Source organism: Patiria miniata, unplaced genomic scaffold, assembly GCF_015706575.1.
Source record: "Patiria miniata isolate m_02_andy unplaced genomic scaffold, ASM1570657v1 HiC_scaffold_1, whole genome shotgun sequence".
Lineage (NCBI taxonomy): Eukaryota > Metazoa > Echinodermata > Asteroidea > Valvatida > Asterinidae > Patiria > Patiria miniata.
Window position 1 is genome coordinate 20,249,920 of NW_024037047.1, and position 72,089 is coordinate 20,322,008.

General features: G+C 40.1%; 3 protein-coding genes across 4 annotated transcripts in view; 2 read left to right on the forward strand and 1 right to left on the reverse strand.

Moving 5' to 3' along the window:
- The first annotated feature begins 15,916 nt into the window (after positions 1 to 15,916).
- Positions 15,917 to 45,444, forward strand: LOC119725105 (soluble guanylate cyclase 88E-like). Its single transcript, XM_038196468.1, has 10 exons — positions 15,917 to 16,009; positions 24,349 to 24,508; positions 33,573 to 33,672; positions 33,879 to 34,008; positions 35,033 to 35,179; positions 35,652 to 35,798; positions 36,725 to 36,881; positions 40,551 to 40,756; positions 41,736 to 41,875; positions 44,145 to 45,444. Exons 1-10 carry the CDS (start codon positions 15,932 to 15,934, stop codon positions 44,668 to 44,670), a joined length of 1,791 nt encoding a protein of 596 aa, XP_038052396.1. The 5' UTR covers positions 15,917 to 15,931; the 3' UTR covers positions 44,671 to 45,444.
- Positions 45,445 to 50,156: 4,712 nt separating this feature from the next.
- Positions 50,157 to 60,830, reverse strand: LOC119725114 (tetraspanin-11-like). The gene is made up of 8 exons (XM_038196478.1): positions 60,046 to 60,830; positions 58,851 to 58,936; positions 57,669 to 57,866; positions 57,141 to 57,215; positions 56,681 to 56,779; positions 55,574 to 55,747; positions 54,308 to 54,391; positions 50,157 to 51,150 (listed from the first exon to the last, which is right to left on the reverse strand). Exons 2-8 carry the CDS (start codon positions 58,926 to 58,928, stop codon positions 51,019 to 51,021), a joined length of 840 nt encoding a protein of 279 aa, XP_038052406.1. The 5' UTR covers positions 58,929 to 58,936; positions 60,046 to 60,830; the 3' UTR covers positions 50,157 to 51,018.
- LOC119725125 (CD151 antigen-like) overlaps positions 52,093 to 72,089 on the forward strand; it is a 26,605-nt gene continuing 6,608 nt past the window's right edge. Inside the window, exons 1-3 of one of the 2 annotated variants that reach the window (XM_038196496.1) lie at positions 52,093 to 52,467; positions 69,369 to 69,478; positions 71,919 to 72,089. The exon at positions 71,919 to 72,089 is cut by the window's right edge and continues 27 nt beyond it. In XM_038196496.1, coding sequence (XP_038052424.1) covers positions 69,413 to 69,478; positions 71,919 to 72,089 — 237 coding nt within the window. In that variant the 5' untranslated portion in view covers positions 52,093 to 52,467; positions 69,369 to 69,412. Of the gene's footprint in view, positions 52,468 to 67,019; positions 67,241 to 69,368; positions 69,479 to 71,918 lie in introns of those variants that run through there. The other variant, XM_038196489.1, reaches the window with a different exon arrangement.

A 72,089-nucleotide genomic window follows, 5' to 3' on the forward strand; every position in this document is an offset into this window, starting at 1 on the left:
ATTTGATCCTTTTTCTAAGTTTAGATAGCGGCCAAAAAAAAAATCAATCGATCATTGAGCGCGCGTTGAGAAAAACAAATCAATTTGTAAATGAAAACAGTTGCACAGGTCTGGCAGGAAATGGCAGAGGTGATCAGTTAGATCAGCTCGTGCTTGGAAGTAGAGAGGGATTTGTCCAACGTTCATGTGAATTAAGAAACACGTTTCAAAAGCAACTGCCAACTGAACTTCCAAAACTACTGTACCATTAAAGTTGTAACTGTTGATAAGGCCAAAAAAAAAAATCGGTCTCTGGTCAGATCAAAGTTCCGGAATTGACGCGGGGACGCGGCTTTTTTCTTTTTCTTTTTGCTTTTTTTTTTTCTTCAAGCTTGGATTGTACAGACAAGGTGGGGTACTATTTTGCTTTTTTGGTGTCCTCATGTACATTGGTGTCCTCCATAATTTGCCTTGGTGCTCTCGATCATTTGCCTTGGTGCAATTTCCCATTCCTTGGTGCTCTTTGGTAAACAAAAAATTGAGCAGGTGCGGCAATAGAGGGCGCTGTTGGAGCTACCGCGGAACATTTTGGAAAAAAAAAAGATTGACGCGCATGATTAAAATCGACGCGCGCGCTGACCAGAGACCGACTTATTTTTATTTTTTTGCCTAATATAGGTTTTCCCGGCTATTTTAAAATGTTTGATCATTCAAATTCACCATTTCTAATATTCAGATTCGTCCATCAACATCGATAAAGTGCACTTCCATTGTTTAATTTCGTCTTTTGTCGGACAATTTCAAATTCAGTTCCAGCAAATTCAAACAATGAACACACGTTTTTGTTCCGGAGTATTTTGTTTCGTCTCGTCTAGCTAGACCTTGTTATTCAGAAATCAAATTCGTCTTATTGATTTACTTAAGACGTATTTGATATCTGAATGCTGCCATTTGGCAACAGCTTAGACGAATGATGACGAATATTCTCGACCCGGTGACTAAAGAGGGTGACCAAGCTTTAAAATTGAAGGGTAATTGACTAAAGTGGTTTTGGTAAAGAATGTTAGAGTTGGTGAATTTGAATGAAAAAACTTGTAAAATACCCAGGAAAACCTACAGTTATCCGAGTATCCAAGCATTTTATCGAAAACATTGTATTATCCTTAGAGCATTATACTGCAACAGGCCAGAAATGTACTGCAGAAGCTGCTCAAACACACGACACAAATGAAATCCATATTGTGTGTGGGGAGGTAATTTTATGTAATTTATAGATATTTTATACCGTTGAAAAGTCTTACATATTTTTACAACATACTTTGTAGGACTATCCAGAGTTTAGCTTACATTTTACACTTTTTTTCTGAGAAATCCATACACCCTATTTTTGGTCAGGGGTGGCATACAAACGTATTTCTCTACTTGAGGAATTCGTAGGCTATCTTACGCAGATCAATAAATCTTAGAAGAGTGTAAAAATTGTCGACCGTCTTTCCAGAAATATATAACAGCACAGGGCACACAAAAATACACCAGCAGTCATCTGTATATTTGTCTGCACTTTATAAACTCAGTCCTTCTGTGAAAGCAGGTCTTGAAGTTTGCTCGGTCGTTTATCACTCGCGTTGTGCAAAGGCAAAGCGGTTGGCTTTTGGTCTTTTGGTTGATCCAATATGCGTAATCACCGACGTAACGAATTTGTCAGCCGCAAGCCGAGGTCGGTCCGAATTCCCGACAGATTTACTCTTTAGTTCGCACTTTTTTTAACCGATAAAGACACCCCGGGGACCGCGCGTAGGTTCCGCGGATGCGGCGTGTGATGGGCAAACCGGGTTTACGAAGACGATTCGGGCGAGCAGCGAGTTTGTTATTTACGAGATCGGGTGAAGCATGCGGCAGGCTGGAGGCAAATCAAGACGGTGTTCGCAGCTCGCCCATCCCTACTCGTAAAATCTGAGATGCGAAAATAATTTGCCATTGACAAAAAAGGGGCAGTCTCAAATAAAACAGCCTTGACGTGCTGCGTCAGTTGTTCAAAATGCGCTCATATTTAGAAAGAAATGTGCTTGTCTGATTATATTGGCGTATTGTGATTGAATGACACCCCTTGTAAGTAGTTGTGTGGCAATGTTGAGAACAGGTTCTTTTTGCCGGGAGAATGCTTTTAATAGAAATACTCTCCTGTTAACGAGAGTTAAGATTTGTAAAAAAAAAAAAAAATATTGCTGGTAAACCATGGGCTAAACGTTTTCCACATTTACTTTCACATCACAACATCCCTGTCAAAAAGGTATTGCAAAACCACAAATACTTATTGCTGCATGTATAAAATGAACGGTTTGTAATAACAGGGGCAACTGTGGTATAAAATGGTTCCTAAATGCTCTGCACTTTAAGCGAACCCTCTGCAATATGTAGGTTACCTATTACTTCTAATCTGTTCACAATTTAACCCGAATTATGTTCGTTATATTGTCTTTTGCCGTCGTGGTTCGGGTCAGATAGTCGGTCAGGTGTTGCTGAGTGTATGTGGGTCAAACCTGGCTAGGGGGTCGTAGAGAGGGGAGCAAAGGGAAAAACTGAAATATTCCGACTGTCACGTAGGCATGCGGATCCGATGAAACATGACTGAAATGTCAAACACATTGGGAGGTCAACACCACCACATCTCTATCTCCTCTGTGGTCGTGGAAGCGTTAATCATGTTTAAGCAAGACGGAGCATTGGCCGCTCGGTACATTAATGCTTAACGATGATTCATGACGTGAGTTAACCCGCGTAGAAATCGTTAGACCTAGCCTCGCAATCATACGTTTTCCTGTTTACACCACAATGGAAACAGACAGGCGCCGTGCTCGTTTCTAGCAACAAAGGGGTGTTGATGAGGCTATGCCGGGTTGGAAACACCTTAAGTAGAATTTATTTGTTTTTCATCTCGATTCAGCGGGGCTTTACGTCACTGTGGAAAATCGGAGGGACAAAATTAATTGACCTGGGCGTTAGGTAAAACAGGTCATTTTACTTCAATTGATGAATGTTTTTCAAGAGTCACAGTTTGTTTGAGGAAGTGTTCGGCGGGATAATGAAAGTTTGCTCAAGTCTATCTTCGTTAATTATTTTCACATAGCATGAGGTTTTTCTCTTCAAACAAATTGGAAAGCAGAATTATTGCTCCTGCAAACATATAGTTTATTTTATAGGTTTTGTGAGTTTCTCGAAACCTGAAATCAACTGAATATATGTGGAAAAGGTGTTTTGTTTAGTTAGTTTTTCATAAAAGATACCAAATAGTGTCACCTTAACACTGGAATGGGCGACTATCGTTTTGTCGTCATTTGATACTTGTTGACTTTTTTTCATAGACAGTTATGCGAGGCTTGACAAAAATACTCTCAAACAGATCATTTAAAAGAATATTAAACTATTCAACATGTTAATGTACCCTTAGGGAGACCCGTTATCATCCAAAATTATACCTTATAGGGAGATCTTAAGGTAGATTAGGGAGACATTTTGATGATGTCTTCGTCACACTAATTGTTATGACGAAGACATTGACGAGAACAAGGTGAACGTAAGGATGATAGTGACGTTGCATACATTTAATTTACATAGACTGATGTGTGCAACCTGTGATGAATTTACACAACAGAAATAGGATATACATGTAGAAGCATCTTCTTTTTTTCACACTATTGTCCAACACTTTGTATCTGTTTGTTCGCGACTGTTTCCTCCTGTAAAGGTTTCTGAAAATGTGGATGCACACTATAAAAACACGCAGCAAGATTTGACTAGAAGGTACTCAAACGTGCACCCACAAGGGGCCGAATCGGGGGGGGGGGACAACGGGGGCCATGCCCCTCCCCCAAACAAAAGAAAAAGAACCCATTTTTGTAAGTGACATCGCAATAAAGATAGGTACTGCGTACACCACCATCTTTTTTTAAAAATAAATTGATAAAGTGGTCAGAAATTGCCTCAGATCGCACCACAGAGCACCTAGAATCCAAAACATTTTCGGGGCCCTTCAGCGGGCCCCGAACCCCACGCCGTAATTTTTCTGACTCACTTCGTGGGAGACTAAAGTGTTTTTCGGCCACCCCCCCCCCCCCAAAAAAAAATCGTGTTTTGTATCCGCCCTTGGCACCCCACTGACTACAGCTGTATGGTCCGTTAATGCATGTATTACTGTTTTTTGGTTAATTAAACTTGACTAGAGTGCTCTCAGAAATGCACAAAAGTGACCTGTTAAGATTAATCTGGAAAGAAAAAAAAGCGATTCGGATGACATTCACAGCTGAAGATCCGGGTATGGACTGGTCAACTTTGAAGAGACATTTCGATGGGGTCTTAACTTTAAATGCCCAAGATTGGAAATGTATAATGCATTTACTCTGACAATGAAATAGGTTGGAGTGATTTGGAGGCGGGGTGGTTGCATATAGACTTTTCTAATCTTGCACAGTTTGAAGTAAGACCCAATCAAAATGACAATTCACACTCTTCTGCTGTGGACTTCGTCCAACCTGCTGTGTTAGGTCAATATGAACGAGTGGTTTGTGGAAATAAACTCAATTGGTGCATGGTGTAAAAGTAAACAGATTTTCTGATGCACCCAAACACAGTCTTGAAAGTGTAAATAATACGTCTACCACAGCGAACGTTAAACCTTCGTGACCTGTGGCGAGTTTAATGTCGAATGGTACGACCAGGGGTTTTGATCAAGATCACAAATCGAATTTGTGGGTCTGTCCCAAGGCAAAGCTACATGTTACTGCAACGAGCTGCAGAAACGTGTGCCTAATACACCGAGTGTGTGGTTTATGGCGCGTGCCCTGTGTCTACAACTTGTCATAAAGCACTTGATTGTCTGTAAAACTTGGTCATTGATTAAAGATGTTCAATCTGTCCTCGCGATAATGTCCGTCTGATCTACTTGTCTTGATAGTCTGATAATGTTGGCCTTATGGCTGACTTTATTTCTCCGGATATATGGTTCATGGTAGATCTAGGTCGTGCGTGTTTTATCAACGGCAAAAGATATCAGTCAAACCAAGACAGAAGCGGGGAAGTTTAATGGACAAATGTTCAACTTTATCACATCTACACACACAGCATATCCTCAACATATGAACAATTTTGAAAGCCTTCAATTTATTACATTGGCCATGTTTTTGTGCAACATTTGGTATTCTAGACGTATGCGTAAATATTCTGCTGAAGGGAAATCACGTACGACGGATATCGGATACGATACGATAGTAATTCATTTATCTAATCTTTGAAGTCGCATAAACTGATTTCAAATTGGCGTTAGAGCATGGCACATTGTTCAATGTTTACATGGGTGGTTATTGAAAATCCATTTCAACAGAAACGAGCTATTAAATTCCATTAGTTTGTCATCGCAATGAAGTAGTTTGTAAGCTTTTGGGGCTGTCCGCGAAATGTGGTTTGATATGTCTTGTTGGTTTGTTGACATTGATTTTTGCCCAGTTTCCTGGCGTTTTCATTTGCTTACCTTACAGCACGGAATTTAAAAGAAGCGTCCTCAGTCAATTGTGTTTAGACTTGTGTAATCATGAGAATCACAGAGTTGTTTCAGGAGAATGCCCCTTTAAGGATTTCCAGAGACTTCCCCTTTGACAGTTCTTTCGAGTGACTGCTCCTTTAAGTGTTATATTACAAGACTTTCATTAATACATGTATTAGAGTTGCAGTTATATTAGAGGGATGATCCTTCGAACACAATGAGAAGATTTCTCCTTTGAGACTTATTTTCTTTAAGCGTTTTTCGAAAGACTGCTCCTTGAAGAGTATAACTCGAAAATTTGCTCCTTTTGTGGGTTATTTTTAGAGACTGACCGTAGTTTGCTCTTTGATTCGATCGGCCAACCTCCTGGGCAGAGCAAGGATTCCTCAGCCCAGGTATCTCCCACTTGATATCGCAAGGTAGGCTACTCCACGGAAGCTTCTGTTGACGTGCCTCGCGGCTGACGTTCAAATTTCACAGCCGTTTCCAGCTCATCCGTCAGAACTGAAGCACGTTCCTTCAGAAATTCTTTTTATAGAGGGAAATCTCACTGTCTGGCCGCCGCGTTGGAGCCTAAACTTCCCGCGGGCTACGCGGCTGAAGCAACCTCAGGCAACGGCGGATCGGTGCATGTACAGTGGGTAGTCGAGTGGCTGTGGCAATTCGCCCGGGAGCTCCAAATAACACAAGGACATTCTGCTGAACTGTGCACTTTTTTAAACTTGTCGAACAAAATGTAAACATCGATGAAAATGTTCGCCTGTAGAAATATTTGCACAAGCAGTGACAGCCTTGTGTAATGACTGTCTTTTAAAACAAATAGAGTGTTTTTCCGACAGTGCTATTAACAGTGCCGCAAGCATGACATGTGTACAGCCCGCGCTGCACTTTTTTATGAGTGCATCTCAAATCAGTATGTCACCTCGATTCGATATTTTCTGCTGAAGTAAATATCTCAACTGTTATGGGGACTATGTTGGTAAAGCATTAGAGTGTGCTGTAGACAATGACGTCACTTACATCCTTAAATATTCGACAATAATATAAGATTTTAAAGAACGTCATTCTGAGGCCTGCGAGGCTCGGCCGAAATTTAGCCGAATGGACATGGCACTGTCTATTTGCTTTCACTTATCTTCTCTCAGAAAAGGGTTTAGAATCACTTTGAAACTGTTTTCTTTTGCTAAATTGTTGTATGGAAGATATTTTCCAGAGTTAAATGATCAGAGGAAATATTCCACAACTTCCATTGCCAAAACAATTCAGAAAAACCTCAGATACTTTTGCGAAATATTCGCATTCCTACATCAGGGCAAAGAGTTACGTCTCTTAAGAAAAGGTCTCGAACAGAAGCCCGCCGTACACAAAGGTATTAACCATTCCATAAACCAGCCAAACAAAGACAATGAATGACCTTGCCCTCCATACCTTACCCTCTGTGACTTTTCCTTTCGTTTATATTTCCATCAGTTGGAAAATTGGTAATGGGGTCTTAATGCTATTAAGCCTTTGGGGATAAATCGTAAGACCCAGGTGAAGGACTCAAAGTGTGGCCATAAGAAAGTGTCCTTTATCCATGCCGTGATATGTAGGGCGCTCAAGCTACTATTATGTCCGACTTGCATTGTGAAATCTGACATTTTCAGCCGGCCTTGAAGGTGCGTAAACATTGTCCTCCTGTGTCTCGAGTGTCATAATGAAAACACGATCTAAAAAAGGCCGGGTTACCTCTTGGTTTGTTTTTAAAATCGAAATCTGAGGTTGTGTGCGTCAAGCACACGATGCTCCCTCGACACTTTATCCAATTAAAGGGAATATACAACATTTGCAAACATCAAAAAAAGATAACTACCAAATTATTATGAAATACCTTACTGGACTGTTAGTGAATGACAGTCTAAAGCATCCTGTAAAATCATCGCACCCGGTGTGCTGTCATTTTCAAGAAAAGTGGTATTTTTGTATCAATTTCCAACAAACTGGCTATTTTTTTTCTCAAATACTGCCCCCAATTTACCATATTTACTTAGTCTACATTTTGTTTGCAATCGATTACACACCTATGACAGGGTACAAACCAGCAAGACTGGTTCCCTGAACTTACAATTCCCCGACGTCTATAAATTGCTCCGTTTCATCTTAAGCAGGATCAGGGAACCAGACTTTTTTCTTGGTTTTTCCAGCATCTACGAACACAACACCTACAAAAAAATTAAAAAAATTAAAAAAGTCACGGTGTAACAATGTTTGCTATAAAATACTAACTCCCCAAATCCATCCATTTATGAAAATTATCTAAAGCAAATGTTGTATATTGCCCTAAGTTAAAGCATTGCCTATCCACAAAGCATGAATGTTTCTATCCGCCTATCAAATTAAATTAATATCGGTCAATGGGATTCCGAAATTAGATGGGGCTGAATTTGCCCCCAGCAGTTAAGCGCGAACCTGGCCTATTAGGGGTAAGTGGGTAGTGATCGCCTCATAAACGTCAAATTAAAGCGCGTAACAAGTTCACAGACAGGTCACTCGAAATTGAGAATTTTACACCGTACTTGACCGTGGGCAGAGGGGGGACGACGCAGTGCTAACGGCGCCCTGATTTGCCCCTGGGGTGGAGAAACAACGATGCTACAGCACGTGTAGGAATAGGGTACTTGACCTTATGTTAATCCAGAATTTTAACATGCAGTGTTTTTAATACAGGGTGAGTCAAAAAAAGCGGAACCCAAACCCCAAAAAATGTATTTCATATTTAAAAAAATATGTAGCACCAAAAATAATAATGACTGGAAAGCCAATTTCAAAAGCTACTTTTAGATGAAAAAAATACTGAAATTGCTCAATCCGTTCAAAGAATACCTCCATTTAAACGCAATGACCCTAAAACCTGTCTGTCTGTCCAATAAAATCAATTTATTGTGTGTTTTGACTGTTTGGAACAACAAAGAAAATGACACAGAAAACTTGTTTCAACAACTGTCACCAACTGTAGCACACAATATTTTGATTAACAACCCTGTTTAGGCAAACAATATGATTTATAAAATCTACTTTTTTGTTTAAATACGGGCCTTCAAAAGGACTTTGTTGCATATAGTTAACGTTTAAACTAAGATTTCATCGCTGGTGATGTTTGAAGACAATTGTGACTACGATTGTTGAAATCGCATTTTTTGGACGAGACAGGTCCTAGGGTCATTGTGTTTAAATTGTGATATATTTTGAACGGATTGACCAATTTCAGTATTTGTTTCATCCAAAAGTAGCTTATGAAATTGGCTTTCCAGTCATTATTATTTTGGTGCTACATATTTGTTTAAATATGAAATACATTTTTGGGGGTTTGGGTTCCGCTTTTTTGATTCACCCTGTAGTAAGGGTCTTCTGATCTGAATACGCCTTCCGCTTGAGACTTGCAGTGTAATTTGGCGGCCACGTTTGGGTTATGTTTGATTCGTGTTCTTCAAAACGATTTTTCTGTTCACAGTGAACGTATCTCTCTTTTTAAATAGAGAGGGAAACAGTTTGAAGTAGTTATGGGAGTACGGACTGGAATATTTAGAGAAATAATGTATTTGGGGGACGGAAATGAGTGTTGAGCTTGACGGTGCAAGAAACGTGCGTATAGGGCCCTGCTTCACTTTCTTCTTTTTTTATCCCGGGGATAACATTTTATTGCTCTTCAATCAGCTCTCATCCTTTGACTTATAGATACCATATTGACTAAGAATAAAGCTCTTGTAGTGATATATCAATTGCAAATTAAACGCGATTACGAATGGGATTACTCTTACAAAGTACAACATAATTTTCCCATGATGAACAGAATTTCTGGAAAACTCCATTTACAACAGACACATATTTTTCACAGATATAATACCTCTTGAGATCCTTTTTAAAAGCTACAATTGATGGACGTTTTTCGCTAATTTTCATGTTATAAATGTGAAATCGAGAAATTAAAAGAATAAGATTGAGCATCTAGCATCGGTAACATCAAAGTAGCTCATTGCCTACTGCGACACCAATACTAGTCTTGTCCTTGATCCAATCTATAGAATTCCAGAAGAAAGTTACATGACGGCAGTTACAAAAAAAATGGTGCTTCATTTCCTAGGAAAACAAAATTTACATTCCTTGGCAGAATAGAAATCAGAATTTTTATCTGAAGGGAAGTCCTCTTAAGCTTGCTAGTTACGGTAAATCAGACTGATAATAGCAACACATTACTTCAACGTTCTCCTTCTGTTATTGACAATGATTGTTTTAAAGACCACAGACAAATCTTTGTCAGGATGCATTCTTTATGTGGTGGTTCGTCCTGCGAAACTATACGAACAGAATACACTTTATGTTCCAGGGTTGTTCTTTTTCATTTCCGCTCCGTTTCCGAAATGCGATCGCAAATTAAAGTATCATCTTCTATACGGATGGCTATTGCATCCTACGTCGTGTGTGTCTGGTGGATATTTGTCAAGTGGTAATGTAGGAAGGAGGCACTGTATACCCGAGTGTTGTTTTGCATGTCGATGTGAAATAGTCCTCCTGAGATTTTGAGTTGCCAAAGGGTCGAAGACTTCATTTAAAAGTTGAACACATTGGTTTGTCCTTTGCTACTCCGGTGATATGGGACTTGGAACAAAAGTTTGCTGGAAAAAGAGGGAACATGACACCCGTGATTTTGGGGGGAAACAGCGAGGTTCCTTTCAGTGCAGAATCTCTGTTTACATGAGTATGGTTTATAGAGTGAATCCGATACATTTTAAGATATTCTAAGTGGCAAACTCGACGACGGTGACCTCATCCTTAACTCAATTTCAATGCAGAGTAACATCAAAACCTTGCCAAATCACCAAGGAATTGATGACTCCGAGCACTATGTTAAGACTAGTCGGAAGAGGCTGCGATAACTCTGATTATAACTTAGTTGCAATGTCTTAATCAGCAGCAGATCTCATTTTGATATTAAAGATAGTATACAAACGATGTTTCCATGTAACGTTATGACGTTGACAATCGAAGACGTCTTTCACGCAAACGTTTAAGATAATTGGCTTGCCATATTATCTTGAAACTACAATCGTTTCTGGAAGCGCTGATGTTTATGACAACTTGATGTTAGCAGTAAAAGCTGCTATAAACTAAACTAAACCTAGTCGAGTATAAACGACACTCTTTGGATGTGTACGTGCATGTTTAGAATGGGAAGTGACAAGATAAACGAGGCACTTGCATGCTCCAAAAATCACTTCTGAAGCCCGAAACAACGATTGAATGAGACTTCACTTACTGGCAATATTAGACCGCATATTTATTATTTTTGAGATGAGTGCAAGCTAGTCTGGATACGCACATAGTACGAGAAAATGCCAGTGTTACCACCAGTGTTGTAGGACTCGAGTCCTGGACTCGGACTCGAGTCACAATTTTCGTGTCTCGGACTCGACTCGAGTCACATTGGAAAATTCGGACTCGAGGCTTGCGACTCTGGACTCGGACTCGAGGCTTGTGACTCGGGACTCGGACTCGAGGCTTGTCACTCGAGACTCGGACTCGAGGCTTGTGACTCGGGACTCGGACTCGGACTCGGACTTGAGGCTTGTGACTCGGGACTCGGACTCGGACTCGACTACAACACTGGTTACCACTGCATCAAGAATCCAATCATTAGTCCACACATGAAGAAAATAGACCGGCTGAGCCAATTCGTGTGATACAACTATATGAATGTGGACCCACGTACTGAGTATTAGAAATTGGTGATCGCGTGTTTATAGTAAAAACATTTTTAAAACAATCATGTTACCACTGCATCAAGACACCAATTATAATTTCAGAAAATTTAGGGAAAACCTAATGATCCAGGTCTATGTATGAGACATTTTAGCCAGTGCAGAGTTTCTTCTTCGCTCTGAATTTCCTTGAACTTGCCACGTCACCTTCGGATTCCGATCCCGCCGTTTGAAGGGGTAATCTTAAATAAATAAATGGTAAATATGTCACTGTCGGTTGGCCGGGTCGTGACATACCTTCGCATCAGGGTGGATGAACTGTTGTGGCTTCATGCCTACGAAGTCATGATAGCTGTCTTCTGTGAATTTTGCATTCATGACATCTTGCATAATATGTAGCACTAGCTCAAATTAAAGGGGTTGGCGCAGCAGCGCTTTCCTTGCCTTCCACCTCTGTGACCCGGGTTCGATCCCACCCAGATCAACATGTGGATGAGGTTTTTAATCCCTGCCTGATTCCGTGGGTTCTCCCTTGAATATTCTTTCGGGGTTTCCCTCACATCTCTTAAACAACATTTCTTCATGACTGTCTTCAGTGTCTTCTCACTCTATTTTCCTCAGGCTTCGAGCTACATTCTTTGTGCACTTTGAAGAACATTGGCATCATTTCCAGAAAGAGTGAAAATACATATTTCGTAGAATTGGAGAAACTGGATGGAAATGTACCAATTTTTAAATCATGCTTCTGCCTAGATGCTACATTCCTACTGCACATTCGAATAATCCTCGGTTTCCTTACTAAGAAGGATTTAATATTTGCCTCTGAGGAAGTCCTTGCTAAAGATGAAATATCAGGCCACTCTAATTCTTTTTAATTTAAATAAATATTTCGTAGAAGTGGAGATATCTGAACGGAAAGTATGACTCTGAAATAATACTTCAGGCCAGATTTATGAGTTGAATGTTTTTCTAAGTGATTAGGAATTCCTCATGCTGGTTGACAAGTGACGGTGCAATATGAGAACACGCAGTGTGGTCTGGTATGGTTGAACTTTTCAGATGTTGTAAATATTTGGATCCTCGCCTAAAAAAAACACATATTGGTGTCCCAAGTATAAATCTAAGTTAAATGGAGGGTTTTTTTTCAGAATTTGTCCTTGCTATTTAGGGTTTTCCAGGAAAGAATTGTATACCTTTCAAGTCTGAGGATGTGTTATTGGGTTCTGAGTGAGCTGCTAGTCACCGTTAAAAATGAACTAAGCCTCGGGGCTATATGGAAGCAATTGCTGAATATAGTGTTGAAATTATTATCAACAAAGATGTGTGCGATTCGAGCGCCGGACACACGGGACCTGTGCGATGAAATCGCATCGATATCAAAAATCGCAAGAATACCGTGTCGTGTGAAGGGCATGATGATGATGATCCGGCGAGACAGATTCAAGCAGTATCTTTTTCTAATCCTTTAAAGCAACACATCGTCACATTTACAAGTATGATTATTAAATGATGCAAGGCTTTGCTGAGAACGTTGGCTTGAATTCTAATGAAATGAAGGGAACTATTGTGCAATCAGATATGAAACATACAGACAGGTCTGTTGAGGAACACTCATTCTCTCTGGCGTCACTTGATACTTGTTATTGGCGGTGTGTTATTCAATGTCATGAATATTTCTGGCGACATAGGTATTAGCGATATTTCATTCGTTATCATGACATGCATCATCCGCATATTCAATCTATAGGTGAGTGGCAATAAAAACAAAATTAAAGATTAATATGATAATCTTGTTGTGAAGAAGCGCAATTAAGGCTCCAGTAAGCAGCTGCCCAGCACCTGTGCCGTCCCGTAGATAACCGTTATACGGTGAGGAGGCTAATATCAATCGTTAGCTGAGGAGATTGGGCCTTCCGTTCCCGAAAGACTGTCTAATGCGCTCATATATACAGCGGTGGCCATTAAAAGTTGGGGCCATTTTCAGTTCGTCGTGAGTAGCAGCAACGTCATGTTTGACTTTTAAACAAATATGACTTGAATGGGTTTATCATACTTATAGTCTTTTTGTTTTACAGTAATCAGCTCTCATTTTTTTGATGGACGTATTCGAATTATGGTTGATTTTTGCAATCACTTTGTTTGTTTTGCAGTAATGATGTCCGGAAATGTATAGGTACATTTGGATTGTCTTTCGGTGCAAAACAAAGCTCCTGGCACACACTTTGTGAGAAGTTGGTTTCCATCAATATACATCAAAGTCTATAAAACGATTAAGCATGTTGAACTACAGCCAACACGTGAAATACCTTGGGCTTTTAAATGTGAATCTTATATTTTTAACAAGCGGTAAAGACAGTATAATTCGAAGATATTTTGAAATATTTTTGAAATCTGGAAATATTTTGAAATCTGTTTGGAAAGACACGCAGCAGCGATGCAATGTACTTCAACTTCGAGTTCTGGTGTGAACTTTGGCTTTATATCGCCGCTCCCCCACAAATACCCCGTGATCTTCATCAGCACTTCGGCCACCATCGATCGTCCCAGTTAATTGCCATCCTCAAGTGCTCCCCGGTCAACTTGATCAATACCGGGGCGATGGGCGAGCGGAGCGCGCACGGTCCCCCGCGTGGGGCTCGACCTCGCCCGAGCCTCCCGCTATCGCTTGACCTGTTAACGCGTCGCGAGCAAACACGCGTGCATACCACAAAAAAAGCAACGGTGCTCGGTCAAGCACATTGGAAAGTGATTATTTTCACTGAAAACACTTCATTGGATGGGACAGTTTGGGTACTCGTCTGTCTGAAGTGGTCAAAAGGAAAATAAACGAACACGTGTCTCACACCGTAGCCTACAACTGGAGTGGTTTGACAGTTAAGTTTTCGGGAAGTTTACATGTTTTGTTCGAGCATGAAATGAAATCACTTCAAATGTTTATTCAGGGAAATTTATTTATAATTGGCCTAGTTCTGTTGCGTCTACATCCTAAAAGGCCATCGCGATACTGTTCGTTTTGCGTGGAATAATATGTTATGTGACACCGACCCAGTTTTGAAGCCTTTATAGCTTCAATAAGCTTCAAATGGGTTGCCGTAACCCGTAAGTGCAGAGAGTATAGGCTATGATTTTATTTCGAGTTACTTAGTCAAAACTACCGCATAGTGAATTAAATATAAGTACTCTCTAAATGTAAAAGAGTGGAAAGAAATACTCCTTTAAAGAGCCATACAACTCTTGTCGAATGGATTTCCACTATTTTAGAGTGAAGTTTGCTTTTTCTTTTATTTTTTGAGTGGTTCTTTTTTCACTAAACCACTATAAAAGGGTTAATTCACTTCCACTCCTTTAACAGAGCCATATGCGGGACAAATTCGAGTGATTTTATCTCTTTTACATTTTGAGATTAAAAAGATGTAAATCAAAACTTCACTCAGGCTAAATACATTTAGGTATAAATTTCACAGACATGTAATTTTTTTAATACTTACGGATTTATTGAATGTAATATGTAGTTGTCAAAATGGTTTCCCCATAAATGAGGTACCACATTATTGTACAAGGAGCAAGTGCTTGGATTAACATATACCGCTCTACTGTGTACAGTGGTTGTCTGGTATGCGCCCTCTACCGGGCCGTATGTGTCATTAGTTGCGGCTGCACCAACCGTTGAAACGATGAAAACAAATATTCACTGATATATTTCTAATAAAACTATCGCACAGTGCACGCATCACTAACTGCGATTTGACAACTTCTGAAATATATTTCTTAATTCTATTCCTAATCTGAATGATTGCGTTTTGAACAAAACAATCTATTGGCGTTTTACTACAGGTGGTTTAACAATAGATACATGTATAGTTCTTTTTCGGAAGAGACGGCTCAAATGTTTGTACATGGGCATTTTACAACACCAGAGCTCCAACAGATTGGCTTCATGTTCATCATCCGTTTAAGAACAAGATCCACCTGAGAACAATTATAGATTGTGGCCTTCGCTTGTAATTTGCCAAACACTTCAGTTAATCCTCGCGCGTACGGACCGCCTATTCATTAATTTTCGACACGGGACCTTGGTTTGTAATTAAACGGACTTGAGTCTTTAAAGACGGGCATTTGTCTCTGATCTTCTCATTGAGACGCTTTCGCTTGACATAAATTGACCATGCAAAAATAACAACTTGATCCACAGACTAACCCGCCCCCCCCCCTTTTTTTTAAATTTCCAACACGCGTATTCTGCTGAAAAACAGTGGTAATGTATTTCATGCATTATGTACGATGGGGGCTTTTATTAAATACCGCAGTTTTCGAGGTGCACCCTATTTTGTTCATCCTAAAACTGTATTGTTTTTTTCTGAATGCAATGATACCTGTAATAATCCTTTTTGGGGGTTTATCCTTTGACAAGTACATGTATCTACGACCTACTGCAAGACTTTGTAATGTATCCATTGAATTGCTTTTGCCAGGGCTTCAATGTGTTTAGTGTAGTGTCTTTTTAAACCCCAAGTGGAAAGCACATGCATGTTAAAATAGCTCTTTTAACGACCAAATGTTTTCAAAAGGGCGAGGCCCTGATGTCTCTTCATAAGATAGGGGGTACCACTTCAACTTTCCTATATTTTTTAACAAGATTCTTGATTCTGTTTCGTCAACAGGCAAGAGTCTGCATGCAGTAATGCCCAATCTGGTTGACAAAACTCTCACGGACGTCTTCGAACTCAAGCGGCCGTTGCTGACCTTCACGTGGGACAATGTAAGTATAGAAAATAATACTGCTCCGCTAAAGGGTAAATGAGTATTTCAACTGCGCGAGCGCACATTCAACTCAGGACATGTTCTTTTTGACCCCAAAAAAACAACCAAGAAACTATAAAATAGACAAAAGGAATCTCTTCTTTGAAGAAGTGTGGTTCTGAAAAGAACCGGTTGGTTGAGTGTAGAACTCGACGTTTCGAACAGTGTGCTCTGTCCGTCTTCAGGAGGATGGCAGAGCACACACTGTCCGAAACGTCGAGTTCTACACTCAACCAACCGGTTCTTTTCAGACCACACTTCTTCCAAGAAGAGATTTCTTTCCACATGGTGTTACCCGTAATTTTGTCTATTTTATGTCATCCGCCATGCAAAGCTTCAGGTCATATATACCAGAGACTATACCTCGTGCTCAGTAGGCCTTTTCGGCGAGTGTGGGAGCCGTATAATGACGCTATTATTAATTTTTTTTGGGGGGGGGTATATACAAACGGACGTGCGCACAAAATCCTTGGTATTATTTTCACTTTGTTTTAATTCAATGTTAATTGTGTACAATCTTTATCTTTTAGATTGGTATAAGCTCATTTAACAAATGGTGAAAATTGCGTCGTTAACGGCACCTGCATCCAGTCAAAAGCATACAATGTTTGGACTGTACAATTGTTTTACATAACTTTTGAATGTGATGCTCCAAAGTATGTGCGAACTATATATAAATCTTCCTTGTGGTCGTATATATGAATTTGCAGATTTTAGATTTCGCCAACCGATGCCCATAAACTTGTGTACATACCGGAGAACATTTCTCAAATCGAATCACAACTCTTTCAGTTTGTGCGAGTTATATTATTTGCATCGATTTTGAACTGTGCCAGACTCACAATAGACATTTATTTCTTCAATCAAAGGCTTTTTGGGCGTCTGAACTTCAATGCCCGAGCACTTTTAAGGAACTCTTTTGACCCACCAAAAACAAATGAAATACATTTCGTTGCACAAGAATCAGAGTGCTATCTTTGACTCGTAAGTATCTCCACCTTGCTATGCAAGGTGGAGATACTAATGAATGAAAGGTTTGCGGAAACACCATGTGGGAATAATTTCTCAAACTAAGAGAAAGTTGAAAAGGTATAAACTCAACTCTTTTTACATTTTCACACCATTGTATTTTTTATCTGGCCCTATCGTGTCCATAAGAATATTTGACCCGGGGTCTCCAGTCATGTCCTGGGGCTATAAGTGGGGCAGATAGGGGAAATATTAAGGAGAATTGTGCCTTTAATGATACAAGCACGGCATTTGGCACACAGTCAGAGTATGCCATGAGAAAGATATTTGGTTATAGGGCCGTCGCAGATTTGTCCTTTGAAAAAGTATAGGTAGAATTACAAGCAATTTTCTAAATTTTCAAAATGGCTGCCATTGCTTGTTATTCTACCTAATTGTCTACCAAGGACAAATCTGCGATGGCCCTATAGCCAAATATCTTTCTCATGGCACACTCTGACTGTGTGCCAAATTCCATGCTTGTATCATCAAGGGCACAATCCCATCACCTATCTGCCGTACTATATGCCATGAATCTCAACAAACAAACAAAAACCACAAATAATTAATCAGATAAAAACAGCTCTGTAACAAAATCTGAGTTTCGACTTTGAAGCAATGCATTTATTTTTCATTACAATTTCTTTTTTGACCGAAGCTGTCAAGTCAGGTCAAGTCTCGAGGCTATGCCGTGAAATCACCCCTTTGCCCCCACTCCCGTGTGTCCGGTACTCCGGTACTAGCATCTTGACCAGACAGCAGGGAGGCACCACCGTGTTTGCCCTCCTATCTATCACCATCCCAGTAACCCGTCCCCGGCGGTGTTTTACCGGGGGACAAACAACGACAGAAAAGTGCTTCCCATCATGAATACGCCTCGCTAAATTGCAAGCACCGGAGGCTGAGAGATGATTAGAGTGGAATGGTTTCCCGGTCGTTCTGATATTCTTAGATATAAAAAAAATCAGAAAAGGAACAATGTTTTATCGTTGAAGAGCAGTGGTCAGAAGGGTCATTGACCAGCCATGTACTGAACCTGAGACAGATCTTCAGAAGTCTTCATCTTCACCCAATTGATACTGTCACTGAGCTTTAGTCGGCATTTTATTGACTTCCTGCGCGAACTGACATGGGCGTTTTATATAGACTAAACACGAGAGCGAATGTACATTGAAAGTAAGGTTTCGAGGACGAGGCTAAAATGGAAAGTTCCCGCCTTTCTGGTTCGCTTGTGCTTTTATTGTACGTTTTGGACATTGCATACCAAGAAAGTAACAACTGAAAGATATATCGAACGTGCCAGATTTTCTTCTGCATATTCAGCGTTGGTTTTATGCAAACTATGCGAATGTAACATCGATGGATCCCTTAATGGCTGTCAATAAAGAATACAACCATTCTGGAACTTCCAACTTTCCTAAAAAAAGAAAGACAATCTGTCTTCTTTTTTTAACCAAATGGGTCTTCAGCTAACCCGCGACAGCGCCTTTGGTGGCCTGACCCATGCATCTTCCCGTTTTCACTACTTGCTTTGGGTAGAAACAAAACACAATGCAACTTTCTAATCTTTGCATTTGATACGGGGCCTCGGGAGATCTGTTCACGTGTATGATTGTACATGTGTCGCTATCTCCCATCTACGTTTTCGCCTATATCCATTTCCAGGTCAACTTTGAATCTTGTTTTGCTACTTATCTGTTGTTGTGTTTTGTTTTTTTCTCTTGTTTCTTCGCTTGGCGTGCGTTATTGAATCCTTTGGCTGAGATTTTGTGTCGCCCGAACGAAGTTCAGGAAAGAGACTATGCAATCACTATGTCTGTACGTATGTACATGTATGTATACATGTATGTATAATAATAATAAAGATAATAATAATAATTTGGGAGGCTAATCATCCTTACTCGCAGCTGGTATGCTGAATTGCGAAGGACGTGTATGTATACATGTATGTATGTATGATCTGATACACCGTACCCTCTGGAGACGTGTGTACAATAGGAAACAAAAGATTATATCCGTCTTCACAGGGACATTTCTATAGATGAATACGTCTCCACAAGGTTATCACGAAATAAATATATGGATTTTACTCATAAACTAGGAATTTCCAAGCTATGTTGATCGGTTGCAAATGGAAGAGTTTTAGAAAAGGGATATTAAGTCCAAATTTCAGACAAGGATATTAATTCTGGTTAAAGTAAGAGCATTTTTAAACTGCACTGCAACAAAGGAATGTCTCCACAAGAATACAAATTCCAGTATTATTGTGGTATTTTGGTTAACGTTTCGTGTAGTGATCTCTTTTCAAAAGTTAAAGTCCAATTGGATCCAAACTTGAATCATAGATGCAACATGGGAATCATTATATGATAATGATGTCAAAGGTCACATACCAGGTTCATTTGATGTCAAGTTGTAAAAGAGGCTGAACATGTACAATTGCTCTCATTTCAAAAGTTAAAGTCCAAGTGTACCAAACTGGTGTCACAGATGCAACATGCCAACCTTCATATGATAATGATGTCAGAAGTCACATACCGAGGTCAAAGGTCATCTGAGGTCAATTTGTGAAATTGGCTGAAAATGTAAAATTGGTCTCATTTGAAAAGTTGAAGTCCAATTGGAACCAAACTTGGGTCGTACATGCAACATGGCAACCTTCACATTGATAAGTCACTCTTTAAAGATAATCACGAAAGCAGGCGAGACGCATGGTTCGAGAACCATCTTGTTTAATCACCCGGTCATCAATTACAACCTGTGAAGAGCCACTCTGGAAAAAAAGCAATTTTGAGGCGCTCCAAGGAAGAGGTCGTTGATACTAATTACAAACCTAGTGTGATTCGATCTTCCTTGTTGAATGTTATTGCTATAGGAGCATCTTCAGACCCCGGTAAAGGGTCGAAAAATGTTAATTTTAGTGTTAAATCAACCGCGGTCCGAGCTCGGCCAGTGACTGTTGTATACTCTCAATGCATTTCCCATTTACGTATTAAATTAAGGGAATAAATATGTGCTTGGCAAACCAGATAGGGGCATGGACGAGGATAATGGCCCGAGGCGAAGGCGAGGGACATTTTCCGTCTAGACGGTTTTAAACGTACTACCGGCCAAGCACATTATTTGTTCCCATTCATGAACATATTTCGGTCAACTTCTTTCAAGTCAAAACATCTTTCAAGTCAAAACAAGCCAGAAATTCACAATTACAGAAAATTTTGTTTAACAGTTTTACTTCATGTTTTCTGAAACACCCCTCTGGCCATGTTTATGGTATGTGCCTCGCACGCGTAGTGCTAAAACAATTTCCTTATATGGAAAATAGCGCGCTTGGTGCGTACATGACGCTGTGGCGCAGAACGCAGCGTTGTTTTACCGGCGGTTTAAAATCACCCATTTGACGGGCTGTCGACCAATAGGATTGAGTATACTGTCTCAGGTATTTGTGAATTCTGATTTACTTGGGTTCAAAATATCATTTTCTTCAATTGGAAGGTGTGACATTTGTTCGTATGAATACCAATCAACAGACCTAAAGCCCCTGTCACACCTTTGCGTATCCTAATTCCTTATGAGTTCCTTATCAAAAATTTTCAATACGCAGCCGTACGCTCAATTAACGTCGAAATGTTTTGATCACTTTGACTTATGTGCGACGCACATCTAGCGTACAAGTAACGAATTCAGCGCATGCATTGCGTATGAGATGCGTATGAGTTGCGTATGCAGTACACAACATTATTTTTCGGGCTGCGAATAGGTCAGTATGCAGTGCGCAAGCCGAGCTTATTCCGGACGCACCCGACTTATGCCGACCGCATGCTTGACGCACTTCTGAGCGTATTCCCGCCGCATTTCCGCCGCTCGCCGTTGCATCTGCGCTGCAAGTACGCTATGTATACGTCCAATACAGGCGGCTCATTATGCTGACGGGGTGCGTCACGAACACATAGCATACTCGTAACGCACTCGACCGATGCGGGACCGATGCGCTGCGTATTTATAACTTATGACCTGCGTAACAGCGTACGCAGCGTAGTTTTGTGCATGCCCAAAACTATCCTGCGTACTGGGCCGTACCATGCGTATATCTGCGTACATAAAACCTACACAAAACGATAGAGATGCATATGAGGTGCGTATTGTGCGTACGACTGCGTATGAAAAAATTTGTCAATGCGCAACTCATAAGGAATTAGGATACGCAGAAGTGTGACAGGGCCCTTAGACGTAATGACTTCACGTTTTGTTTACATGTGCGCTTTCCTATGGCAGCCAGTACACCTGTTTCCCCATAGGAAATCGCACATGTAAACAAAGCGTGACGTCATTATGTCTGGGGTCTGGTCATCCTACATGTATGACTGCAGTGTTCAACTGTGATTGCGAATTTGCGTCTTGTCGACCTCGTGTTGGCGGCAGACTTACCTGTCATGAAAACAGTGGTGCGCATGCTTACATTTGCGTACAGCTGATAAGATGTGGGTATGCATGAATTGTCAAGTCCAGTTCAAAAAAAGCGAATTAACTTCATTAGTGGCTGGATATACTGTGGTGGCGATGACAACGATTCGATTTACAGTAATCATTATACTTTAAAGTAAATGATCGCAACAAAACATTGCATTTTAAAATTCTTGGAAAACAAATTGATGGGTACGCAAATAGGCGGATATTGTGCAAAGAGATTAAAACTTAACTTTGTGTACGGATGTCGTTACATTGTGTAGCACTAACTAAAGTTAATAAAGTAAAGTTGCCAAGCTTTTTTCCAGTTTCCTGAATGAAACGATCGGAAATGTTCTCATCCCTGGAATGCAAATCTGTTGCAGGTTACTCCCCAGCTAATACCGGTACCCATTTGCACAATCCCGTGTGGAGAGAATCAAGTGGGGGAAAGGTGGCTTGCCCAAGGACACAGCATATGCTCAGCGGATGTATTCGAACCCCATCAATCTGATTCTGGGTCACTTACCCTGATCAACTACGCCACAAAAGGGAGGGAATATTTATTTTTATGAAAATGACACGCGAGGTAGAAATTTAATATTCCACTTATTCCAGCTTAAAACTCAGTTAAAGCACTTAGAAATGTAATATTCCCCGGTTAATTGCATCCTAATGTAACAACGAGGGAATTCACCGGGAAATTCAGTCGAGTCAATCACCTCATCATACGCACGAAACCGAAAGGTTGAAGTAATGAAAAAGTTAATTACACAAACGCCCTTAAATAAATAGAACTTCTCAGAACAGTGAGCTTGAAGTTGTAGTGCTTTCATGTTTGACCGGTCAACATGCCTCTCTCGGTGGTGAAAGAAGCTATCTCCCAAAAGCTTGGAACCGGATTTTAATCTCCGGGAATCACTCTGGTTGTTCACCAAGGCCCACTCCAGTCGAGTGGTACTCTTCACCTTCATCAGTCACAAAGTCCTCTTTACTTCATCAGTCACAAAGATGAGTCCCTTCCCGTTTCTGGTAAAATCCAGACGCGCCGTTTATTAATAATCCGTCTTGCGCCATGAGAGAGAAGCCTCACGCGATCATGTCTCTATGACATTAGATTAGTTGTCCTTAAGGGGATTCGGTCGCACTTCCTGTCTCATTCAAGGACCCTCTTATAGCCGCTATCCGGTAAGGAAACGCAGGGCGTTGTGGGTAGTTTCAATACTGCCATGACCAATGCACGTGCATTCCTAGTCTTGGCCAGGGAGGCCCGTCCAAGCAAGTTTAGCCAAGCCGCCTGCGCGCACGGGTGCAGGCACAATCAACAAGATGATATACATGAACAGTATGTCCCCCAAAAATGTCCGTCTAATTTATTTTAGAAATAACTACAAAACTATGAAGTCAACTTTGAAAATGTTTGATTGTGCAGATACTCCTTATCCTTGGTCTAAACCCCTATGAGTTTCATTAAATTATCACTGCACAATGGTCAATTGATCACAACAACATTTTGGACACTGTGACCAAGTTCCTTCCCCTAATCAATTTCAGTGCTGTGTTATGTAAGCTGTGTAAAATCTTGCATGTTTTGAGAAAAAGGCTGACTTGGTTTGGGATTGGAATCATTATTTTGCCCTTGGACATTAAACGGGGATCTGGCCACGACTGATAACCAGGCAAATGATTCCAATCCCAACCGCAGCCCTTTTCACAACTTGCAGGATTTTACCTAGCCTATACACAGCTACATAACACAGCACAGAACCTCATTAAAAGGCAAGGAAATGGGGACATACTGTACATTGATTCAGCTGCGTTGGAACAACATAACCTAAATCAGCCTTTAGGCCAAAAAAAAAAGTCTCCGGTTTCTGGTATGCGCGCGCGTCGCCGTAGCCATGCGCGTCGGCAAAATGAAAAAGTTTTTTTTTCAATGAAAGATGATGTCTCAAAAACCGCCAAACTCACTGGTTTGACTGGAATCCTGCTGCTGCACAATTTTAACGTGTTTTTAGATTGCGTTATGGTCGAGAATAAGCTTTATGTGGCCTCTCTGGACTCCCATATATTTGCACTAAGTTTAGTCGGGCACCATTTGCAGTCATCAGCCGACATTTGAAGCAAAAAAATCAGGTAAAAAAAAAAAAACCGCGTCGCCGCACCACTTTTTGGGCAAGCTCCATACCAGAAACCGGAGACTTTTGGGGGGGGCCTTAGCCAAGACCAGTGCATTCCAGATGCAACATACCATGTATCAACAAAACATGTATGCACTATAATGATTAATTTCGTTGCCTCCTTGGGCTGAACGCGAACACATACCACTTTGTGACCTGCAATAGGTCTTGACCGGTCACCGGCTGATAATGTTGCCGAAAATGGTTCATGGACGTCGGACATTACGAGCTCTATAGATCTAAACATTGGCGTAATTGGGCCTGTAAATTCCAAGACCCATGACCCAAACCTAAAATGCATCTCGTTGTACATGGACACCGGATCCATGTACTTCTTAAATTATTAACCAATTAGTTAGCTCCTGTACCGTCTAGAACCACCCAAGCACTCGATGATTTTATGGGTTCTCCAGTGAGTAAATACAAAGTTATACAGTGTAGTACAGGTGCTAAAGATTGAGGATGAATGTACTAGATACCAAAGCCAGTGGCATTATTTATTCCGGGTGTGTCTGTTTCGTGAAGGGATCTTTGTAGAGGTCATCAAGAGTTCAGCCCCTTGTTCAGCACCAAACAGCCGTCGGCTGCTTGTAATACAATTCATGATTAAAACCCATGTTTGTCCTTAAAAAAAAATAGGGTTTGTTTTTTTCTTGGTTTTTAGATACGGGCGCATGAGAACGTTGTATTCGAGGTTATCACGGTGAACATGGTGATAAGAAGCATGTCTACCAACGTGCCCTGCGTGGTACCGGAGCCTGAGAATCAGAACGAGGTTGCACCGTTAATGGCTGACGTCCCCGAGGACGACGAAGAGTATAAAGGTGAGGGAAAATTGGTTGGGTAGCCTACGGCGTGCTCCACAAGAAAAAGAAATGCACTGGAGCTTTTTTTGAGCGAAGTAGACCTTTTAGTTTGTACCAAAAAAAGAGATAATTTTGAAAAGAAAAATATGTTTCTAAAGGGACACAGTGTTTACAGATTTCTTTATCATTGCCTTGTCTAAGTGTGTTTCAAATCTTAAAACAAAAACTATCTGTACCAAGTGTAAGGGACATTGATCAGGAGTTTGTGAGGAACATTATGTGCATTTTGCAAGTTCAATTTGGATGTGAAGGCGGAACAGTTAAAAGCAACGCCTTGACGTAAACTGTTACGACGAGGTGATAATAACTAGTCTTGTTTGTGGCATCACAGCCTTCACAGAAACAAAATGTTAAGATTTAAGTGTGGTCTCTGTGACTGGAAGTAAGTCTAATTGTTTTTCAAAACAAACAATTTATTGACGCGAAAACCTTTTAATCCTTGACCTTTTTGGTGACTTTTACACAATTACAAAAATGTTGGTTTTACAGCACAGAGTTACCAAAGGAAAGCACTGTGTCCCTTCAGTGTCAAGCTGTGGATTGGCTATATAAGATATCTCGACCAATTAAGCTATACTGGTGACGTCACAACTGACCGTTGATCGAACTCTTGGTGGCAGCATTTTATTGTACCTATCAAAGGTTGTCGAGTAGAGACGTATTAGCAAGCGCACGTGAACTTTCGTGAACCAGTGTATAGCTTAAGGCGTAGTTTATGCATAATTTGCTAGTTTTAGCGCCATCAAGTGTCAAGTGGTAGTGGCCCCTTTACCACAAACCCGCAATTTGTAGTTTGTGTTTGTGCGTCGCCCAATAACTACTCCAGCCGACCCCTTCACCCCTGTTCCATGGGCGCCAAAACGGCAATGTTGAGCTATGACATGAACATCCTATTTCGGCGACCATTGTGTCTGATTTTCATCTTGTCCCAAACGCTCTCCGGGTTAAGATTCACACAACCTAACCGAAAGGAAGTCTTACATTGTTCAATATAACTGTATAAGTTCGTAATCATGTTATTTCCAAGGACAATTAACTTTAAAACTGCCTTTCGGTGTGCTGTTTTTACCACTAATATTCACATCATCAGTTATCAGCCTTACTTCATTTTGACTGCGAACATTGTATCGTGCATTGCTCTTTGTAAATCTCCAATCTTGGGCGTCCATTAATTTTGCAATTAACTGGTGTAAAGTCTGGCTTTAAAAAAACATTGAAATGGCTTGCTATCGCCAGTGGCTTTACTAATCGTCATGCTTAAATTTGAAGGGAAAAACCTAAGCGTTCGAGGCGCGGAAGACACCAAGTAAAGAAAGCGAAAATCAGTAGATGAGCATTCAGGTGTTGGTTTCGACTGGGTGTTTTAGAAAACTACACCGTGTGACTCAACACTTTGCACGTCTAACTAACAACGCAGGCCAAGTCCTACTCGACACTGCGTTTACTAAAGACGTCTGTTTTGTAGTCTCAGTCCAAGACTGTATTTCTATTCCCCTATTTTGCAACCAGTCCCGTGACAAACGCGGTTAAGTTTCCGCGGCGGGTGAGGTCTTTATCAACAACACGAATGAAAACCAGTCTTGGCAATATTGGCAGCGCTACCCTGGAAATTCCGAGCACATCTCACGCGAGTGCTTTAGCTTGAATACTTCGCGCGTGAGGTATACTCAGAATTTCTTGGTAGTGCTGCCAACATTGGCAAAAGAGTGGTTTTTGATAGCAACCTCGCTTGTCACGGACCGGTTGTATACGGGGAATAAAATCCAAAACCAGTTTTGTACCAAGACTATCTATTGTGCAAATCTGAGTATTCATCTGAAAACCACAATACTTTCTAAACACAAAATTTCTTTACTCAACAGTGAAATTAAGGAAACATGTTGCAGTCATTTCAATGCAAGCACGCGCTTTGCTTATTTCGCTGCTAGCAGCTGCTTTTTTCGAATCTTTAGTTTTTATAATCTGTTAGTTCTGCCACTGGGTAATTCTAAAGGAACACTAAAATACTAACCCGTTCCCTTGGCTAATACTCCACTCACTACAGAAATTCATAGCAACCGTTTTGGACATATAAATTCTGTAAGAGGAATAAGTAAACTGTGATCATGCTGTTTGATGTAACTTTTGTGAAGGAAAGCATAGCAAGATTAAAATAATTCTCTAATTAATAAAATGCTTTCTCAATTTGTAGATCTTTTAAGTAGGAACGACTCGGAGGTTTGCAGATAATATGTTTAGATGGAAACACATTTAGAACCAGTCTCGATTGTTTTCTCATTAAAGTATTTTTTATCACTTATCATGGGGTGCTATGGTCCAGCGGTTACGGTGTTCGACTCGTGTGCCGTGGTACATGGGTTCGAATCCTGACGGGGAACATGGTGCTTGTGCTCTTGAGCAAGGCACTTCACCATTATTGCTTCGTCCTTCGGATGGGACGTAAAGCCGTAGGTCCCGTGTGTTGTGTAATGCACGTTAAAGACCCCAGTAACACTTATCGCTAAGAGAAGGGGTTTGCCCCGGTGTTTCTGGCAGTGGCTGCAATATGCGCCGCAGCACCTTGCAAACCATTATAAAGGTGCTACATAATGGGTCTCATATTTCTCATCAACTTTATTTACCTTTCTTTAATAATCGACATAATCTCCAGCGCCTTGAGTACCTGATTGTTGGTAGATACGTGCGCTATATAAGACTCCATTATTATTATGATTATGATTATAATTATTATGTAATTAAAGTAAATGTCAATAAAGGGTTGATAACTGCACTACTTTTTCTCTCGCTAAATGCTCACTTGACGTCGTGAAGTAAAGAATAAGTTAGTCAATCGAGGAGTGCCCATTGCCAAAGTGCCCGAGGGAAAGGTGCCAGGAAAACAGTATAACAAAACAGGTAACAAAACTGCCAGCCAATCATAAACAGAAAGCTGGCAGGTCAGATTGCTACATGGGCATGCGCACACAAAAAAGTCACCTTCGTTCCGCACTTCAACGAATAATCAGCCAAATTTTGTTTTGGTTATTCGTTCATACTGTAAGTGTAAACCGTGGTTTTCTTTTTTTTTTCAAAACTGACATTGGAGGGATGTCGAGTGACCCCTGGTCACAAAAAAAATACGTTTTTTCTTTAAAACTTGCACGGCACTTAATTTTCATAAATGGCCTCTTTTTGCAGTAGTATCTAGCTTTAGTTAAATCATTCTGCACCGCATGACCATTCTACTAAACGCCTGTTTTTAGTATGTTTGCCAATTCTTTAGACCTTCTTGAAAGGTTCTGTCTTCATGCGAATGAAATTTATTGCCTGAGGAAGTGTTTACTGTTTTGCTGCCGTAAAATGGTCCGATGATGCTGTGTTTTTGACTTTTATGTGCCTTTATGCACAACCAATGATGTTGATAATACACGATTGGTGTGAACGTGATACATTGGTGTTACAAATGTTACCAGTGAAATCAAGTGTGCACCAGCGGCGTATGGTTAGCCGTTTTAAAAATCATATATAATTCCGTGTAGGAAGGAGTGTGCATGTCTCTATAGGTTCTTTCGGGGACTCGTAAAACTCAAACTTCAATCAAGTTGCAAAAACTACGGTGTACATTTGCATCACGCGGTGTTTGGATTAAGCTGCATCTGCCATTGTGTTTATGGAACACCATATTGTTTGCATTTATCATACAGGTTAATAAATACAAAACATCTTTCGTTAGGCAAAATGTCATCATGCTCTTAAGCAACCCTTTTGTCTTAATTTACAGTTACATATAGTAATCATACCATGATAATTCATACCTTTTATATTCCATGGTTATTTGAGTTTGACCATAAATGGTGCTATCGTAACTATGCCTACAAGATTCCATAGGTGACTGCAGTAGAAACAAGCTTCTGATACAGCACGAGAAGAGTTCTCCAAACAATTTTGATTCATTGTTATTCACAACAGATTATTTATTGGTTTAACTGCTAAGAAAGCATCCTTTGTGTACAGATTGGGAATAAAACATATCATCGCTTTGTCTTCTGTACTCTGACATATTGGTAGAAGGTTTTTTTCCTCTTCAGTTTTCTGTGCGAGCATCAATTTGACAACTTTCTGTCCAATTCAAATTAGCAATGTCCGTAACCATTCCCAATCTTAATGTACAGGGTGAGTAAAAAAAAAACGAAACCCAAATGTCGGGAACATTGTTTTAGTGAAGTTCTTAATGTAGCACTTCCCAAATCTATGATATAAAATCTCAATTCATACGCTTTCTTTTACTACAAGAATCATTAAAATCACTCATGTACTTTTCAAGTTGCGGATTTTTAAGTACAACCACCGTTTTAAAGTTCTGTCCACTGATCACAAAAATGTTCTTTCAGCAAAACGAAAATAAATCACAGAGGGATGTGTGTGAATCGTTTTCGTTCTGCTGAAAGAACGCACACCTTTTGTGTGATCCGTGGACAAAACTTTAAAACGGTGGTTGTGTTTAAAATTCCGTAACTTTAACATTACGTGAGTGATTTGAATGATTCTTGTACTAAAAGCAAGCCTATCAATTGGGCTTATATATCCTATATTTTGAAAGTGCTACACGCAGTACTTCACTAAAACAGTGGTCCCGACATTTGGGTTCGGATTTTTTTACTCACCCTGTATTTCTAAAAGTACAACCAAACTAATGACGCATACCATTTGACATGGTAATTGCTGATGATGATCCTTATATATTTCGGCCTGGTTTGGGACTCATGAACGGCAACCATGACAAAAGGTGGATTTATGAACTAACGAGCGGTGTTATGTGTCTTAACTACAGAGTTGTATTCAAGGCGGTCATTAGTCAAATCGTAAGTCATGTCATGTCATAAGTAACAAAGGAATGTCTTTACCACAGTTCATTTCACGGCTTTGTCGCTCGACTTGCGACTTGTCATTGACTTGTGTTTGACTTGTGATGACTTGTGATTGACTTGTAGCAGCTCTGCTGTTTTGAAGTAAAGGTAACAGTAATCGGCTTTGGTCTTACAAAATGGCGCTGTTGCCACAAAATAAACATCATCTGACGTGATTGCATTTGCAATTTTATGCCCAACAACTGCATGCAAATGTTTCTCTTTCCATTCCTACTTTTCTGTTCCTAAATGCTCTGCCCTCTTTTTGTTTTTATTAATAAAAAAGGTTATGGGTAAGCTTCATCCAGATCGCTACAGCATGCACTTTAATGAACTGCAAATAAAAGAAAGCATGAGTGTTCTTTTAATTTGTTTGTTTTGGGGTTTGTTTCTGTATAATAACTACTTCTTTTACATGATCAGGGAATTTTTGGGGGGCGGAAAGTGCGATATATTTTACCACTTGCCTGTTTCCTGTGCCATTGGAGTGAACATAAAACAGTCGTATACCAGTCAATCTTTTCAGGATGCGATTGTAATGAATGATTGTAATGTTATGATGTTGTTTTCTGGTCAGATTCGAGGTACTCCATGTCCGACGAGGATGGCAATGGTAAGCCCTCTAGAGACAGAAGTTAATTAGTTTTTTGTTTTTCACAAAGAAGGAGATGTGGTGCTTTAAATACAGTATTGAGCACTATGTGTTAACAATGAAGAAAATACACAGGAAAAGCAAAGCTCTAAGGCTTCACATAAATATTTTTATTTAAGCGGCTTTTTCACCCTGTTCACCCTGATACGCATATACATCACGGAACAAAATCACTTGCCTGTAAAGTGTAACTGGGTCGTTGGAATCTTTTTACCAACAGTGTGGCAGTTCTCTTGCATGTTTATACTCTCTGCTTTGAACAGGATTGGGTTGAACAAGTTTCGTGTATCCTCACTTTTGCCCTCAAATTTTAGACTTTATGTTCGTCTCTGTCTTTTTTTATGTTTCTGTGTAACTGTTTATGTGTTCTCAGTGTGTTGTTTACTAGCAATCGCTACATATTAACAGCCAGTCTCGCGTCTAGTTTTAGCAGCAACTGCGCAAAGAATTTGCAGATGTCGCTGCAGAGTTTAGTACGAGGGCCCAAGAAAGACGTACGGTATTGTGTTATTCGCACGGTGTTACAACTGATAATGGAGTAACCAACAGATAACGTATCACCAACTGATAGTGTTATACCTCAGTAATAGATCGTGATGATTTATTGGTCGAGAACCGAGCACGTGATGTGCCACAAACAACCATGTATCATGTTAAGGTACACCCCGTGGTACATGAGTGATGTACCCCACGAGGTAAACAATCAAAAAATGAGGTTTCAGTTGTAAAACTTTTCTCTTCGTCAAACATGCTTTCCGGTAGTTGTTCGCGTAACTCGTAGGCCTGTAGGACATTTTCGTGGTTCGTCTCCGTTTGATGTACTTCAATTTCCAATGTTTCTTCTCTTCAGTCATGTGTTTTCGTGTCTGTTCTGTCATTCACTATTTCCTTTCATTCTTTATCGCCGTCTTACGTAAATTTACCCGACGCCAGAAGTTACTAGAAAGCACTCAGAGAGCGCAAACCTCCGCCAAGGCTGAACAATTTCCCGCCATATTCAGTACACCCAAAAGAAATACTTGCATAAATGGTGACGAATCTTTAAAACAAAAACTGGATCCAGATCCAGATCTGGATCACTTCCAGAATCTAATCGATTTTTTACTTGTACCAAGGATCAACCCCCCCCCCAAAAAAAATCATTCAAATCCGTCCATTACCTTTTGAGTCATCTTGTTAACAGACAAACCAACCAACCAACCGATGAAAACATAACCTCCTTGGCAGAGGTAATAAGGCATATACCTCTAGCGCTCGATTATCAATCGGCACCTATTTGAACCAGTATTACCCACTGGTCGTGTATATATTTTAACTGTAGGCAACAAATTCACACCAGGCATTGGAGACCTGCTGTTTGTCCTGTCTCAGTTTCATTTATGGTGGCCTTCTAACATTCCAATCATTTGGAGTGATGTCCTTTATAGGCCACGTTGCCTTAAAACGACTTGGATTGGTATTGTACTTTTCTGAAAGATTTCTTCCGAAACACTACGAAACGTTGCTTATAATCACATTAATCAAGAATGTCTTAAAACCAAAAGAGAACATTGACATCCGGCCAATTTCCTGCAATACATGCGATTCTATAGCAGTTGGCCAACAAACATGCACCTCACGAAGGTCATTTTCTAAACCACGACTTTAGTCCATAAAGTTTGGTCATTTTCTGTTATTGCCGCATAAAATCCTGTCATAAAAGGCCACTGTTCGGTGTATTTACATGTGGTTTGAACTGAATTTAAGTGAATCCAGTAATGCAGATGAAGCCGAGGATACATGTTTGGTAAACGCCAAACAGTCGTTGGACGTCATCTAGTCTGGCGCCGCAGACGCCAGACGGTGTAGTTAGAATGGTATCACAGAGCTATTAAAGCAGGGAGCCACTCTTCTTTTTAAAACATATATTATGTCAGTGTGCATATTTTTTTGTTTGTCATAATACAAATATGTGACTTCATCGAATCACGCTATACAAACTGACGGCATTTTTGGCACCATTAATTAACGCCTAAAGCTTTTATATAAACCAAATGTTTTCAAAGGATGTTGAAAGTCTGCGGAAACGATAATGATATACTTTCAAAGATCATCTGAACAGCACAAAATTGAGCAGAGGCGTAGACAAGTCGTTTTTCGTATTTGGTATATAGCAAAGTTAGTTATGTATTCGAATTTGCATATTATTTGAACGAATGTTCCTCTTCCTTTAAGATTTAGTGGGATGATTCCACCTTTTGCATGTACAAGGAAAGAATACATTTGCTTTTTGCTGACTTGTGAATGCCCGGTCTTTCCAGTTCTATAACTAACACTTTGCGCCTATGTAGATAGGTATAAAATGTAGATCAAATCGATCCATTGAAACAGCACGGCAATGTTGACAATTTCCTGTACGTAAAAGAGAGGCCATTTTGAAAATTTGTGCTCCGCATTTTTATGTCAAATTGATCAGGTTTTCTTAAACATTAATCCCGTACTTCGAATTTCAATTATATAATATTGATTATCTTTAACAAAAAAATGCTTAAGTCAGCGAAATATTTCACATTTTTTTTGTATATCCGTTGAAAGAGAAACCTTTTTCATGGATACTTCTCTTCGTGTGGTTTCCAGCTGAGGTCTTTATACGTTTTTTTTTTCATTTGGCTTCATCATATCACGTCATTGCACTTTTCATCCAAGTTTTACATTTAAAACTTCACGGAACAGTCGACCTACGTACTGCTGTGCCGAACGTATCCAACACATATAGCGAGAAAAAGTCGTGTATGAAATGTGAGCGAGCTAACTTTTTGTAGGAAACGCCAACCAATTGCCTTCATTTTTATGTGAGATCATAGCTTCATGACACTATAGTTACCTGAAATGACCAAAATATCTGCAACGGTTGAAGTGTGTATGAAAACAAAGTATCAGATAGCAGGTCAAAGTCGGCCTGAGATTAATAAGAACTTCTGTCAAAATCTAAGACTTGTTATCTTTCGGTACCACTTATGTCTTTATGTTCTCAAAGTACTCTTTGTCAATTTGAATTGATTCTAGTATTGAATCTGATGAAATATTTGAAAAGCTGCTACTCAGCTGAGCTTGCTAGAAAGAAATGAAACAGGTTGACTTGTGAACAGTCAAACTGGTGCCCAGCTGACGCTGTACACGGCAGGATGTAAACTTTGACTACTTCTTTTAAGCGGTATTCTGTCTTTGCTTACGATTTGTTTTTTAATATGTAGAAAAAAGGTTGATTGTCTATGCAGTGATCGGGTCATTACTTTGTACATTAGTTAGGTGAATATTCGTATTGTATAAGACTGGTTTCTTTCCTCTTTAAAACCTAAGAAACACATTAGTTTGTAACATTTCTGACGTCATGTGACTCGCCTATGCTTCGCGTTCTGTCAGCCACTTTATGACGACTTTTGTTACTGACGATGAAAATACCATACTTTAGGTAACTGAGTCCACATTCTTTTACGGTAAACAGAAATCATTGCGGAAAATTTACATCCCCGGAGACTACGTTTAAAGGGGCAGATGAAGTACGTTCCGGAGTGGGAGGGCTATGTCTTCCTTGCAACACCTTTGTAAGTAATGCTACTGTCACTTTAAAGATGTGTCGTCCATAATGGGCAAGGGAGGCTAATAGCTTTTAAAATGTCCTTTTATTATTTGATTCTTTTTCTTTTGCGGCTACTTTGATACAATAGCTAGTTAAAAAGCATTTAATCAATTGGAACAACATTTGTGCAATGGCTTGGTAATCGAAAGTTTTGGCTGGCCTCCTTTCCAGCATGCCGAACCTGGAGGCCATGTTCCACACCGGCCTGTACATCAACGATCTCAGCATGTACGACTCGAGCAGAGACCTGGTGTTAGCTGGTACGCAGCAGTCCGCTGAACTGAAAATCGCCCTGGATCAGGTAAAGACCACTCGTCTGACCACTGAGAAGGGCTGGAAATCGAAACACCAGTCTTGCAGTCCGCTCTTCGCAATGTTGTAATTACTCCGAAATTTCTAGGTCAAACAAAAATCATTTTCACAAGTTCCTTATTCAAACATAGGTATGTAACATGTACATCGGTTGAACCATTGACCCAGAATTTCATAGCTGAGTTGCTGTGGTCCAATGGTTTCGACTCGTGTGCCGTGGTACGTGGGTTCGAATCATGATGAAGAACATGGTCCTTGTGCTCTTGAGCAAGGCACGTTACCATTATTGCTTCGTCCTTCGGATGGGTCGTAAAGCCGTAGGTCGCGTGTGTTGTGTAATGCACGTTTAAAGAACCTAGTAATACTTATCGCTAAGAGAAGGGGGTTTGCCCCAGTGTTTCTGGCACGGTGGCTGCAATATGCGCCGCAACACCTTGCAAACCATTATAAAGGTGCTACAGAATGGGTCTCATATTTTTCTCATAAATTTCATTTACCTGTCTTTAAAAATAGACATAATTACCATCGCCTTGAGTACCTAATATTTGGCAGGAACGCGCGCTATATAAGACTCCGATGTTGTTATAGCCAAGCACCAACCCAAGTAACAACAACCATACATTATTTACATGTTATTAACTCACTATGGCGTAGACGACCGTGAACCGGCAGGGCAGGCATAGTCAATCATCCTGTCACTAGAACCGGCAATAAACCCTGAGTGATAGGCTAGTTGTTTCCGATCCTTTGAGATCTATGACATCACAAACAGCCTCAAGAAGTGCAGTACCATCCTGGAATATGCAAAAACACAGCGACCCTATGTAACCGAGGGATAATGTAAAAATCATTTGTTTACGACGTGTTGATCAACTACAAGCGCCCTCTAGAGGAAGACAAAATGAACCAAAGTCAACATAGTGATGTAGCTATTACGCTTGCTACCAGAAATTATTAATTGCTACATTGAAATCAGATCAATTTTGGTTCGTTCTGATTTCTTTTCTTTTTAGGAGCTACAAAAGAGCGCCCAGCTCGAGCAGAGCATGCGCAAACTGGACCAAGAGATGAAGCGCACCGATTCGTTGCTGTACCAGATGATCCCCAAAGCTGTAGCGGATAAGCTGAGGCGAGGGGAACCAGCGACAAGCACGTGTGAGGTACATTAAGCTGTCATTGCGTTCAGACTACCAGTGCACTGGTAGTCTGAAAGCTCGCTCTCAGACAAAAAAAAAAATATTTTTTTTAAATTCTCCCTACATCATGCGCTAAAGTCTGCAACTCGCAAAGTCTGCCACAGATATAACTACATGTCATGTAACCTTTCTTCAATTCCAGTTTTTAATCCTAATGTTTACAAATTTTCCTTACCTCATACAAGGACTCGCAAAGTTTGCCAGAGATACAGACACATGTAGGTTAAGCTCTTGTTTGTTTGTTTGTTTTCCTTCCGGGTTTTCACGACGTCGCGATATTGTTCAGGGGAGCGTTTGTCTTCTCCCAGATTTACGTGAAATTTACCTCAATCATTTTGCTTTGGGCTTTTTAAAGACCTCACGATACTGTTTAATGACGTGATTGGCTTCACGCAGATCTACGTGAAGTTGCACCTCAGATTGGTTTTGCTTGCAGGTATTTAAAGACGTCACGATACTGTTCAGTGACGTGGTTGGCTTCACGCATATATGTTCACGCATTGAGCCGATGCAGGTTGTCGCCATGCTGAATGCAATGTACACGAAGTTTGACCAACTCAGTGAAGCCCACGAAGTCTACAAGGTAAGACACGGTCAACTTAAGTTCACGCTCGGGAATTCACGCACCAACTTTGTTGTACATTCACATTTCATTCACGACCACAGTTCTTATTTTGCCTCGCATTGGTATCCATTGGTATAGTGTCCCACAGTTGGATAGCTGGAACAAATTGCCTGAGAGTGCCATCCAAGTGCCCACACTACTCTGCTTCAAGCAGAATTTAAGTAACTTGGTTTTTAATGGCCAAATGAGGCCACCTTAACCCTTCCACACTTCTCTTCTACATGACGTGAAGATGGAGGTGTGGCCTTCAAGGTATGTTTTAGGTATGTTTATTGCAAATATTATCACAAGTAAGTCACAATCAGTTCACATGTCCAGTCACAAATAACGATAAAAAATAACAAAGGGATGCCTTTGTTACCTGTCATTGGAATAAGTTGGGACTTCAGTTGCGAGTGATTGACCTGTGCTGGACTAATTTCTTGCGAGAACTTAAAGGGTCCATGCAATGAATTTTTCTTTGGAACATATTTTGTGCATCTTTCTAGTTTTCTACTCCTCTTGAATGTATGGAAAGTAGTTGACATCTTTTGGTTAATTGTATTGAAAAGAGTGCTTCTTTAAAAAATATTTTCCACGCTTTTCCAGACAACTGAGGGCGATGTTGCTGTGATGTCATTTCAGAAAGGCACTGTTCAGTTTGTGGGTTATATTGTGAACCCAAAAGTTTGCTCATTGAAACATATGTGAGACAGTTTGCTCATTTGCTAACTAGCCAGACTGTGTGGTTTGTCGATGATAATGTTACCATAGGTTATTATAGGTTGCGCTGTGTTACTACGGTGCAGGCGCAAGGAATGATCGGTTTCCTTCCGAAATAATCGGCGGGATATTGTGCTTGAAAAGAGCTCCTCTATATTTCCTTTGATTTCTCGTAACTGCAGGTTGAAACTATTGGTGATGCCTACATGATCGTCGCTGGTGCTCCGCTTGCAACGAAGTTCCACGCGGTGCGTGTTGCCGAGATGGCGTTAGCTATGAAGAGGGACATTGGTTCCCTGCAAGATCCCTCAACCGGCCAGTCGTTGCAGATTAGAATAGGTAAAGACATTGGAAAACGCCGACGAGATAAGGCTGTTTTATATTGCTATAATTTTGTTTTAAAAAAAATAATAAGTACAGAAATAATATAAAAATAATCGTCATTTCAATACAAACACAGACGATCCTGAGAGCAAGTAATTTTTGGCATCACGGTAAAGTCATTGACCGTAATACGCATGCGGTAAACATATCACGTGAACGATAAATATCGTCACCGACACCACGAAGTGACCTTAACCCCCGCGAAGTGGAAAATGTGTGTTTCGAGATACAAGCGATTTAAGTTGGTGATGTTTTGAAACAGTGATCCGAATATCGCATAAGCCTCAAAATTCATATTTTTTTACATTGTCTGAAAGCTGGGATCTTGAATGTCACGTTGATGTATGATTTTTATTGAAAACAAATAATATCAATGAGTTATCAACTAATTAACCTTAAGGTCACTTCGTAAGAACTCTAAAATCAGAATACGCGCTGTTCTAGTTTTCACGAAGTGACGCTAACCATGTGTATTAGCTAATGGGTTAGCGCTACTTCGTGATGACGCCAGAAGTGAGTCGCGCGTATCACGTGACATTTGTGTTACTTCGTGAAAACGCAAAACCCGTTTTTTTGACGCGTAGTGTGCAGGCAGTTTACATGCAAAAGAATGGTATAGTACACTTCGTGAAAACGCATTTTCCGGTTTTGACCTATTAAGTTGCAAACGTTCATTAATGTTAATTAATGTTTTGACAAAACTAATTAACTATGTGTTTAGTAACTTCTTGAGGTGATAGATTATGTGTAATTAATCACAAATCAGGAAAAAATCGAAATCGTAAAATATTGATTTTTGATGTTAGTGTCACTTCGTGGTGACGGTGACGATATGTCACCTGATTCGGAATAATTTGTTATATAGCTTATATTACATGACAGTCGGTATGGTTTCGCCATTTAGCGTTTAGCGCTAAATCTTGTTGTTTTGCTGCGCGTTCCTGACACGCACGCGGAGGAATTTTAAATGTTCTTCTTTTTTTTCCAAAAAGTGAATTTTCTTTCCTTAGACCCCCTTTACACAGGGCTGCGACCTTTGGGCCTCCCTTGTGCGACCATAAAAACAGGCAGGTCGCCGTTGGAGGCCCAAAGGAGGCTGAATGGTTGCCTAGGTCGTTCAAAGGTGGTACACAGGATGTTTAGACATCGCCATGGACGCCATGGTCGCCGTAAACTTTTGAACATGTTCAAAACAGTCGCACAAGGGTCGCCGAGGAGGTTGGTTGCTCAAAGGTGTCTCGAATGAGGCAGAAGGGAGGCACAAGCATTGCCGTGGTTGCAGAATGGATGCACAATGGTCGGCCAATGGTCGCCACGTATAGATCCGTTCTGTTGGAATTTTAATCTGGGCGATGTTTCTGCCTCCTTTGGCCGACCAATAGCGTGCACTGAACGATGACTTGTGGCGACCACTGTGCCTCCATTCGGCGACCACGGCAACCCTTGAGCCACCATGGCCGTAGGTTGCACAGGGGAAGCACAGGGGAGGCAGGCAATTGGCTCAGTGGACGCACAGGTCGCTCATAGCTCGACATGAGAATGCCCGAAAATTGCAGTTTTGGTGGTTCAAGGGAGGCACAAGGATCGCTGGAGCAGTTACACAGAAACAGGATTTTCTGGGTTTAGGCGACCATTGAGTGTCCTGGCCATTTTTTGGTCGCTCATAGGTGGTACAAAGGTCGCAGCCCTGTGTAAAGGGGGCCTTAATTGCGTTTAATCAAGTCCTGATGATCGATAACATAAAAACAGGGAAGTTTAGTCCGAGAACCTTCACCCTCAGTCTGGGGATGCCGAAGTCATTCCTTTTGACACGTGGGTCTTAATGTGGTGCTACAATCACCTCGCCGGAAGTTCTCGCTAATCTGTTTTCGCTGCGTCGGTTGTCGCTGTAGTCTCAAAGTAGTACGCTGGAACTTCAAAAGATTAGTGATCGGAAATCCAACTTGAAAGTTTATTTCCCAAGGAATCGAGAAAAAGAGATGAAGCTGGTTTAAAGGGCCTTTTAATAGATCAGGCCATCATCCAAACCACTTTTTCTTTGTCAACAGACTTGGATTTTACCCGATTTTCCGCTTGACGCTATCCAAATACCACATGCGGTGAAACAAGATCTCCTGAGGCTTTTGCGGTGTGTTTTATCCTGTATTTGAATAACGTTTGGTCGAAACTCTACTTTAAGAGGCTTCACAAGGGAGATTGTGGTGCTTTACAAATTCCACCAGAGGTGCATTCAAATATGACCGCGAGCGAAGCCAACGCGATGCGGTCGTTAAACTCTCTTTTCTCACATCGGTCGACCAGATGAGCAGTCGGCACTTTATCTCGCTATTATCGTTTTACTGTGGTACAATATTTATTTCTCTGATGCCAAAACACGGAGTAATCCGTTTGCAAATGCTATTTATGCAGAGATTTGTCACGTATTACTTCGGATGGCGTAGATCACATTTTGGTGCGTGTTTGTCCGAGGAAATTCTAATGTCGAGTCTAGTAATGGGCCCAGGGTACTTTTGGCAAACACCAGAAGACATTTGTTTGTTTTTTTTTAATATTTCCATGCGTGCAATGATACATTGATACGTTTAACTTTTATGATTTAGGTCACAAGCGTAATCAAGAGGAGATCGAAATGGCCACGTGCTTCTTCCAAAATGCCACACTATAGCACTGAGTGTTCTGGCCGTGCGCCTCAAGCGTAGGTGCCAGAATGTTGGACTTTAGTCGGATTAATGGTGTCCAATACAGACCGTGGCGTATCCAGCGGGGTGGGGGGGGGGGGGCAGGGGGCAACTTGCTTCCCCCCCCCCCCCTCCAAACGCGGGATTTTTGTTTTTTAGTAACTATTTCCATAAATGATATAGAAAGGTCTGACATGAACGACAAATAAAGAAAACCAAGCCCAAAAAACAATTACAATGCGTCAAAATGTCAGCAACAAAAAAAATGACAGCACGTAGATTTTGAATGCTGAATCCGCAAAGACTTTCGATTGTGCCCCCCCCCCCCCCATTTTCAACAAACGATGAACGCTCGAGGACAGCAAGGAATCTGTTGTTATCCCTTTGTCTGTCTGTCCTCGGGGTGAATTAATACATGTACGCCTTTGCGTATACGTATAAGTGCTGAGAAAACCAAGTTGCAATTTATGTGACAAAAATGCTCAATGCAAAAACGCAATCCGACATATCTGGTACATCATTTTCAAGAATTTTAGGTTGATATATTTAAAAAATAACTGTAAGAAATTTTGAGCGAGAAGACAGAAATTCGTATGTGTTGTTCCCGTGTCAGCCGGCTTTTACACAACTTTCTCTTGTCACGTATGAGAAGAACGCACGAAGTGATGGCTCCGCACGTTAAATCAAAAGGGGATGCATGAAACAGGCATGAATTTCAAACGTGCCGAAAATCTTTATTGACGTAAAGTTTACAAGTTACTATCTCATTCCAAAACTAAATTATTTTTGTTTACAGTTTTTGATTTTTTAATTAAAGAAAATTGCTAAACACTTCTTTAACAAACCTGATAGTGAATCATGTGTACCCACAAAATGGCGTTGTTTATAAAGGCAACATAATTCGCTCCAAAATACATCTATTGAGCAATCTTGTTTCGATTCGCAGGTATCCATTCGGGGATGGTCGTTGCCGGAGTGGTCGGCCTGAAGATGCCCCGCTATTGCCTGTTCGGTGACACGGTCAACACCGCCTCGCGTATGGAGTCCACGGGTGAAGCAATGAGAATACACCTCAGCGAGTCGACACGGGACTACCTGGAACAATGGCCATTCTATATCCTACTAGAGAGACCAATGCAGACAGAGGTCAAGGTGAACAGTTTATTCAAGTTTAAAGAGGATATGTTAAGAAGGAGTCCATCCTCCTTGCACAAGAATTCTCTCCACTGTTGTAAAAGAGGCTACGCCCCAATTTTAGCAATGGCCCCGACTACATGAGTTGGGATCGCCCCCACAAAAGTTGGGATTCCCCAAATATATTTGGGGCCATTGCTAAAAGTTGGGGAATCCCAACTGTAGTTGGTACGGTGCTGTAGTTGGGGCGTAGACAGCGATAAGGTAGATGTGAATACTGCCGTGTCCGAACAGGCTTCCAGAGCTCAGGCTCCAATGGGTGCAGACCTAGACCTGGCTCTAGACAGCTGATTCGGATGCGGCCGGCCATTGCTACATTATGCTTGGCGCCCACGCGAAGACGTCTTGGCGTTGTGCACATTTAGATCAAGATAAGATGAGCGTGCTTCGAGTTAATACGCGTGCGTACCGCGCCGGTGTGCATACGCGTCTGTTTATACGTTGTGCCATGTGCCCAGTTTCACGGAGATTGTATGTATTACCTAGCAAAGATACCTGCTTAGCAAAAAATGAGATATTTTGGCAGGAAACCTGTTTTTAGGCAAATATTTTCCGTGCTTAACAACTACATGTGCTTAGCAGCTTTATGGTATCGGCTTCTGCGCACTACGGTCGTCGTGAGTTGTCACACAGCACCACCCACTGCTACTGCATTGCCTTACCATTTGTGCTTTGCAGAGACAGGGTGTCAGACCGGTCCGAATAACGCTTTGTTAAATGAGTGATGACTTTTTGGGGGTGGGGGGGGGGCTTTTCTACTACCCTAGCTAGCTGGTTTCCCTTGCTAGACGCCAAAAGGATTTTCCACTCTCTTTGCTCTGTTTACGACTCTCCCAATCTCCTTGCCTGCTATTAGAAACACTCTCTCTCAGCACTTAATACTCACGATTTGGCCAGTTGACTTTCTCACGCGTAACTCTCCTTTCTTTCTTACCAGGGCAAAGGTCACATGAAGACGTACTATTTGATGGGGAAGGAGGCGGTGGATGACTCGGACCTGCCCGCCGGTTTCTCTGGGGACGAACACATGAACGCCTCAAGGAGCTCCCTCAACTCATCCACAGAGTCACTCAGAAGGTACATGAAAGTATCAAAATCTTGAGGGCGCTTTAACGACGGAATGAGGGCGCTCTAACAACGGAATGAGGTCACTGTAACGGCGCCATTTTCTGGGTACAAACAGTGGAAATTTAAAGTTTAATGGGAGCAATAATCATTTAGAAAATTTATTTCAATATGAGAATTGATGAAATTACAAATATATTGTTAAATCATAGCAACAATGCAATTTTTATGTCAATAGCCCGGAAGTGCCACGTCTGTTTGTACCCAAAAATGGCGTCACTACAGCGCCCTCGTGTGCTCAGAAATGGCCAATTGCTGGTCACAACTTAACTCGAGATTGGTCTGGATAATATAACGCCTATGCCTGAAAACCAGCACATCGCAGTAAAAATTGCACCACAGCAAAACAAAAGTAGTGTTATGTGCTCGTATCTGCTTTTGCCATGCCACCTTCTGTTTTTGCATGTTAGCACACTTCACTTTCAGTGTTGCTGTAGTATTTTGCTCTATAATGTTGCGAAATGAATGCGCAATGTGGCGATCTTAATAACAACGGACAAAAACTAGTTTGTACATTCAGACGCCCTGCGCCCGCCCAATTTGGTCATTTTTATTACAAGCTATATACTTTTTTTGGACAAGTCAGATTTAAGACCAAACGTGTACTGGTCTTTTTTTTAATTTCGGCTACAGGCAGTACATAGTCTTGGCCAGCAGCTGTACAGAATTATTATTAACCGGCACCAGTTGTAATGTTTCTTCATGGGCTTGGATTTCGAATACTTCTTTTTTAGTTATTTTTTTATCTTAACTTTGCTCGTAATTTTGTTTCCCAGACTCCTGAAAGTCAAGTGATATATGGTATGTACTGACCACTGATGCTTTTGACTGCCAATGAATCAGAACGTAGTAACCAGACTAAACCTGTTCAAACCAGTTCAAACTTGCTCGAACCTGTTTATATACCAATTCTATCCGGTCCCCATGCATTTAGCGGGCATCTTCTTAACCATTCATATTTGGCTATGTTTTTTCATTGCTGTCACTGTATGCTTCAAAGGATTAACATGTTCGTGTCTGTAAGTGTAAAGTCACGTGATCGTGACGTCATTTCAAATGTTTACGCTCGTGGCGGGCTACCTTGAACGTTTGCTTTGTTTTCTGTCTTACATAACACCGGGCTGCTTGGGCGTGCATGTTTCCATAGCGAAGAATGTTTTATTCGCTTCCTTGGTGGTATTTTTTTCGGTTCAGTCTTGTAATGCGTTTTCGTTTTTAGGACAAATACTAACACCTTTTTTCCGTTGTCATTGTACTAAAAATGTCCCACTAACGTAAACATTTTCGCAAATATCCCTAATTTTGGTGGCCCGGTTCTAGATTTGGGTAATGGGTGCAGCTCAGTAAATAAACTCTCATAGACACCAGTGATAAATCCCCATACTTCAAAATTCTTTTGAAAATACTAAAAACTCTCACAGGTGTTCAGGCTGCACAGAAGCATGATTATAAATAAGGTCGTCTTTAATTTCCTTTCAAATTTTGGTGGGTTGACCATTGACTTTTTTAGAAATTCTCAGCCAAAGAAGTCCACCCCTAAAACGAATGATATTTCCCAAACTGTAAAAGTAGCCATTTTGAAAAGGGATCCCTCCACAACATGGCTAAAAAGCGCCACTTTCGGACCCAGTTGCATCCGAAAAGCCCAGCATTGGCAGCCGCAAGTCCAGGCCAGAGGTGCAGTGCCATATATGTCTCCAATCCCCCAATTCCATGGTTCACAGAATTCTCTAGTATGGAATAATTTGAATGTATAACTTTAATCGTGAGCTCGGCGGACAGATGTTTTTTTGCATAGTATTTACAGGGTTGAACCCTTAGGGGGCCGGCTGTGTTTATAAATGATTGTGTTAACTAAGGATAGTTCATGTAGATATATTTGTAGAAACGTGAGAGTCTATAACGGGGTGAGATATACATTGTAGTTCGAAGTTCTGAAGTTAAAGTGGTTGCTTGCGTTTTCTTGGTGTTTTGTATGTTCTTGGTTATACAGAAATATTTATCTCTGGTAACATTAACTTCCATGCATGGTGAAAGCCAAATTATCTTTATCATTCTACACCAAATTCTTATATTTATTATTCACTCCAAGTGAATAAGTCTTCCACAGCTGATCACAAAAACTTTAATACATTTTGTTATGTTGACTAAACGACATCGGTTGATAATGAAATGTAAAATTGAATTTTTTTTTTTTAACTTTTGTCTCCCTCTTTGGCAGTGCAATTAGTAAAGGACGGGGATCGTTCGAGGGTGGAGGTCATAGGTCACTGATGTCTCCAAGCTACACCCCGGTCAACCTAGACGCGGACCGGCCGCGTTCAGTGCTTTCAGGCATCGTAGAGAGAGACACTCTGGAGGCGCCCAACCCGCACGGCTCTCACCGGCGCATAGAGGGCGCCACCTCGCCCAAGAACCGGCACAAGGAGAACGCCGCCCTTAACGTCAACAACTCGCGGGGGAGTTCAGAGGTCACGCACGACGTGCCGGTTGTGAAGATCCGGGATGAAATGAGGGCGTCGTTGGAGGAGAAAGTGAACAACAACCTCTTCGACCCGGGCAAGAACCAGACCAATCTGGACCCGGTGGGCGGTGCCGAGATCAAGCCGCCCGCAAACAATAACTCCTCCCAAGAGGTGGGCACGCCGAACGATTACAAGTCCAACGTGAAGAAAGGCAACGTGTCGCCCATCAGCAGCACGACAAACTCGCACGTGCAACACAGCACAACGTGTGTCCTTATTTAGGCCAAGTGCAGTTATTCTCAAATTATTCAAAACGTCAGATTTATAAGAGATAGTTTTTTGATAATGAGATGCGATGTCACACTTCAGACATGCGCACCAAGTCCGGACTCGTCGCACAAATACGCATGCGCAGTATAGCCGGATTGGGTTACCTTTTTCCGGAATGTGGCTGGGTCCCATTCTCTTGTCTTAAGCTTTTGTCTTGGACTTTTACGGTTACGCATACAAACTGCCTACACTACGCAGCCGTAGCTCTGGAAGCCCGTTGCGGTCACGGCCTGTCTTAGTTTGTTCTGAACGGAACCTTACGATTTGCACATCTCCCTTGCTCAATTTCACACCTATAGTCGCACCTGACCCTATATTCTGTTCTCGGCACTCGGTATGTTGTGTGCGGCACTTCACAATTCCAAAGAGTACAATGTATCGAGCAAGCACTTAATGCTATGCCTACAGGTGTAAACACGCGAAAGACTACAAAAAACGGTCTTTTTTCCACAAAAGTCCGACATTTTACCTGTGAGGCTTTACATGTACTGATTAATTTCCAGGTACCATGCAAGCCCCACTCATATATTTCAGAATAACTCATAATACAGACCTATTAAAGCCTACGGTATACAAGTGTATACGTTTTTGTATCCCTTCCTGGTTTCTAAGATCCCCAGTAACGGCATTGTATTCAAAGTACAGGGCGAGTTTAAAAAAAAAAGAAAAAAAAAGCGAAACCCAAATGTCGGGACCATTGTTTAAGTGAGGTTCTGCATGTAGCACTTTCAAATTCTAGGATATGAAAGTCCAATTCATAAGCTTTCTTTTAGTACAAAAATCATTCAAATCACTCATGTACTCTTCAAGTTACGGAGTATTAAACACAACCGCCGTTTTAAGGTTCTGTCCACGGATCACAAAAAGTTCAGTGTTCTTTTAGCAAAACGAAAACAAATTACATAAGATTGTGTGTGAATTGTTTTCGTTTTGCTGGAAGAACGCACACCTTTTTGTGATCTATGGACAGAACTTTAAAACGGTGGTTGTGTTTAAAACTCCGTAACTTAAAAAGTACATAAGTGATTTGAATGATTCTTGTACCAAAGGAAAGCTTATGAATCGGGCTTTCATATCCTAGATTTTGAAAGTGCTACATGCAGAACTTCACTAAAACAATGGTCCCGACATTTGGGTTTCGTTTTTTTTTAATCACCCTGTACACGTATTCGAAATCAGTAGGCCTAGTGTGGCTCACCACAATATATAGTTATCATGAAATGTTACGTTTCATTGTGGTCAGATCCCGCAAAAGTAACAGGTTTGCAAATCACTTTGTGAAAAAATGTATAGGTTTACCAGCTCAGTGCCCTAGACCGCTAGCGATATTGTACATTTCCAACCATGAGAGATCAGTGTACGTTTTCACATTATTTCACAGGTGAATTGAAGTAAGAAAACTAGTCGGATCTCAAAATTCCTAAGTAACATTGAAGTTAGCATTTTCAAATTTGATCGTCAAACCTCTTTTATCTTGTTCGTATTCCTGAGTTGTTGCGGTGGGGTTTTTTTCAGATTGATATGCAACCCAGTTGAGCTGGAACATTTCAGATTGATATATAAATATACGCAATTACACACATAAGGACTACACTCATCTATTTAGGGTCTTCTCTGAATACTATACTACTATATCTTCAGTTATGACTCGAAGGTACAATTGTACAACTTCATACGCAGGCCTACGTTATCGACGAACAGCTTGGCCCTTAGTCTCTGTTAATTCACATTGTGTGCCTTCTTGTAGGGAACTGGCCTTTCAGAAGAGCGTTCCCCTGAAGGTGAATAAAAAAGATTGGGTAATTAATTTCTGAAGACCAACCATTAGAAAACGTGTAGAGACTGCATCTGTTGATAGACCCTTCGTTCTTACACTGAAGCCCATTTACATTGCAAAAAAGAGATGCACATAATAGACAGACAGTAGGGCCACTCGTTTTACGGACCTGAACGCTTTATAGCAAGCTTGGTAAGCTTATGCTAACAATTAAAACTAGAGTTATAATGTCGCGATACCGAAGATACTCCGTCTACTATATAGTCTTTACTCAATATTCTTGCACTTTGTGCCCTTGATATTTTGTTTGATGATCCGTAATCCACGGGAGAATAATTATTTTGTAAATATGCAGTTTAAGGGAAAAGCATAGAATGATTGACCAAGAGAGGGCGCCTTGACCGTTATTTTTTAGAGTATTATATTTTCTTGTGACTTGTGGGGATAATGGCTTTACGTAACAACGCACGATTGCATATTAAGATGTACGATTTATGTTTCTACACCAACGCACCCGAGTGTGTATTTGCCTGCAATCGGGGACCCCCTATTGTCCCTCTTTTGTTTGTACTTTTTAGGAAGACCTCCCATATGTTTTGTACTCTAATCCAAATAGGGGACCTCTCGGAAATTGGGGACCCTATTGTGCTCTGTTGTTCAACGTCCCTTATTGAATGCAGAAACAAACTCACGGTTTTTCTAAAAGAAAAAAAAAAACACTTTTATTCTCACTTATTTACCGGAAAGTTTTTACGTCAAAACATACATGCACGCTTGGTAACCGCATATTGCCTTCATTCTACAAGTAGAGATTATGTGTTTTTAATGTTTATTTCTTCAGATAAGATAGCCTTGCTTATCTGTTGTGTGTCCTTTGTTAAGAAAGCAGGAGAACCTCATTTTGATGGAACAAACCAATTTTCAGCTGGAATTGGTATTATTGTATAGCCCCCTTGCCGTTTTATTTTTACGCTAGAGATTTTGATTCGCACAATTTACTCTGGTTTCGAACAAGTTGTGTGCAACCATTATATCGTAAGACTATACTTTCTTTTCAGATGCACATGTCTTTAACAGAGAAACGTTAGCTGATCAGAGTTTATTTTATTTTATTTTAATTGAACTGAATTATCTGGTTCTGTTTCATTTTTGTCACAAATTGTAATGATTGAAATCGTTTTAATAAAGTAACACCAGTTGGGGCCGATTTGTACGTTGGAAGGTGTATATTGTACCTAATTGAACTGTAAATATTGTTCACATCTGTTGTAAATTTTATAGATACGGGTACCCTGATAACTAGTCAGTTAGTTATTACATTGATTACCAGCGAGGCTCCTCTCAGTTCATCCAATTTTTGTTCCGTATGTATTATACGGCCTTTGCGCATGCGTCACTACGAGAGTCGTTCCTAGACTTCGTAATTTGATGAAGTAACCTAGATCAAAGTGCAACGTGAGGAGCTAAATCTTCGGTTAACGCATCATAAATTGGGGGAAACAAATTTAAATGGTTTGGAAGATCTTAACAGTGTGCTTTCATTACAATTTGGAAATACCAATAATTTTGACTTTTTTCCCTTTTTTTTTCTTGAACCACATCTAGCTAATCGTGGTGAATAATAATGTAAACTTTGGTCTGATATTTAATGAGCTGTGTAGAAGGAAACGTTTTCCCCATTAAAAATTTCACTGAAGGTTTCATTTGTTGCACATGATAAAGAGGTAGCATTGGTGTAGATCACTAGTGATCGATAAATACTTTTTATTGACTCTGGTTTTGCTGTCCTCGTTTCATTTTTCGATTGCTTTCAAATGACGTGAATGCTGTCTCTTTTTACATCGATTCGTACTCTTTAAAAACTGCGGTGTAATATTAACACCATGCGGTACGTGTATTGATGGAACCAGTGTGCGACAGGTTTCACGACTAGCACCCCCGATATTCGTTCTTGCCAGAATAACACAAACAAAGTCCAATGTTTAAAGGATGGTTGTGGGGATGTTTATATCCTACTTTTAAATGCCCTTTCCGATTATTAATATCATTTCGTTAAAAACGCGTTTTGTAGACCAATTAGGCGCTTTCCAGGATGTAGTGTCCCATTAGTTTTTCACGGCGGATTTTTGGTTGCACGAGCGTGCCCAGGTACGGTCTCTATTGGGCGTTTTAATATTTACTGGTTGACAAAACCCACTCTGGTTGTAGCGTTGAAATAGGCCTATACGCATTATTCACAAGTTAACCTGAAAGGGTTTTTACTTTCAATATTTCACAACTTTGTAAACGTAAAGGATTTTCAATCGTTTGTATAAGTGGTATGTTTGGAATCGTTTGTATAAGTGGTATGTTTGGAATATGATATATTTGTATTCTTTATTTTTGTTGCTAAAGGGGACTAAAAAGCCATCAGGGTCATAACAAAACTGTCTTCTTGAATAAGTCAGTTCGGTATTCGTCTAGGTCAAAGGTCATTCGGGATAAAATCGCTGACGTGATATTACGCGATGTTACGCGATGTCACGCGACCGCCAATTCTGCTCGTACTTAACATGCGAGCGTAGGGCGCCCGTCTCCATTGTGCGCGTTATGCGCCTTCGATGCGCGTTCGATTATCCCGAATGACCCGTGACCCATATCATTGTGCGCATGCGCAGTTGGAATACCGAACTGACTTATTATCCTCCTATTCGACGATTGGTCTCGGGGGCAGTCAGTATTTAGCTTCAAACGAGCACAGGGTTTCACCAAAATTAGCCTTTTTTCAATACATATGAAACAAAAGAAATCATGAAGCAAATCATTTTAACATATTATTCTTTCAATGTTAAAGATGGCATTTCCTTAGTATCTGTTTGAATTGTGAGACTTGGTAGATCCAAGGTAATGTATTTTATGTTTAAAAAAAACCTGAATTTGAATGCAACATTGAAAAGCCGACGGGAGAAATATTTGAACTTTGTATTAATATGGAAAAGTAACTTCCAAACTACACTTTGACATTTTACTGATCTGCATCATCCAGAATATTTATTATTGACTTCCCATTTCAGCGCACAATCCTGATTTGAAAAGGTGTCATTTCTAATAAGTTAGTTTGAAAAGAAAGTCTTTAATAACATGATCACTTTAAATTAATTGAAATAAACAACTATTTTCAAGTCATAGAGACGCAATTTACGTTTGTTAATTTTATTGTGTTGTATTTTAAGACAATCCCGATCGCGTCGAGTAATATATTACTTTGTTCAAGCGGCCGCGGATCCGTGCCGTTGAGAATACACTGAATTAACAGTCTTGTCGAAATACGTTATAGTACGCAATGAAATTGTTTCTCCCCTTCATGTGTTTACATCACTCAAAAATGAATACTTCCCGAAAATCCTGAAACAAAATAATCAACATCGTCAATAAGCCAGTTCGGTATTTCAACTGCGCATGCGCAAACTGATATGGGTCAAAGGTCATTCGGGATAATCTAACGCTCATCAAAGGCGCATGAACGCACAAGGAAACAGTCGCGCAACGCTCGCACGTTAATCCGGTTCGTTAGTGTGACGTCATCATCTCAATTCAACCATGCGTACTTCACACGGTGTAGCATAGCACGAATGGAAGCGGAAGTTAACGCAGCTCAGCAAGCGTTTATCCAATGGGCGCCAGTAATCAGTGGAGCGCGCGCGTGTATGACGTTTTTACTAACGAACCGGCTTACGAGCAGAATGGGCGTGCGCGTAACATTGCGATTACAAGACGCTTCCATTTTATCCCAAATGACCTTTGACCTGGACAACTCTATCCAGATACCGAGCTTGCTTATTGATTTTATATACCACAAGGGTTTAATTTCGCATTGCAGATCATGTAATAAATTAGTCAAAAGGAATCGTCTTTCAGTCTTTGGTGTATAATACACTATGTATAAATAGATGAGACCCCCAAAAAAGATTAATATCATCTGCTGATAATGCAATAATCTGTAAAGCCAACAACAGCATCTGGAAAACCTAACTGAAAAAAAACAATAACCAAAACAAGAATGATAACTAAGAATAACAACAACATAATATTACTTGGTGTAACAAAGATCGTAGTACAAAAGCGGTGTTTGATTTACACCATGTAATATGAAATATTCATCATGCATCATTTCGTGTAAAATTGTAAAAAAAAAAATAGAATCATAACCCCTTTGTTTTTAATGATACTAAACATTTTCAGTAAACAGTAAAGTATGACAGAAGCGATATATTTTTTGATAACATAGATACAAAGTACAAACAAGTGCTAAGTGATTAGTTGATTTTTTGAAGTTCTTACATGCAAATTTCATGTTGTTATTCTTTCTCTCTTTTTTTGGTTCCGTCCACATTTTAGAGTACTTAGCTTTGTACAATACATCCCTTTTTCGAATCACCTAAAAAAGGATTCATCACATGTCATTATCGGCCTCTGATGACCTGTTTCTCTGAGTAATGATGGTTTCCAACAGTGGCATTGCTTTTTCCTTCTTGAGAAATGTTCTACAGTTTGTCGTCCTCTTCTTCTTCTTCTTCTTCTTGAACTCTGACAGATTCTTCTTTTTCATCATCCGGGACGGGCTGAGGGACAGGCCGGGTGCCTATGACGCAACAGACTAACAGCAGAGAAATGGTCTGAAATTGAGGAGAATAAAAAATTGAGACAAGAGCTCACAAAGTCAAATCAGCGTCAGGAACAGCTTACTTATTATTCATAGCATTGAATAATGCATGAACCTACCATTGTTAAGAACGCTCGAATAATTATTCATAGTGTTGAATAATGCATGAACCTAACAACGTTAAGAACTCTCGAATAATTATTCATAGTGTTGAATAATTCATGAGCCTTCCAGCGTTAAGACCTTTCAAATAATTCCTATTCATTGAATAAGTCAAGAAACGAAGAAAAATTGGAGATTCTGAGTTGAAAATATTAACTGGCCAATGAAATCAAGTACTCTGTACACGTGATTTTAATATATTGTGGTTCAAGTTTTCTAAAGCCTGCGTCTGTATCCATTTTTGAAATCACGCGACCAATAAACAAGAATGCGTGTTATGTGCTTTCATTGGCTAGTTAATCTTTTAAGCTCAGCACGTAGCTCAGATTGCCCGCTCGCGGTGCGTTTTTGTGCCTCTTGAGGCCAAAAAAAAACAGAATAGATATTTGCCTCGCGACCTCGCAAGGCAGAAAACTCAGCAAAAAAATACCGCACACAGGGATTTTATGAGCTACGTGCTGAGCAAACGGCCTGGAATGACTTTGTTTTCAGTACGCAGCTCAGGTGAGCGGCGGGCTAAAGAGCCTCAATTTATTTAGTCGTTTCTCCGACTTAAACTATACCTCCCTCCCGCAACTATGTTGTCCGGTTTACAAGGGGGGAAAAGTGTCGATTCTTATGAATGCTTTGAGGTATGAGATGAATTCGATTCATTGTTCAGTATTGGCTAGCTATGTGCAAAAGCATTAGCCCTGGCCTTAATAATTATGCGCTTGTACCTTTACCGGATCGTATTGTTAACCTTTGCATGGGTGCACAACTTTTGTTCAATTCATCACGATACACAGTGCATTTGCCTAGAAATGCATGGAGAGTCACACACATGCAGTCACCATCGGTGGGTTGTATTGCATACAAACTCTCCTCGTAAATCCAAATGGAGTTATCCATGAATGTTGGTGTTACAGTTACGGAAGTATACCCTGTTTTACTGGATTAAAAACAAGCTATGAAATGCCATCGATGTGATCGTACGGGATTGAGGATTTTTAACACCAACCACAAGGAAGTTTGGCGAGCACTCATTTCTGGAACCATATACCATTCAAATGAAGACTACTTTACGACATTGAGTAGGCCTACACCTCGAAATGTCTCACTATCCACATGGAGTTATTTCGTTTGGAATATACAAAACATTGGAATATCATCTGAGAAGTGTTGATCGGTAAGTTTCTGTTGCAGTCAATTTGATTAATTCAGTTATTTATCCATTCTCTATATTATCCACGGATTGTCCTTTGTGTTTTTATTACGGGCCATTACTTAAATAACAGAGGAAGAGTTATGATAAAACTGAAAGTAAATGGGTTAGAATTAGATGTGAATGTAAAAAATTTGAAAAAAGTGAAATTCAGTGAAAAGCTTTACAACGGTAATTTTAGAAAGAAAAAAAAGCAAAGACAACCGATAAAATTTAAGTTACAATTTTAACATTAAAATATAAAACTAACATTTAAAAATAGCCCCATAAATGTGGCAAATTTACTGGACTTCCTCCGTAAATAAAGGCCACCATGTACAAAAACATGTCGAACTTTGTAAAATTTTGATTTTCACATTTAGGCTTAGTTTGTAGGGTTTTTTTGCTTTAGAAGCATACTCACCCTCTTTATAGGCTAATCAGAAAGTGCTGCCTTTTTCAGATGTCTAATTTTCGTGAAATTTCATGTTGAAATATTGATATATAAATAAACTACAAACTAAGCCTAAATGTGAAAATCTAAATTTGACAAAGTTCGACATGTTTTTATACATGGTGGAAGTGTGGCCTTTATTTACGGAGGTAGTCCTGTAAATTGGCCACATTTATGGGGCTAATGTAAATATAGAATAAGAATTAAAATGTAAGAAGTATTAAGTATAAAATAAAAATGAAAAGGGAGAGCAGTTCATACTATTTCACTATAAATGACGGTCTCTAATCGCCTACGAAAATAAAATAAAAATATCAGAGCGGCAAATTGAAAACTGCAAAGAGAACAATCAGTTGTGTAAACAACATTCAAGAATTGACCAAAATGCTACAAGGCAACGTTAAAATAGTACACCGTAAACATTCCTTAAATATACGTCGAAAATTTTACGGAATTACTCTGTAAAAAGCAGGGTTTTTTTTAGAGGTAACTGTAGCTGCAGCAGATGCAGGGCATATTTTTTTCCGTATTTTGCTCAAAGTTCTTTGACCTTTCCGGGATTTTTTACGCCATGGTGATACACCGTTAGTATGTACACACTGTAAAAGACTCCTTAAATTTACGTTGACAATTTTAGTTATTAAAATCAGGTACATGTCCAACTTTTTTCGACAAAATACCCAAAACTCGTCGGGCCTACATTTCACACATAAAAACTGAAATTTCAAAGTGGACGGTTACTTTTCAAATTAGATAATCCCATTTATGCAGGAAATTGTTTGCAGGGACTATCACAACAAAACCTGTGAATTCTCAAAATTAGTTGTAGATCCTGTGGACCAATCGACACTTCACTAAATCGAGTGACGTTACAAGAGTAGTTTAATGACAGTGTTGTAGTGCAGTCGTACTCGGTACTCGTACTAGAGAACTACTCGCGACGAGTACTTTTTTTTAGAGTACTCGTACTCGAATGTCAATGTACTCGTACTCGAAATGACGGTACTCTTAATACTCGGGCAGCAAAGTACTCGTACTTGACATGTCGAAATTGTACTCGTACTCGAACAGCAGTGCTCAAAAACAAATGGTGCACGTCCGGACAAACACATGTAACAGCTAGCCATGAGTGGGTCTGTATATTGGTCTAACTGGGCCTGGACCAATTACGCTCAACGAACCATTTGCCGTATGTCCGTATTCAGAAATAGAAGTACTCGTTTACTCGTACTCGTAGTCGGAATACAAGCACTCGTACTCGAAAGAACAAGTACTTGTACTCGGAGACCTGAACTTGTACTCAGATGTACTCATTACTCGGTACTCGGAAATAGGTACTCGACTACAACACTGTTTAATGCATGAGCCTACCTCAAGCCCAACCATGATGAAGGAGATCATGCCCATCAATGTCATGTTATCCGACTGGAAATTCGCAAGGGTTTCGCCGCATCCCTGATAAAAAAATCAAACAATTAAAACCATACTCAGTTGAGACATCGTGCAAAACATCGCAGGTACTAGGTAAAAGCATATTGCACATAAATTATATAACCCCTTGTTTCAGAGCAAGTCGCTTGTTTCTTGGAACTTTGAAGGCTCATAAGCGAAGCCCGAGCCCATCCATGTCTTATGCAATTTCGTTTTACAGAGACAATTTCACAAAGACGTAAAAGAAAGGGGAAAGAATCAATTCACCGCCGGTGCGCCACCAAGAGGTCTCAGTCGAGAGGCCATTTTGTTTTCGCAGTGCATTCTGGGAAATGGTCGCCTTCCGTTTTTGATATTACCAATTGCACGTAAGGGACAGACTCAGAACGGCTTACACGTTTGGACGTCCGAGAGAAATGTCTGAATATTTTCTATAATATTCCTAGCCCTCTTATCTCGGCAAAGTTGTCCTTCCAGTCAAAATCACTGGTGACTGTTTTCAACTGTCAAGAGCTCCTAGGACTAATTGACTGTGACTGTTTATGTAACTTGATACATCTATGCTTTTGACTGTAGGTGTTTGGTTGTACTGCGCATGACTTAGAGAACATAATGGCAATGGCAGGTCACGTGTGGGGGTTAGAGTCCATTTAAGGCAAAAGAGACCAGAATATTTCCTGGGAGCCAAAACTTCATACTAAACCGGCTTCTTCGAGGCAAACACTTGGAACTGATGGGTACACCCAATCAAATATATTCCCATAGACTACAGTGACAAATACCAGTACGTCATCTGTCATTTTTTGTTTCAATTTTTGGTGGGTTGACTGCTAAAACTAGGGAAGTTTCCCAAAGAGGAAAAGTAGCCATCTTTAAAACGGATCCCTCCACAACATGTCTAAATAGCGCCACGTTTGGGCCTGATTGCATCCAAAATGCTCTGAATTGGAAGCGCAATTCCGGCTGGGCCAGAGGTGTATAGGCTATTGTCATATCTCTTCAATTCCATGGCTCTCAGAACTCTCTAATATAGAAGAGTTTTCAAGTGTGTAACTTTTATTCGTGGGCTCGGTGATACAAGATGAACGCGGAATGTGCAAACTCTGAGACTAACACAACATAGTGTACAAAAGAGGCGTCACTACTCGCAAACGGCGATAGGTCAATTGTGAACAAAATGGCGGGCACCCATTATGGTTAACTCACCGAATCGAATACATCCTCTGGCTTTGCTGGTTGGCCGGGCTTTCCGTAGTTGCAATCAGTCGGCATGTCGGGTTTGCAGCAAGAGAGAGGTACGGCCAGGTCCTCGTTTCCCGTCAGAGTTAAGAAGTAACTGCTGTTCCAGTCACCCGGGCCCGACACGCCGCAACATTGCTCCTAATAACAGACGTACAAAACTTAATAACAATACCGGAGTCTTATATAGCTCTACCAACAATTAGGTACTCAAGGCGCTAATCAATATGAATTTATTTGAAGACAGGTAAATGAAGTATTTGAAGTACTATGAGACACATTTTATGTAGCACCTTATAAGGGTTTACAAGGTGCTGCGGCGCATCCACTGCCAGATACACCGGGGCAAACCCCTTCTCTTAGCGTAAGTGTTACTGTGCATTACACAACACCCGGGATCTACGGCTTTACGTCCCATCTGAAGGACGAATCATAATAAGTGTCTTGCTAATAAGGACACAAGACCGGGAACCGAACCCTCACTCTGCTGATCAGAAATCACCAGAGCTTGAGTCCGGTGCTCTTAACCGCTTGGCCATGACACTTCACAATTTCAAACTCACACCAGAGTGACCAACTGTGTTAAGATACCTACAACAAACATTGTTTGTAACGACTCGGAAAGATGTTCATGAAAAGTTTGTAAACCGAGGCAAAATGTGTGCGGTAATGTAGTCACGGGGTATTTATCACAAATTGCTATAAATCTGGGTAAACATCTCAAGTATGGTGCTCCATATGTGCCATCGGCGTCGCATTTTTGGGCGTCGCATTTTTAAGCTCTGGCAGGGATCGTATTTATAGATGTCATGCAAGACTTTCAGGCAAGAAGAACAGAGCTTATTGTGCACTCGCACTTGTTTTGCATTATTTCTGTTCCTGAATATTGGCCAAAATAAGTCCAGAAGTTTTCCACAAGAGAGTTAGAGTCGAAAAAAGGGACCAAATTTCATAGTTTAAAAATGTGTGTGAAACTGGCCCTCCAAATGGCGATTGTGTAGTTGTGGGCCCCCGATTCGTGTACGTCCTTTAAAGTGTTTTTTTTTCTAATATAGGAATACTTATACGACTTACCGACTGATGAATATTATCATATCCCGTGTCCACTATGCCTCCCTTGCCGTATTCGTTTTTGATTATTTCCATCATGTTCCTTTTCACTGTGTTTCTTGCCTTCAATCAAAATCGAAATTATGTTTTTATCATTTCTGGCAACTGACTCAGTACGGCCGTTGATGGCGTACATATACATAGCACTGAAGAACATAAAAAATAACCATAGCCTTGCAATCCTCGATAACTGATTCCATTCCCAGTTTCGTTTTCATTTCCTTCTATTGTTCCTGCTTATTCCTGGGTCAGCTCATTATTGTTCATACATGCATGCCGTTTAGCTAACATTCAGGTCAATTCAAAACAAGGCAGATTACATCAGAAGCAAAAACTGAGTGTTTAATTTCAGGAAAGGCTTACAGTACGTAGTTCGAGTCTGGTGCTTTTGTAGTATTTTCATTTAATAATTAGCTGGACCTACCTCCTCTCTCCTCGTTAGGGTCAAGATACCAGTCGCGAAACCCCCGATGATGATCAACAGCATGAATACAAAATACTGCCAAAAAAACAAAAACAAAAAACAGAAAGAGCAATGAAGTTTGGGTTATGTTTTCTACTATAACACTGGAAATATATTTGCACAACTACGATGCTATTTTTAAAATAGACATGGCACTTAAATATTACCACCAAAGCAAAACTAAAACAAAAACACACAAGGCGATTAGAGGTGCGGTCAATTGTTAAGAGCAACCTGCAAAGAGGGCCAATCTGTTTGGAAGATTTGACTCGTTCGTTGTGTCTTTGGAGTGCTAAATAAATGAATAATCACCATTAATGCGTGTTTAACTGTGTAAGGTTACACACAAACAAAACTCATTTGGTTGCAATGCATTCAATCGTGCACTGCACGCAAATACGCATAGCCTACTAAGAGTATCAGACAAGTAATTGGTCTAATTAAGAATTCAGCCCAATTGGGTCTTGACAGCAACACACGGGTACACACCACTTTCATCCAAAGTACGCTCTCCCGTACGCAAGCCCAGACGCCGTTAAACCCAACTAAGAACACCAGACATCCCAGACCGATCAAGATCCAGCATCCGATGGTCAAGTCGCTCGCACTGGTCACATACACAAAGGCGTAGACGTCACGATACTGCAATATGAAGCCTCCCACGGCGATCAGGATCAGCCCAAAGATCTTTAAAAGAAGAAGTTGTATTTATGTATCTCCAAAGTCAAGGGACTACTCATGACGTCATGCGTGATCAACAGGTGGGGATGCCGAGGAGGGGTTCAAACCCCCCCCCCCCCAGCCCAACACCCCCAACCCCCGCTCTGACAGCCCCAAAAAAATCATAACAACTATATTAAATATAAAAGGTGACATTCTGCCTGTCTGCAACAACCAGACATAAACAATTCCGACGGGACTGCCCCCCCCCCCCGGTAAAAATGGCGGCATCCGCCCCTGTTAAATCTAACAATATCGTCAGCGTTTTCACGAAAGGGACAAATTAGGCCACAAACAATATTTTGTCAAAATCTTGTTCCGGCCGAAATCGATTAAGTAAACGGCAACAAACATTTTGGCGATTTTTTTTGGGGGGAGGGGGTCAAAATGAGTCTAAATCAACGGAACAATGACAATCAATATAGGGAAAACTATGGTGCAAAAAACAACGCGCGTGTGGAATTTAAGTTTCGAACAGACACATACTCCGCAATTAATTGTTCAATTATACTGTAATTGGTACATCTTTGAAGTGCAAGATCTCAGCTTACTATCTGTATCAAAATTACTCAGCATTTGCTCCAAAAAAATAATAGGCGAAATCTTTATTTCAAGAAGTGACCATCTTAAATCCGTTTTTCTCAAAACCAAGGGTCAACACCCCGTGGCCCAATTCGTCCCTTGGTGATGACGACATGAAAATCGAAAATAAAATTTAAAAAAATCATTCGACAGAGAAAAAAACAGCTGCAGATGTAGAATTATTTTGACATTGTGAAGACAAATCGGGAGTGTTCTTGATCCTGGATGACAGAAAAGCCAAATAATGCACAACTTCAAGTAGATTTGGCATTTGTGTAATTTACGTGACTGATCATCGGCGTGGTTTTAAAAAAATAGTAAGAGAGACTTTTATATGGAAATGCTGTAACCAGTTTAAACCACACTCACCCAAACTACAAAATTTACAAGTAGATAAAGCACCCTTGCCGACTTGCCGATAACGCTAGCTTGTGGTGGCCTGGCCATATCGGATGCTGTGAAAGCCACAAACACAAAGATCAAAATCAGAAGCAGATCCAAACGAATCGAAGAATCGAAGCTCTCGCATTGTAAGATTGTTTACAGTTTGCTCAATTGGGCACCCGTTAGCAATCAACGGGCACCTGTGAAACGTTTTAATTTATTACAGTGACAATGAATGTACCAGATAGTTAATCAAACTACTCATAGTACGTAGTTTTCTATGAATAGTTTGGTTGCGGTACCCGCCGCTGTAACAGATTCGAACAAGCTAGCCGACCCCGGCAAGCTCGGTGGTCTAGTGGTTAGACGTCTGCACTAGTAAGCAGGAGGTCAGGGGTTCGAATCCCACCCGAGTGATTTTCGACTTCTCACAACCACTCGGGACAACACTGAGTATACAGTGTTTATTAATTTTAAAAAATACGTCGGTAAAAAGAACCAATACAATAATAATAATGGAATTTCTATAGCGCCGAATCCATTTAAGAAATGCTTCCTGGCGCTTAACAATCAAACTATTTACATAAATAAAAGGAATCTAAATTTACTTTAAAAAAAATGATTATATAAAGTTAAAGAAATGGATAACATTACACTATAGTAATTAAAAAGCCTGAACCACATGTAGACACCCCTGGACGGAGCAGAAAACAACCCCCTCCCCACAAGCTTGAACATATCAATCAATTTATAAAAAAAATAAATAGGAATTTTAATTAAATTGAAAATGTAACTATTTAAAACTCTATACAATAGTGATTAAAAAGACTGAAAAAAAATCACAAAAGTCGAACCACAATATAGAGAGTTAATCAAGTGTCTCATGTGAAACAATAGCACAAACCCAATGCTGGCCCATGGCTGCAAAGCCTGGGACCTATATAAGGTTCAATGTTTCAAGTTCGGGTCTTTCCGTTCTACACCGGCTCTCGTTAAAACTGTAGTCACCAATAACAACACCATTCGTTCTGCCAAAAAAAACCACCAAATTGCGAATGAAACATTGTGAATAACACCATGTTCATACCAAAGCTTACTTTACCAATCAATCCCAATCCCTTTGCTTAAACAAATATATATAGCTTAACCAAGGATTATATACCTTAATGGCAGTACTCACTTTATCGGAGAAAAAAAGTTGCACTGAAACTTACATTCGGACAAAAATACAATACTTGGCTTTTATTTGCAGTGCCTGCGTACATGTACTCCAAAAAAGAAATACCTGTGAACCGGTCTGATTGAGGACTCGATCCACGTAGAACTGCGGTAGCGGAACCAGACTAAAAAGGTCGTGTCAGTTTTTGGACTTTTAACTTCAGACCGGCAAAGTGATCAGGAAGCCATCGATGGGCAATGGAATAGAGTGTTAACTTCAATCAAAGCACCGTTAATTGTTACTTCAGTGTTGTATCTGGGGCAATATTAAGTACGATGCGGTGCTGTGTGTGCAAAGTCCACACCTGGCCCACCCATTTAGAATCTTAGTTTAACCAAAAAGTGAAGAGTTCACCAGCGTATGGACAATGGGCAGTGCAAACACCCAATGAGCTTCGATGTTCGGGAATAACAACTTCATTGAAACTAGAGACGAGGCTCATCCAAATGAAACTTGTTCCATGAAATGAAAATACATTGCCACAGCAGCTGTCACTGCGTAATTCCTTAAACTCTAAATTATTATCTTCTAAGTTCTATATGCAAGATTCATTTCAAGTTCAAACCCGATTCAAATGTGCCTTAACAGGAAGACGACTTGTGAAAAATGTATCTCATCTCTCACATGATAGTTCGCCTGATTATGTTGATACATGGGACAGACTCTCAAAATATCTGGTTTCTTATTTCTATTATTAACAAAAATGGAATCCTAACAAATATCCACTGTGTTGGGATCCTTTGGGCTCTTATCTTTATTTTTGACGAACTTTCCCTAGTATGCAAAGAAGAACAATAACTGGTCCCTCTTGATATATTACACAGCTGTTCAGAGTGACAGGTTCAGAAAATATTGTGGCATCACTTGGTATCCTCTTCTAATTATTAGGCCTACACCTCACGCAACTGTAATAATGGAACTAAATCTTGTAAATCATTTATGATCTTTCGACATTTGTTTTTGCTATTGGTTGATGACAATCATGTGTTGTTGCCACTGTTCCTTTTTTGCTATCAATATTTGTGTTCAACATTCTTCATGTCATTACTGTTTTGATAATGTGTCTGTTGTTGATTTTTCTTAGCTGACAGTCCTATGGTAAGGGCGCCCTCTGCCCACTGAGCTATTAATATTTGTGTCCAACATGCTTCATGTCATTACTGTTTTGATAATGTGTCTGTTGTTGATTTTTCTTAGCTGACAGTCCTACGGTAAGGGCGCCCTCTGCCCACTGAGCTTTATAAAGGGGGCGCCAAATGGTTTGGGTTTACTACAAAACTAAATAGCGCCCTCCTCTAATGTGGCCGGTACTTCTCAAAGGTTTAGTCTAAGTTCGGGTAGACGCTGCCCCAATACCAGTCGAAATCCAATATTAACATGTCATTTTAAAAAATGACACGAACTCTTAAGACAAATTGAAATTGTAGACCCTAAAATGATGCTGTCCCAAACGTCAGTAATACTAACTTACAAATAATACAATATGAAACGTTATGCTCCATTTTTTACCGTGATTATTTTAATATTGCGATGAAATGTATGCAACAACACAAATAGTAAATAGTGAGGTAGCACTTTTTACAATATTCCCAGACATTTCCTTTTGATTTTAAGGGATTAGACATTTTGCTCAAATATCCACAAGGAAAAACTGACTTAGTGCTTAGAGGGTTTTTGTTATTTGAGAAATTGACTGGAAAGGGCTTTGAACCTGCAACCTCCAAATTAAAAGTAATATCTAATATTTCCAAATAACATAAAACAAAAGCTACCAAAATATTATGAGATATCTTACTTGACTATACAAGTGAATAATAGTATCAAGCATCCTGTGAAATCGTGGCACCTGGTGTGCTGTCATTTCCAAGAAAAGTGGAATTTGTATATCAATTTTCAAAAACTGACTGTTCCAAATACCCGAAATTTTAGTCCACATTTTGTTTGCAATCGGTTACACATCCGTGGACGAGTACAAGCCAGCTAGACTGGTTCCCAGACCCGACAATTCCCCGACATCTATAAATTGCTCTGTTTCGTATGAAATAGGATTAAGGAACAAGACTCCAAGTATATACAGCATTTTCTCTTGATTTTCCAGCATCTATGAATACAAAACTTTAAACAGGTCAGTGTAACAATATTTACTATGAAATACTAACCCAGAAATCCATTTATTTCTTAAAATCACAGCAAAAGTAAATGTCGAATATTACCTCTTAGACAGCATTTGCAATTCCAATACGAGGAGAACCAGGCTCTTTTATGCACGAAGCCCAAGTCTAAACATTCAAGTTTCTGAACAAATACATGTAGTTCCTTTAAGATTCAGACATTTTAACGCATGCATCGATTTTATTTATTCAAAAGTCACCGTAGTTATACCGTCGTTCTGAAGTGATTATGAATGATGGAAACAGGTACCAGTACCTAAGTAGAATAACCACTTCATGCTTTTCTTCTCTTTACTACTATACTACTTTTTTCCAGCTAATTCTATTTTATTGTTTTTATGAGTTTTGTATTTTATTTTGTTTCTTTTTATTTTATTTTTTATATAGGCCCTATTTATGATTATTTTCTTGACCGACATTTTTTTTTGGCTTAAGACTAAGAATATTCCAGCTGTTTTAGCTTTAATTAAGACAAGGAACCACGTTGACTTGCAGAAATAATAAACCTTTAAACCCGGTTTGGTATCATGTGAAGACCCGAATGTATTCCAAAGGCCAGTTTCTATAGTGTGTCCGGTGGCACAGTAGTATTCGAAGAATTTTTCAAAATTAATGACACAAAGTCATAACCATAAAAGCCGTGACATGTAGACCCCGTTCCCACCTGATCCACCAATTGGGGGATCTGATCCACCTTTTGCCAAATTGCCGGATCAGATCCCCCAATTGGTGGATCAGATCCGGCAATTGTGTGTAGTGGGAACGCTAACCGTTATAAGGTGGATCAGGATCAGATCCACCTTTTCTGATCCACCTCTGGACCAGGATACAGATCCCCCAATTGGTGGATCAGATCCGGCAATTGGCGGATCACGGCAGATGGGAACGCAAAAGGTGGATCTGATCCGGCAATTTGACCTGTCAACATCCGCACGGTGCACGAGTGGCGCGAAAATGTTGCGGTCTTAAGAACGAAGAAACACGCTTTCAGGCATGTAGCTCATGTGAAAATTTCCAATGTACACAACGTGCACAATAAACAACCGCTGAACTACGGGCTAGCACCGCGCATGCACGTGGTATATCCTGAAACTACACTAGGCCTTTTACAATTTTCGTTGCGTATTCTTCCATTTCTAAACCATTTTTTTTTCGAGAAATTTTACTTATTTTTCCATCCATAAATGACTCTGAGTCCGCACTCACCAAAACACTTCAATTTGGCACAGAATCATGGAAAAGCTTACGAATACGCAATGAGAATAGTGCCGATAACGCGGTGCGTCTGGAGGTGACAAATCTGTAGTATTGATTATAGAAAATTGGAAAAGATGTCGTAGTACATCATGTGACCATTTTTAACCAATGAGAACCTTCAGAACCAGGGAATCCCTTATCGATGCATTGGTTTCTGCCGTGATGTCACACAATGAGCGGCGCTGCTCGATTTCACCAGTTAATTTATGCACGTACGGATCCTCTATCCGTGATTTATGTCGGTGAATTCGCGTAATTTTTGTCGGTGAATTCATAGCGCTGTTAAAAACTGACCCATCCTGGCCTAGCATGCAACACTACTGGCACTCCACAAAGCGCGCGTAATTCCGAACTCAGTGACCTTTCAGACCCAACATTTCCGTTTGAAAAGGTGGATCAAGCATAAGTGGGAACGCGACTTGCGGTTTCGTTGCGGTAAGATAACGATCACACCAAAATGCCGGATCGTGATCCACCTTTTCCAAATTCAAGTGGGAACGCGGTGGTAGACTTCTCTTTATTCAACCTTGTAATTTCTCTACAAGGTCTGTTTTGTTTGGGATGTTTTTTCCAAATGCAGTGTCTGTCAATAATCGTTTTTAGGCAAATGAATGACGCATAAAGATAAGCTTCAGTAAATTGTATATCCACTAAATAACTAAGACAGATATATTTGCTCCATTATCTGTTTCCTGTTTACCGTTTGGATTTACTTTGTACACTCATCATCATAAATGTTAACATATCAGTACCAAGGCCTGTAATGTGTCTCCGGGGTCATGACCTCATGAAATGTCATCGTGATCAATATTTTCATGTGTAGGCCTGCACATGTGTATTTTTTTTTTCATGACAAAAGGAATATGGCCTCGCGCCTTTCAGCAATGTTTAATCCAGGTCTGCCTGTCTGGTTTGTTGATCATTTACCATTTGTTTGTCTTCTATTCATTTCTTTCTACTGAGTGTGTTTCCCCTGGCCTCCAATATTGCAATGTGGCCCAATGTACTTTTTTTTGTCAATATTGATGTTATTGTATGATTTGAACCGTACAATCAATAATGCGCCAGGGACAGACACTAGAAATGTTGATTTAACACTTCATAAAGAACAGAGGATGAGCTGTATGTGATGTGCAGCACGCATTTGTCTTAATATTACTAAATGTACCATTAGGGAGACACCTTATCGTTATTTTTTTCGATAATAGGGAGACACCGGCTTTCAGGGAGACAAATAACTGTCTCCCTAATGGCACAACCCCCTTTTTTTTCTTGTCGTGATTAGGTTATATTTTTTGCTCGTGGTCTGATTAGTAAAATTACCGAAATTCGTGGGGGAAAAAGGACAAGGGAAAATTGGGTTAGGGCACATTTAACAAATTGTGAACAAGTCTATGGGAAAGTCTCCCTATTTACACTACACTTGAATTATCGAAATCTGCGGGGGGCGGAGGTCGAGCAAAATAAATGCAATGAAAGAAATTCATTAAGGTGCAAATAATACTGTCTGCATAGTATTTAAATAAACGATTCAATATCAAATCAGGTTTCCAATGGGACACACTAGCTCCGAAGCTATATTGATTAACCGGGTAGGCACATAATATAGCACAGACGGCTGATGGTGTATATTTCTTTTCCAGCAGAGAAGGCGTAGTTTTCAATGATGAAACGATATTTCAATTCACTTTAGCATGGAACGGCCTCATTCAAACAAATGTGTTACGTGCACGCCATTTTACACTTGGTCAGGAAAAATCCAGGGCACTTTTTTTTTTAATGTTTACTGATTAACAATTGTTCTGCCTTGGTCGGCTGCATAACATGGACGAGCCTGTACGAGAAAAAATGCACAACTCTGAACTTTGTATCTGTAATACTCACGTGAAGTGTTTTGAAACCGAAACAGCGTAAGGTTCAAGTGTCAACAATTGTATGAGCTCCGTAGATTACTGTGGGGTAAATAAACTTGTTGGAACCAATGCATGTCGCAGAGAAAATTCCAGGGGCGACATGCAAGGGGAAGGGGAAAGGAAATGGTGAGGGGGTTCAAGGGCGGATCCATGGGGGGGATAACGGGGGCAATGCCCTCCCCCAAAAAAAGTAATAAAAACGAACCCAATTGTTTTGTTTTTTTAGTGACGTCGCTATAAAGGCAGGCACTGCGTACACTACCATCTTTTCCTCCAAAAAAGAATTGGTCAAAGTGGTCAGAAATTGCCTCGGGTTGCACCACAGAGCATTTAGAATCCCAAAAAAAAATCGGGGCCCGAACCCCATACCGTAATTTTTTGACCCACTTTTTGAGGGACAAAATTTTGTTTTGGCCCCCCGAAAAAATTGTGTTCTGGATCCGCCCTAGAGGGGGTTCCCCCCTAATTTCGATTCGCTAGGTCCCCAGTCCTCAGTCTCTCTTTAAATTTGACTTCGACGTTTTACCCCTGCCCCCCCCCCCCGGAAAACTTTTGGAGTTCAAAATATTAGCCACCCCTCCCCCTTCTCCCCCCCCCCCCCCCCCCCCTTGAAGAATCGGATATCACTCCCACTGTGGTTCCATAAGGATGGTAATCAAAATAAAGTTTGCAGATCAGTTTTCAGTTTCATAAAATCTGGCTTATTAAAACAAAATCAGCCACCCCTCCCCCCACCTCCGCCACCCCCTTAGAGAATCGGATATCACTCCCACTGCAATTCAATGGGGATGGTAATCAAATGAAGTTTGCATATTAATTTGCAATTTCATAAAAAAAACTGGCTTAATTAAACAACAGCTAAGTTTATATTGATACTGAGCAAAGCATTAATAAAAGTCAGTGTATAGATCTCAACTGTGGGGGACTTAATTATGTGCATTGCAAAAACAGAGAGTTGCACAACACAGAGAGCGAACGCTATCACTTTAGATGCACGTTTTTCCGGTTTCGATTTCATATGTATGGAGTATTTCTCAAATACCACATAATTATATCGGGAGAATAAAGCTTGATTATATTTTCATGTATGAACTGCAAGCATGGGCATGCGTGAATTTGAATCACCGTATATCATTACAATAATTATCATTCACTTGTTCACAAATTAAGGAATACATCATGCGACTAATGAGTAATGTTTTAAAATTAGCCTTCCGTGAAATATTAGATTAGGGACCCCGTGACGTCATGCTCATGCGCCGACCACTTCAGACTGGAGCGTCACGTGCAGATTCGCAATACTGTCAATATTCCATAGACTGGCCAAGTCCCTCGCTGTTCTGAAACACAAATTGCGCAACAATCTTTTCCATTCTAACTCTTTAAAACATTTAGGGGAAATTGTCCTTCCATAAACTTCCCTCTATCTGTACGAGCTGTTCAATTTTGTCAGGACACGAGTTAAATGACTGGTTTTTCGCTGGTTGTCCGTTTATTGCTGAGCTCCGAGACTCTCACGCGGAGGGACTTGCACGAGTCTACCGAATCGAAAATAATAGCTAAACTGGGAAAACAAAGCCTGGCACTGTCGACTAAAGTCCGCCACGTGATGCGGTATTTGCCCAACCCCCGCGCACGTAGCCGTTTATAATCGTGGATATTATAATTTGTCCCTCACACCATATGCGCCACTGTAATATATTGAAAGCTACCAGCACTAACTAGGCCCACGCAAAATTTACTGTTGGGCAATAATTAGATTTGTCTGCCTGAAGCAAGCAACAGGTTATAGGAGACAGGGATATTTCCATTACGGTAAGTTGGACTTCTGCGTTTTCTTTCCCAACATTTATACCAGACTCATTATTAGTATGAACATAATACTTTTTTGTGTTTCTGAGAAATCCCAGTTTGTGAAGAGTTAGTGGTCATAAAATTTGAGCAAGTTGTTTCAGTTAAGTGTATATGTATTTTTTGCATTGATTAGAATGCCTACATTTGAAAATTGTCATATAGGCCTAAATATAAATGTCTATATTAACCAAATCCTCAACATTTTTATTATGTCCTGTCATCGTTAATTATTTTTTTCTCAGTGGTGACCCAGGATTTATTTTAAAGGAATAGACGTGAAATAATTGAGGAGGATGAAATCAAGGATATTTTATAAATTGTCTAATTGCCTATTATTGCCCACACGCCTATTATCCCCCAAGTCACATTTTTTTCATGAAATAGCTCCTAAAACGTCACGGGGGTGAGTTGCTTTCAAAAAAGGGATTCCGTTCCCTTCAATGGACCTGATTTGCCAACAGATTAATTATTTTCTGTGATCACTTATCCAAACAAAGCAAACCAGGACAAGTGACCTTGCATTTCATGTACATTGCAATTGTATTGAACAGGTTGTGCTTTGCAACCCAATTGTTCAATACGTTTATGATAATGAGGAAGAAGATATTCAGTGTGTCGATCCAGGGATCGAAACAGTAGGTTCTTTCCAAGTATTGACTTACAGAATTTCCCAGACAACCTATCGGCCAGAAATGAAACTAAACCTCATAAAATTGCGAAACAGTACGTGGTTTTCAGCAGCTGCTGTATAACAGTGAAAACCAATTCCTTCCAAACATCTCCAGTGAATCATTTCACAACGTTCAACAAGTTTGTTTTTCTCATCCTTTAGGGATGAAACTATTGCTAGGATCGTGTAGTTCGTGTTGTTAATGTTGGTAAGCAATTTGAAGCAGCCCCTGTCCACCCAGTTATAAGAGGAGATTAGGTGCGGTCCTGTTGGGTGCGGTGCTGGACATGTTAATGTGCGACGACTTTGGGTTTTTTTTTCAATTTGGATAGTTAGGGCAATCGTTCCTTTTGAATGATTCTTTTGAATCCTATACCAACAATAGGAACTTTCTTGCATCAGTTATATTGAAGGCAAAACATTCGTGTTTGCGGAATTAAATGCCCTAAAAAAGTCCAGGTAGGTATAAGGTAGGAAAAAAGTATTTTATTTTTGACATTTTTTACGTTTGTTTGTACTTACGTTTACACTTACTTGGCTTACTTCAAGATACCTTAGACGGTATTCTTTTTAATTAACCTGTTTAATCATTTTAATAACCAAAAAGCATTAACACACCGTGAAATTCGCATAGGGAAGACTGTGAATTTTCAAAATATATTTTTAACTTTCATTTTTGTAAGGCTTTATAGTCTGAGTTGATTATCACAACACAACTGCCATGAATTCATGAACAAAACAATGCGTGTTGTTTTCCCGGTGAAAATCAGCAAGATAACACACTCCATTTACCGTAATTTGCTGGTACTCGCACAGTGGCGTCCGTTTACAGTTGAATTTCAAAGGCTTATTATTCTCAATAGTTGATATGTTAATGGGAAATACTATAATAATTGATAAAATATGTTTCAAAGACATTTGATCACCATAAAACGACTGAATATATCCTTGCACTCATGCCATTCATTCTAAAAAACCGTTATATTCAATTCAATATCAATATTTGTTTAAAAACAAAATTGCTAAAACAAAATTGCAGCCTACCACTTAGAAAAACATTACCTATTGACAAAGATTTCGTGTAGATTTCGTTATTCTTGGAATTTGGTCCTTTTTTTTGTCAAAATAAATTGTATCTTTTAATCTGTATGTTTTATAGCTGGTATCCTTGTTTATGTTATATCAAATTAGCACGAACAATATAATATATTAGCACGTTGGTGTTAGGCAACTTTTTTCCGCATGAAATTCGTTTTGTTGTTACTGGTCTTACTCTGTGGTTTTTTTATTGATAGGCTGAATTTATCAAGACAATACTCCTCACTCCTCACTGGTATTCCAAAATTACTCAGAAACTCTCTGAGGGAACAGAGGTGTAATATAAATAAGCCTAAATGTTATGCCTTCTTTTGAGTACAGGAAACTTGAGTGAGTAGCAGCACCGAAAGGAAAAGAAAATCAAAATGGCGCAGGGTTGCGGAGCCTCGATGTCCAAAATCATTCTCTTCATATTCAACGCACTCGTTTGGGTAAGTAGTTGCTGCAGTAATGCAAACATATCGCACCAGTTACACCTGTAGCGTGTTGAATGCTACACTTTGTAAAAAACAACCCTTTCTGGGAGTTAATATTTAATTGCGGCTTTGTTGGCGTCTGGGAGCGACTGTAACATCTGCGCTGGCGAACCGATCGAAAATCAACATATGGCGCCCTGATCAGTCTATTACTCATATCAGGCGAACGGCGACTGTCTGTCAAGTGTCCCTTAGAAATGAAAAGTTACAAAGTTAACACACTGTGCTCGCAGTGTACCATTGTGAATAAATGGTGACCCAAAAAAACACTGCAATCCACGAAATATTTGCCATATTTCAAAAACGTGCTCTGTGAATGTTAATGTTTGGGTTATCAGATTAAAGCTGAGAAATCTTTCGTTCAAATACTGAAAATATCATGAAAACAGCACGTTGGGTTGCTGAGAAAATGCGTTGCATTCAATTGTGTGTTGCAATGCCTTATTCATGAGTCGGCCATATTGGATTCAGAGTGAGGTAAAAATCTTCATTTTTGGAATTATTTTGTGCAGAGAAATGAAAGCAATGACGTTACAAATTAATACCAGTCTGCTCAAATGATCATTTAAAATTTGTGATTAAACAAACTCTAATGTTTTAAGCCTCATTTAAAAAAAGAAATGCAAGCAAGGCTAAATGAATCAATAGTCTGGCACCATCCCTTTCAACAGTTCACAATTTATGAAATACATTCGGGGGACACGACAAAAAAGGTCAACTCGTGCATAAGGCCCATTGAAAATCTCGCTAAGTGCAACTTTGACTTTTGAGGTTTCAGGAGCTTCAGCGCTTGCGCTCTCGTTATTTCTTACACACTGTTCCCAAGTGAGGTATCAAATTGAACCGGAAAGTTTCCGTGACAAAACGTATATTTCAGAATATTTGATCACCGAGAAAAATGTCCAAACAAGAATGATTATAAAAAGCGCTTCCAAAAAAATTATTTCTTTTCGTGCCTGATGTTCATTAAGAATGTTATTAATTAGACAAGTGTAAATAACAGTAGGAATATAAATAACGTACATATAGACACTTACATTGCCATAACAGTTTGCCAGCAGTATTTGATTTTCTTTTGCGACTTCTGCTCTGAATAATAACTCTTTTAAAAACATATTAAATAAATTAACCCTTCTATATTAATCATCTGTTGTCCGTACTAATTTTTATTCTTCCTTTAAATATTGAAAGCATTGCTATCGCAATTATTAAATTAACCTCGGATTTTAGATCAAGACCTGTTAATAAGTTGAACAGTGTTGGAGTAGTAAAACTCCTTTTTCTATTTTCGCTTGATAGTAAACCTTTAATTGATACCAGAATGTAATCGTTAGTTTACAGTGAAGAATGTGTGTTTATAGTCGTCAATCGTGCCACACATTTTGAGCGTAACCGACTTTCCTCAATTTTCTATTAACCTTGCGCAGAGTGACCTGCTGCCCTTTGGGCCGAATTTTTTGGAAAAAAAAATTAAGGGCCAATGACGGTCACCTTCCATCTAATCCTCATTCGACCCTTGCCAAATCAGCTGGTTCAATGAACTTTGCAGCCAGGGCTACACCCAGGCCGTGTCAACAAACTTTCGACCAAGCCTCCTGCCAAGTCTCATTGAAACATCAACAAAGACCTGTAACTTGACACAGTCATCTCCCTTCATAACTGCATACCACAGCCGCCAGTCAATTATCTTTCCAGCGCACTGTCTGGCAACTGTCTGGACACTGTCTGGCACGTGGCTTTTTGTTGTATTGCTATGAATAGGGTCTTGCGTAGTGCGGGATTGGGCAGCAGTTGACGAGTTGTTGCAAAGTTTTTTTGTAAACGCTGCGCAGGGTTAAATTATATTCAACAATTCTTTCGTTGATATCATACGATGTATGAATCTGTAATTCAAGTTTCTTAACTTACTTCCTTTAATTTCCACTATTTTCTTTTTCCATAAGGAAGTCCAAGTATTTTTTTATGCAGTAATTTTTCCCACCACGATTCAATATGAGTTGTTTTACTTCTTCCATATTGTATTTTTTTCTAGTTGTAATTTTTCTGAGTTACCTAGACTACACTCTATAAACTGTGTTTAGCAATTAAACACAATCTTGCTATCACTTTGTAAATATGTTAAGAAGCTAAACATGATGAGTTCAATTCTTAAACATCAATGTTAAACTGCTTACTCTAAACATGTTTAGTATTTAAACATGTTTACAAATTGATAGCAAAAAGGCGTTTGGGAAAGCGTTTTATTTCTAAGCACAGTTTTGCAGTGTGGGATTAACATTAACTTTAACATCAAGAGAAGTGTTTTCTTTATTGTTTACCAAGATTGGTAACGAAATATTTATGTCAAAAAGGACTTGAACATCTTAACACTTTCTTTCCCATCTCTTACGCATAGGTTGCCAGCATCATCTTGATCGCCATCGGCGGCTATGTCTTGAACAACAGCTCCAAGTACGATAACCTGTTTGGTGAGAGCAGCAACACGCTGACCGTTGTCTGCGGCTTCCTCATCGGCGTGGGATGCTTCATCTTCCTGGTGGGGTTCCTGGGATGCTGCGGGGCCTGC

Bases quoted from the DNA above. Each gene is read 5' to 3' on its own strand.
- LOC119725114 (XM_038196478.1), bottom strand. From the start codon at position 58,928: ATGGCCAGGCCACCACAAGCTAGCGTTATCGGCAAGTCGGCAAGGGTG. The intron at 57,867-58,850 runs GTGAGTGTGGTT...CTTCTTTTAAAG, and splicing joins TTGTAAATTTTGTAGTTTGG to ATCTTTGGGCTGATCCTGAT. The intron at 51,151-54,307 runs GTAGGCTCATGC...CCTCAATTTCAG, and splicing joins TCATCATGGTTGGGCTTGAG to ACCATTTCTCTGCTGTTAGT.
- LOC119725105 (XM_038196468.1), top strand. From the start codon at position 15,932: ATGCCCAATCTGGTTGACAAAACTCTCACGGACGTCTTCGAACTCAAG. The intron at 24,509-33,572 runs GTGAGGGAAAAT...TACGGTAAACAG, and splicing joins GGACGACGAAGAGTATAAAG to AAATCATTGCGGAAAATTTA. The intron at 34,009-35,032 runs GTAAAGACCACT...TTTTCTTTTTAG, and splicing joins TGAAAATCGCCCTGGATCAG to GAGCTACAAAAGAGCGCCCA.